At 41.0% G+C, this 58496-nt stretch overlaps 3 protein-coding genes across 9 annotated transcripts; 1 reads left to right on the top strand and 2 right to left on the bottom strand.

Annotated features, from left to right (window-relative positions):
- Nucleotides 1-5746: 5746 nt before the first annotated feature.
- Nucleotides 5747-14921, bottom strand: u2af1 (U2 small nuclear RNA auxiliary factor 1). Of its 3 annotated transcripts, XM_061235627.1 has the most exons (9): nucleotides 14804-14834; nucleotides 13324-13411; nucleotides 11344-11410; nucleotides 9748-9814; nucleotides 8512-8561; nucleotides 7845-7943; nucleotides 6880-7013; nucleotides 6504-6599; nucleotides 5747-6048 (listed from the first exon to the last, which is right to left on the bottom strand). In XM_061235627.1, the coding sequence occupies exons 5-9, from the start codon at nucleotides 8539-8541 to the stop codon at nucleotides 5919-5921; spliced, it is 489 nt and encodes a 162-aa protein (XP_061091611.1). In that variant the 5' UTR covers nucleotides 8542-8561; nucleotides 9748-9814; nucleotides 11344-11410; nucleotides 13324-13411; nucleotides 14804-14834; the 3' UTR covers nucleotides 5747-5918. The 3 variants fall into 3 exon arrangements, with proteins under 3 accessions (XP_061091611.1, XP_061091612.1, XP_061091610.1); XM_061235628.1 differs by lacking the exon at nucleotides 9748-9814 and having other exon boundaries at nucleotides 14804-14921; XM_061235626.1 differs by lacking the exon at nucleotides 11344-11410 and having other exon boundaries at nucleotides 14804-14921.
- A 676-nt stretch (nucleotides 14922-15597) lies between these two features.
- On the top strand, nucleotides 15598-20466 carry si:ch211-214p13.8 (B- and T-lymphocyte attenuator). Its single transcript, XM_061233511.1, has 6 exons — nucleotides 15598-15881; nucleotides 17961-18302; nucleotides 18483-18524; nucleotides 19035-19160; nucleotides 19279-19319; nucleotides 19480-20466. Exons 1-6 carry the CDS (start codon nucleotides 15803-15805, stop codon nucleotides 19690-19692), a joined length of 843 nt encoding a protein of 280 aa, XP_061089495.1. The 5' UTR covers nucleotides 15598-15802; the 3' UTR covers nucleotides 19693-20466.
- Nucleotides 20467-26499: 6033 nt separating this feature from the next.
- On the bottom strand, nucleotides 26500-54214 carry zgc:113337 (uncharacterized protein LOC503741 homolog). 5 transcript variants are annotated; one of them, XM_061236158.1, is made up of 7 exons: nucleotides 54040-54214; nucleotides 50103-50246; nucleotides 49725-49800; nucleotides 46653-46982; nucleotides 43552-43836; nucleotides 37273-37374; nucleotides 26500-28615 (listed from the first exon to the last, which is right to left on the bottom strand). In XM_061236158.1, the coding sequence occupies exons 3-7, from the start codon at nucleotides 49792-49794 to the stop codon at nucleotides 28611-28613; spliced, it is 792 nt and encodes a 263-aa protein (XP_061092142.1). In that variant the 5' UTR covers nucleotides 49795-49800; nucleotides 50103-50246; nucleotides 54040-54214; the 3' UTR covers nucleotides 26500-28610. The 5 variants fall into 5 exon arrangements, with proteins under 5 accessions (XP_061092142.1, XP_061092145.1, XP_061092143.1 ...); XM_061236161.1 differs by having other exon boundaries at nucleotides 37276-37374; XM_061236159.1 differs by having other exon boundaries at nucleotides 50103-50187.
- Between the last annotated feature and the right edge of the window lie 4282 nt (nucleotides 54215-58496).

Genomic DNA, 58496 nt, shown 5'->3' with positions numbered 1-58496 from the left:
AATAAGTAAACAAATAAAAATAAAATAAAGAAAAATAAAATATAACTTAAAAAGAAAGGACGCGAGAATGTAGTTCACTTAATTATCTTAAAAATATTGCATACACTCATTGTTCTAATTGCTTTTTTGTTTAGAGAGGAATAAATAGTTGACAGATATAATTCAAATTCCTTCATAAACACACAAAATTTTGGTTTTGTTTGCAAATTTACACTTGTGAATGTGAAATTTGGCGAGAAGTAAAAATAAATTAATAAGAAAAAAGGCATTATCATCTTTGTCATTATAATCATAGCAGCCAGGTATAACATTTTTATAGTAAAAAGCAAAATCCCCAAAAATGTTGTCAACTATAAAATCATTCACATCTTTCCAGAATGTATAGGTAAATTTACAAGACCAAAACAAATGGGAGCAAGTCTCTGGATGTAATTCACAGAAAGAACAATTCACGTCTATGTTATTCTTCAACTTTTGTAAGAAATGCTTCACGGGATAGAATCAATGGATCAACTTAAATGAAACTTATTTTATCTTATTTGATAGAAGGAACTTTTGTGGTAAGGACCAAACTTTTTTCCATTCAATATTACTAACAGAACTATTCCAATAAAATGTTGCTGCAGGAATAGAAACCAAGTTGTCCTGAAACAAAGCTCTTATTCTGAAGTTCATACCTCTATTAAAAGAAAAACAAACTTTACCTAATGGACATTGAGTAGGGTCTGGGGGTGACATTGACAGGGGCATAGAGTGGATCACATGTCACGTTTCAGGTCTGTCTTGCCATGTTTTATGTTTATTCATGTTGTCTTATCATGTATTATGTTAGTCTAGGTTCGTCATGTTGTTTAGTTTATTTCTTGTTACGATTTATTTTCTCGTCATGTCTAGTTATGTTTCTTTACGATTATATTACCTTGTTATGTTGAAAGGTTATCGTCTTAGTTTCGTTTTGTGTTATGTTTTGATTTATGTTTATTGTTACGTAGACTGGGCGGCACGGATGGTGCAGTGGGTAGCACTGCCGCCTCACAGCAAGGAGGTCCTGGGTTCGAATCCCCGTCGGCCGGGGCCTCTCTGTGCGGAGTTTGCATGTTCTCCCCGTGTCTGCGTGGGTTTCCTCCAGGTACTCCGGTTTCCTCCCACAGTCCAAAGACATGCACGTTAGGCTGATTGGAGAGTCTAAATTGCCCGTAGGTATGAGTATGAGTATGAGTGTGAGTGTGAGTGTGAGTGAATGGTGTATGTGCCCTGAGATAGACTGGCGACCTGTCCAGGGTGTATTCCTGCCTTTCGCCCAATGTATGCTGGGATAGGCTCCAGCCCCCCTGCGACCCTGATCAGGATAAGCGGGTTCAGATAATGGATGGATGGGTTACGTAGACTGGCTACTGGTTAAACATACACTTTTACATGTCTTTCCGCAAACCTTGCTTTCCGCCTTTTCTCTCTCTCTCTTTCTGTCACTCCCTAATTGTTTCCATTTGTCTATTTACTAAAACTACTAACGCTAGATCAGGATTGGGTAGAAACTAACAAACTAATCATGTGTTCATGTTACCTTACGTTTCTCGTGCATGTCATTTACTAATTTACTAATGCTAGGGCAGGATAGGTTTATTACTAACGATTACTAATCACCTTGTTAAACTTGCCATCCATCGCACCTGTTTTCCATTTCCTTCCTTCCTAATTGTCTACAACTGCCTACATCTGCATTTATAGCCCAGTCGCTACTGTTCACTGCGAAATTGTCTGCTTCTAGTTCTACTACGCAACGCTTGAGCATTATTTACTGTTTGCGTACACGTTACGATCCAAGCCTGTTACCGACCATTGTTTATTGATTTCTGTTTTGTTGACCACTGTTTGTTTTTGACCACGTCCTCGCCTACCGTTTTGTACTTTTGCTTCGCTGATTGTTTCATGGTTTCGACTCCCGCTTCGCCCACGATTACGCCTCTGCCTGCCGTCCGCCTGTTCATCTGCCCCGCTGACCGCTCTCCTGCTACCGGACCTCCCTGCACGTCTACCGACTACGAGCTTGCCTCTTCCCTCGGCACCGTGCTTTTTGTTTGTTTGTTATTTGTTTGGCTGGATCTTCGTGCATTTTGGGTCCAACCCCCACGCACCCGTCTCACCACATTCCTAAATAACGTACATATACCAGATGGGATCGCATCAAAAACAATAGAAAATTATTTTGGCGTTATTGGGATATTATACCTATTAAGAAATTCTGAGTATCTATACAGCAGCCCTTCTTTATTAAACAACTGACCCACTAGTATAATAATACTAAGCAAAACCAGAGAGACGTGGAAGAAAACGAAAGTCTACCATTCGAATGGATCGAAGAATAGCCAGAATGGCAAAGACTCAGCCAATGATCAGCTCCAGGGTGATCAAAGACAGTCTGAAGTTACCGGTGAGTACTGTGACAATTAGAAGACGCCTGTGTGAAGCTAATTTATCGGCAAGAAGCCCCCGCAACGTCCCACTGTTTAAAAAAAAAAGACACGTGCTGAAGAGGATACAATTTGCCAAAGAACACATCAACTGGCCTAAAGAGAAATGGAGAATCATTTTGTGGACTGATGAAAGTAAGATTGTTCTTTTTGGGTCCAAGGGATGCAGGCAGTTTGTCAGAAGACCATCAAACACTGAATTCAAGCCACAGTACACTCTGAAGACAGTGAAGCATGGTGGTGCAAGCATCATGATATGGGGATGTTTCTCTTACTATGGTGTCGGGCCTATTTATCGCATACAAGAGATCATGGATCAGTTTGCCTATATCAAAATACTTGAAGAGGTCATGTTGCCTTATGCCGAAGAGGAAATGCCCTTGAAATGGGTGTTTCAACAAGACAACGACCCCAAACAGACCAGTAAGCGAGCAGCATCTTGGTTCCAGACCAACAAAATTAAAGTTATGGAGTGGCCAGCCCAATCCCCGGACCTTAATCCGATTGAAAACTTGTGGGGTGACATCAAAAATGCTGTTTCTGAGGCAAACCAAGAAATGCAGAGGAATTGTTGAATTTTGTCAAATCATCCTGGGCTGAAATACCTGTTCATAGGTGCCAGAAGTTGGTCGATTCCATGCAACACAGATGTGAAGCAGTTCTCAGAAACTGTGGTTATACAACTAAATATTAGTTTAGTGATTCACAGGAATGCTTTATTTTGAGTTTTACTCATGTTTTTAAACACACTGCTATTATTTTGAACACAACTGTATGTGTAAGAATCTACCCCGCCTACTCGGCCATGATTTGCAAGGTCATGCTAGCTTGACAAAACTACTTTCTCAGTCAATAAGAATATCCAGTGATAGCCCACATATTGTGCTTTTAAAATTCTGATTTGTTCACAGCTAAGCACACGGCAGTAGTTGAAAAATAACCGTGATGTTTGCCTTCTCAAACAGGACGTATGTTGAACGGAGCACGCAATTGACATGAAACTGGTCTCTCGTAATCTGACGTGAAAGAGGGTGAGTATAGGGGTGTGCAATGTGATTTACAGCATGCTAGCTTGTTTTTAATTGGGTGAAAACATTGCGTAACAATCGACCCCGTGTCACAACAGACCCCGATCTCCCCTACTTTGCGTACTGTTAGCATCACGCACACCAGCTTCCAGTGTTTTAAACTCAAACGTATTAATGCTTCCCCCATTTATTGTGCAATGCGTTGAATGTTTTACGTTTCTGTTTGTGGTATGTTTCCTAATTTTACATTTTTGCTCAGCTGAACTGATATTATACTTTTGTATCTCCAGAGAAAACTATGGGTCGAACACTACCGGTGTTATGCCGTAGCCTATATTAAGTCGACATCTTTTTGTCTGGCATGCTTTCAGAAAAAAAGTTAATAAAAAAACGAAAACTTTCGTGAAGAACAGGCGGACCCAGTGCGCCTCCAAAGTGAAATATGCAGGCATATGCAGGTGCCCAATGGAAAACTATAATGATTTTTACATTAACATTAATGGCATTTGGCAGACGCTCTTATCCAGAGCGGCGTACAAAAAAGTGCATACCCATAACCAGGGATAAGTGCGCTGAAAGACCCAAGAGGGAAGTACAATTTCAACTGCAACCTGTACAACAAAGACACAGGTTTTTTTTAAACGAACAAATAGACAAACAAACAACAAAGCAAAAGTGACCAAACTTAACTATCTAAATACTGCTTACCTAGCCAACTAAAAATACCAATACACAAAGTAAATCACAAAGACAACAATTAAGGTTCACAGGGAGGTAGGGAGGGACGGGGAGAGGTGCTGCTTGAATAGGTGCGTCTTCAGTTTGCGCTTGAAGGTGGGGAGAGATTCTACAGTTCTGACCTCAACGGGGAGTTTGTTCCACCACCGTGGAGCCAGAACAGACAGTAGTCGTGAGATGGAGGTTCGGAGAGGGGTGTAGGGTCTGATGATTTTTTGTAGGTAAGCTGGGGAAGACCCCTTAACTGCTTGGATGGCTAGCACCAATGTTTTGAATTTGATGCAAGCCATGACAGGCAGCCAGTGGAGGGAAGTAAGCAGGGGGGTGACGTGTGAGTATTTGGGAAGGTTGAAGACCAGACGAGCAGCTGCATTCTGGATAAGATTTGCGCTACTTTCAAAGGGTTCCTATTTTTGTACACTTTAACAAACAAAGATTGATTTTGTGGGCAGTCTAAAAACAATGGCTAATATGGTCATGGTTTTGTTTGGAGCGAGTAGTCTTGTCGTTAGAGGAAAAATACAACTCATAGGCTATATCCTTCCAGGAAGCATACAGCAAACGCCAAGCATAAAGTTCGATACCGACACAGAACACGTCAGTCAACAGAACTCCGCATGTTGTTTGTTCATTAGCTTGGTGCTTGGGAATGACCACAGGGCCTTGCCCGACACAGGCTGCCACATACTGTGTCCTCAAAATACGTGGGCTAGTGTGTACTAAACACAGTCAACCGTCTACTTTAGTACGTGATCAATACGTTCACTGGATGAGAAAGTTGTCCTGTGCAATTTTCTCTCAATGTACTGTACTTGAAATCTAACATCATAGAGCCTATGCTTAGCGCTATAATATAACTTATACTACTACTTCCGTAGTTATATTGAAACTAAACTTTGCATTCAACCATGGTCACCACCACACAAATTCATACTTATCTGCCTGCTGCAGTTGTTGCTGCACTAGTTTGACAGAACCTTGCAGAAAAACCTTCCAGCATTTTGTGGATATGAACCAATTGTGTAAACTGGCCCCTCCATTGAAGTGCTGAAATCAACCATCATCTCCGAGAGCAGGCAAGCTCTTTCTGCCAGAAAATGTTACATCAATATTCTTCAGAAAAACAAACTATTACAACAAGCTATTGAACGACTGTGCTCCGACGTGCTGCTTTTTTCTGTTTGTTGCCAAATTGTTCCTATGCTCAAGGGAACAACTGCAGCACTCCAGCTGGGAGTCAAACCCCCATCTTCTGAACTACAAGCCCAGCTGCCTAGCCATTGATTCACTGTCACCATTAAACGGAGTAATGTACTCTGGATAAGTGTCAGCTAATGACATGTAATATAACAAGAACAAATTGCATTTACATTGCACCTTTAATGAACTCAAGATTTTGGGAAGTTTGCCTCAACCAGTGTTGGGCTAGTGGGAAGCATGATACACAGTCAATTATCGAGAAAAGCAGTTCAGAAAAGTTCTGCTTTTAATAACCACAGGAAGCCAAACTCATTTACTAGAAAGTTATTTTTATTGAGAAAGCAAGCTTTTTAAGTTCTTAAAAAAAAAAAGAGGGGGGGGGGGAGGGGATAAGAAAAAAAGGGAAACGGTTCGGTCACATTTTGGTCATTGGGATACGATTCTAAGCTGGAGGAGGAGGCAGGAGAAGTCGGGTATCCACTCAGAATCTTCCAGAACGCTCGCGGTCCCTTGACCTCCGCCTCTCCCGATCCCGACCGCCTCTGCCCCGGTCCCGGGAGCGGGAACGTCGTTGTTGCGGTTGTTCGCGAGACCGTGAGCGAGAGCGATGCCTGTAGGGGAAAATGGGATAATACAGCAATGGAAACAAACAAGCCTAGTTTAATGCACATGCTTGTCTTTGGAGATTCATACGTTTAGGACCAGAAGATCAGCAGAGCAGAAAGAACGAATCAGCAAATGACACACAATGTGAAGACTAACCCCCCCACCCAAAACTTTGAGGACCAAGAAGCAGATAAGCTGTCCAAATTGTAGCTAGCCAATAAGAGAGATCATTATCAAGCTAGCAATACAGCCAACACATAAGTGACATGACAAAATTAACAAAACAGACAGGCAAATGCATAATCACATGAGACCACTCAGAGGACAAGGAGAAGCTCTTGCCCCTCCCACAGCCTCATACACTTTGAACGACCCATCAAACGAAACACGCTGGCCTTGTGGACAGGGGTAATAAACCTTGCTGGTTGGCTGCACTAGTAAATAGACCTCACAGACTCACCTTTTATTGCGGCGACGACCATACAACTCCCTGCGTAGCTCACGAGAGATGGGCTTCAGATGCATGAAGTTGCAGAATCCTCCTCGAGTGCACTCCCTGTGTTCAGATTAGGCAACTGCAATTAAACTCGCCGCAATAGCATTCTAATAGCAGTTCAAGTAAGAACAGGCGATAATAAAATGACCATTTTTATTGATTTGATTAGTTCTTTTAATAGCACAGAGCTCTGAAGCGTTATAGCATGACAGCAACACCTCTACACCTCAAGAAAATCGAAATGCTCTTGGAAAACAAATCTCAGAAGTGTAGCCTCCTGTCAATGCAAAAGGAACTTTAAACAGGCTTCAAAACACCGATAAGCAGAGGAGACACTCACCCCATCTCGTATTGGCGGCAGCAGGCCTCCCTGAAGTCAGTAACCGGAGAGAGCTCTGCATGGATGGGCTGACCATTGAACCACCGGTTATTCAGGTCCATGACCGCTTTCTCTGCGTCCTCCTCACGGCGAAACTACGGTCGCAGAATAGCCAGCAACAAAGTCAAGAGAAACTCGATTTCCTTTGCATCTTTCTTCCCACTTCTGATGCAGTGCCCTCAGGTTAAATCTAAGAAGGCTAACAAGCTTCTGGCTGACAAGCATCAATTTACTGAGTTCATTGTGCTTGCCACAGTTTTCCCAACTCAAGTTTTTACCACTAATGCTAAGCTTCAAGGTTAAACATTTGCACAGGTTAATGTTTGACTTCTGTGCACGTGTAATTATTTGAACAGATTTATGAAATATAATATAGGTGGTCTAACAATAAGCGGGGCCCTGTGATGATGGGAAATTGAAAGCTTCAATCACCATCAAGGCATAAGTAATTATTCAGCTAAATAAAACAAAGCAAACAATTCATAAAAGATAACATTGTACATTACATTATTGGCATTTAGCAGACGCTCTTATCCAGAGTGACGTACAGTTGATTAGACTAAGCAGGAGACAATCCTCCCCTGGAGCAATGCAGGGTTAAGGGCCTTGCTCAAGGGCCCAACGGCTGTACGGATCTTATTGTGGCTACACCGTGATTAGAACCACCGACCTTGCGTGTCCCAGTCATTTACCTTAACCACTACGCTACAGGCCGCCCCTGTACTTTCTCTAGATGTCACACCCACTTAATGTTTGTCATTTGCTATGAAATTTTGGCACTTTTATGGGGCTGAATGAAATAAGCTTGACTGACTGCTTGGAGAGTGCACAGATGCAGTCAAAAACAGGCAAACCGATTATCATGTCTCCTGTAGGGGGACCACACACGGTCAGACCACTTTTCCCTCTGGAGCAAGTACACTCACCTTCACATACACATTCCCAACCAGGTGATCCCCCAGGTTATCGCATACGTTCATCTCCTCCACCTCCCCGTACTTCTCCTCCATCTCAGTGAAGACCTCCTGAGGACAGGGGAAACACACCTGGTTGGCCGCGGGTACAACTAAATGGCAAAAGCCTGTAAAGCAGTGTATTCAAATTCTGTAGGCCTGCGGTGTGTGCTGGCTTTCAGCCTGCCGCAACACTTAAGCGCTTAATTCAACTTAAGCTTCAAAGAGTCTGCGCACCTCATTTACAAGTATTACACTCCTTGCCAAACTTTAAAAATAAACACAAAACCCTGTAGACTGCAGCCATCCAGGACTGGAGTTTGAGACTCCTGCTGTGGCATAATATAATATTTAAATATTTAAATAGTCTGTTCCTGAAAACCAGTAGAAACCCGAGGTGAGTGGGGAAAAAAAAAAAAAAAAATCAGATTGAGCCCAAGACCATTATTATGGAGATTACTCAGAATAACTGACTGCACCTTTGGATGCCCTTCTCTAACAAACCCTTACACATGCAAATGTTGTGAAATCGACAGCACTGGGTAAGCATGAATGCCCTTTTCAGTTATAGAGGACCAGCAGACACATAGGCAGTGAACAGGTCAGGGCACAGGCTGCTGCAACATCAGAGGGCCCTCACCTCAAAGAACTCATCGTAGTGCTCCTGCATCTCCACATCACTGACCGCACCTAAGCAACAGCGCAAAGGCAAAACAAAAAGAACCACCAATTAGAGATAGGTCAGGAAAAAAAAACTATTAAAAAATAGTTTTAACTAAATTTAAATTTCACAGTAATTCATTAAAATAAAAAAGTACTTTGCGAATCAGATTCCTCTTTAGTTGTATACATTTCAAATGCAAACAATTCAATTAAATCTGCATCCACTCCATCGTGATACAAATCAGACCACATTACATTTAAAAACAGGTGCAGAAATTGATGTTGTATAAAAAAAATGCAAACAATTCCCCCTTGAAAACATACAGAAAGGACAGAGAATGCCACTAATAAAAAAATTCTCAGTCGTCCGTGGGGACAGCAAGGAGAGTGAGAGAGAAAGAGGAGAAAGGGAGAACAAGACAGAAAATGCCCCCAAGACGGTGTGCTTAAACAAAGAGCACCTGAAATGTGCCCCCACCCCCACCATTGTGAGGAATGTATACTAAGAGCTAAAGAATGAGGCACAGCCACTAGGCCAAGTCAGATCAGAGTGCAGCTGGTTAATGCATGCGCACACATCTCGTTTGAAAGGGGGCAACACTCCCTTGTCCTGTCCATAAGATTCCATTTAGTGTCAAAAGCATAATAGAAAAAGAAAAAAACAGCAGAAATAAAAAATAAAATAAATAAATTTTAAAAGTTTGTACCTAACACGCAAAAGTGACAACCACAAACTTGACTGAGTGGCAACAAAAGTATCCTGTAAAGCTATGTTTTGTTTAGTGCCCCCCCCCCCCCCCCCCCCATCTTAAATGACAGCTACATACATAAGTGAGGACTTGGCAATAATGCCTCCCTGTTGATTACCTAATTATAGTCAAACTTCTCCTGCTCAATAGTCAACAAGCTGCATTAAAAGCAGTTTATACGCCAATTCATTGTGTACACCTATATCAATGAGGCTTGGCCATTGGCATCCAGGCAATTAGGCTTCAGCAGAGGCAAGGCCTTGCAAAGCATTGCTAAGGGCTTGGCTACTTCTGAAGTTCTCACTCATGGAAAAATGTGCAGCTAATGAGCACCATTTTCAGACAGAAATAAAACAATGGCCAAAAGAGTGGTGCAGGCACATACACAGAATAAGTAGTGGCGGCATTAAAACATCAATAACAGTGAAAATACCGTAGGATCCTGCAAACAAGAGGCAACTTACAGCGCAAACCATCAGCAGACTGGGCAGTGTTTTGAGGGTTACGGTAAATGTTCAAGAGGGCAATAGTCTGAAATAGAAAATGTACATTTTTTGTGATCAATTTTTTTTTTTCTGTTCAACAAATCAAAGAGGTTCCCTTCGAAAGTCCAAGGTTCCCTTCGAAACCATGCACATGTAAACCAAAACCCCCCCAACCCTGGCCAGGTGTGGGAGGAGAAGGGGCTTAGAGGAAGCTGAAAGAGAAGGGTTAGGAGAAACCACAGGCCGTCCTGGGCTTCAAACACACTGTTTATTATGAGGAACACAAAACTTGTTTAAGCATAGCCTCAAACTAAAACTTGTTCAGCAATAAAGCTGAAGAATGAAGTGAGTTCTGGCAGTACTGTTCCATTGGGAGCCTTAGAAAAGCCAAATGAGCTTTGACGAGAAGCAGCGTGTGCCAATTCTGAAGTCGTCATGGGAGAACAGACCAACATTTTCCAGAGTCACTAAATGAGACACTCCTGTGAAACAGCACACAGACAACGAGACTTACCTGCGTGGCAGCGAGAGGCAATGCGTCAGCTCTGCTAGACGGGGCTCAACACATAGCTACGCCTCGCACGGCCCAACTGGGCCAGAACTACCCTCAACCGGCGTGGGGTGGGGTGGGTCTATGGTTCGACCGCATTCAAACTTCACATCCACTGAGCAGACACTACCGCCATCTTTTTAGGACAGTTAAATTTGGAAACTAAAACTACTTTTTCCGCACAAGTTAAGATGAAGATCACTGCACTCAATGAGAAAAATACTGCTGCCGTCATTGAGGGGGCCAGTGTAGAATGAAGCAGGCATTTATGTGGAATCGGGAGACATCTGCAAGTGAAACTAGCAGTGGCACACGCATTCATGTCATTAGCCATGGCAGGATATTCAGTGGCAACACCATAATTGTTTAATAAAAGCTGTAATATACGGTGTATATTTCAGTTACTCGGCTAATGGGGGGGGGGGGGGGGGGGGGGGGAAGGGCTTTGTGAGATGATGATAAATAAGACCATCAAGCCATTGCACTCAACTGGTAAGTATTTTAAGAATGTTCCAGGTTCTTCTAAAAAAAAAAAAAAAAAAAAACACCTATCAATTTGTATTCTGCAGCCAATAGTTTGGCATAAATTAGTGTGATAATCACCTTGTTCAGAATTCACTAATCTGCAACGTGCAGATTTTTCGTTCTATGTGAACAACCTTGAAGGTCCTCCTGAGCTGAGCAGCTTATACTGAAGTTTCAAAACATGGAAATGGGAAAGCTTGAAATCCATTTGAGCCAAGGTACTTTAACAACATTTTCAGCGATAGCTTATTTATTATTGGAAAATAAATTAGCCATTTTTTTTTTGACTGGTGGCAGTGGTGATAGGGAGGGAAGTTTCAGTGCTTGGTAGTGTGCTGGACGGCCATGTTGGGGTCCCCCAACTAACAGTGCTGAGGCAGCCCCTCAAAACTCTGCCAGTTCCCGGCTCTTACGTAACCTACATTGTGGGGAAGGAAAAAAAAAAAAAAAGGATGTCTGTACCCCTAGTGCTAAAAGATTTCTCGAATTATGGGACTTACAGTGAGAGCCGTCGGCCGTCTGTGCACTGTTTTGGGGATTACGGTAGATGTTTTGAATCAAGATGGTCTGCAGAGGGAAAAATAATAAAAAAAATCAAATGGAATCCCCCTATGATTGCACTGCGAAGTAGGACTTAATTTGCGCCTCGTTGGGGGGGAACTGTTCTTTCGCCCCTTCTCACTGCTGGCATTTTGTTTTAGCGAGGAGTGAGGGAGCATGGAAGTACATTAAAAAAATAATAAATAAATATAAAATAAAATGAGAACCTAGAATTTGTAGAGGGGGTAGAGGACGGGGTACTAAGCAGAAAAGATGGTGGTTCTTTAACGCCAGGTGCTATGAAAAATACTACAAACTGACACCTACTTTTGATCCCGGTTCTGAACGCTGTAACACTGGAGGAGTAATGCAGTAAAACCAGAAACTGGCTTAATCAAGCAAGGGCGATTCGGGCTGGTACCAAAAAGGAAATCCAAGCAATATGTAGTGGAATTAAAACTGATTCACTGATTGGTTAACTCACAAAGAGACAGAATACGGGCAAGTACTCCAGATGAGCAAGTGCATGCAGGTATATATGCGTGTACATACGTGTATAAAAAATAAAATAATTTCTAAACTGATGAGTGATTTGATGCAGCCTATAAAAACCCAGCCACGCTAAGGCCAGTCAAGAGGACAGAGGGGCACAGGAGGTACAGAGTATTCCTCCAGACACCCGCCAGCTTACCCAGGAACTGGAAGGGACTGCCAGGAACCAGGGACAGTGTGTGCAGAGCAGTAGCTCAGGACACATGAGTGTGCAAGGAGGGCAGAACAAGAGCCCTGAGCCACATTAAAACAAACAGCAGTCATTCTGTGCTGCAGGTTTATAACTGTCCGAATGGAAGGACAGTTGTCACTATTTAGATAAAGTGCAGATAACGATACATGCCAAAATAAATATGCATACACACTCGTCTAAATTTGAACTTAAAGAAATGCTCCAGGGTAGTGGGAAAATTTGCAATCGTTTTGAATTTCTCAAAAGTAGTCTTAAACATGAATGATGGTGGGTATAAATGATGATTAAAAAATACAAAATCTCCACTTCAGGAATCGCAGTAACTGTGCCTAAATATTTTATAGCTTCTCAAAATAAAGCTTTGGATATAGGTTTGCCAAGTGACTGAACTTCACCACACTATGCCAATACTACTGCACTAGCTTCATACCCAGGAGGGAGAAAACACAAACTATGGGCACGTGCTGGAGAGCAGGCTGTCCCTAAATTCTGTCAGGCAACCTACTTTTGCCATTTATGCACTAAGAAACCCACATTCTTAGTGACGCGAGCAAGAGGCTTTCAAATGAATGCAGTGTTGCTTGCCCTTGATAAACCACACCTTCCTATGCAGTATTGTCGGTACCGACAGAAATAGTGGCATCTCAGAAGATTTGCACCCAAATGTGTGACCACCTACAGGCCTGGTCTGTTGTTAATGTTTGGATCCAATGGATGCAAATATGATCTGCCAATTAAGCAGTATCCAAGACAACTTTCTGTGGAAGAATGGGTCAGCATGCAGACATCAGGTTCACATTTCACAGCATGTACACATTACATTTCTTCAGCCAAGCATGAATTCTGCAACAATAAACCAAATCAATAGTTAGCATAAATACAGTGAGAAATGGCCATACATTTATCACAAAGGGAAATACAGCTGCCTAGCACATATCCACTGTGTTGCAATACACACAGGACAAGTCTTACTGATAATGTATTGCAATAATCAATCTTTAACCATTCAATATTTAATCAGTAAAAACTTGGCTGGGATTCACAACCTCTTTAAACACCCTTCCGAGTTGCAATAATGTTGTCAATATGCCTACAGTTGAGACATCAACATGTACTTTTCCCTACTTTGATAAATTGCAGGGCAGGCAGCCAAATGTTAATTCTGGTATTCTAACCAAGTGAGCGGAGCACTTACCTGGCTGAAAGTCGGCTTATTGTGCAATCTGGAACATCGGTCTCCATGACGACAGGCTCCGATTTTAAAGTAGAAAGAACAATTGACTCTGTCGGTGACAAAATTGAATCATCTCATTTAAACGAATAGCAAGCTAGTATGTCAACTAACCCAATGTTTCCATAAACTGGCAAATAACTCATTAGCTAGAACTGATGAAATATGCCTTTTGGATCTAAACCGGAGGGGCTTATGCATGGAGACTTTGGTGTGGTCGTTTCTTGCCCACCAAAATTGATTTGTTCTAACAATTTGACGAATGCTAGTAACGAACACACATTAGCCTGTAATCAGAGACAACGAAGTAATGCCATCGAATGACCATGCATGTTGTAGAAATATTGTTCAATGGATATTCATATTTGATTAGAACGACAAAGGAAAGGACAGCCAGGAGGCACTGAAAAGACCAAGAGTCGTTTATAATCCATAGACACACTCAGTTGTTGCCTAGCCATTCCGATTTACCTGGCAAATATGACAAAGTTAAGTTTGTTAGCTAAGCAATATTGAACGTTACCAATCCAAGTGAACCATCTAAAGTAACACAGCGTAAGTGATCTAGTTGGCCGTCTTTGTCTCGGTGAATACCAATTGTTTATGGATAGTATTTCTTTTTTGTTTAATCGATCGAGAAGAGCGATGTGGCTAACGTTAACTGGTTGTAAATTGGGCCAAGACTTATCCGATCATAGCATGTGAATTTGGTCGATTTGAAACCTAAACTTGCCACCTACAGCCGTTCAATCAGTTAAAGCTAGTTGGATATACAATTCACATTATTGTTATCACGGCTGGGTTACTTAAGAGAACGCATGCAGTTACTGCATAAGTTTGCTAACGTTAGAGCTAGTGAAAGCTGACGACCAACTTGCTCAAGCAGAATTATCCCTAATAATAAGTTTACCATTTATGCTTGCAACAAATGTTCTGAATTTGCACTTGGTTATAGATCACCCGTTAATTATTCATTAACGTTGAACCAGAAACAACGGAAATATAGCTAGCTAGTTCGCCAATTCACTGCAGGCAAAGTGGCAAACAATGAATCCTCTGGCCTAGCGCGGGCCAAATAACGTTAGGTAACATTAGCTAGTAGCCAGTTAGCGCGAAGTTAGTTTTCCTGTATACGCCGTGGCCGATTGTTAACTAAATAGCTATTACTTGGCAGGGGAATTAATTGGAGATCGTGCGTTTAATTTAGTTTTCGAGCGCTTAGTCGATCCATGTCCATGGGAAGCGGCTGAATTTGCGCACATGCTGCACAGTTCTCCCTCCTCGTCCCCATTCAAGCACCCCGACTGCCTTCCTTCATTGACCAGCCAGATAGCCAGGGTTCCACATATAACAAACCGATTCATATAAAGGCTAGCTAACCACTAGTACACTTCCTATGTTCTTTATGTGAAGATTCTTGGAAAAAAACTACATTTTTACTTACTTATCTTTCTCTGTACCGAAAATGGACGCCAAATACTCCGCCATCTTGAACTCCGTCAGCTACGTCGACAAACCAGCGCACTACGTCACTCACAAGTTATACACATTTTGGCGTTCTGCATACATGCGCATTAGCGTTGAATAGGTCTTGGGCAAAGCGCTGATGTTTAAACTTGACCACTAGGGAACGCAAAAGAGCTTTGTGATCAAGGCAGCGCCAGGAATAACGTAATACCTTTTTATTAATATGTAGCAAATAATTATTAAATGATATAATATATAACGGATATGTAATATACAATAGTTTTTGACGTTTAATAATATGGCCGTAGATAACGTGATTTACTTTGTTGTAAATCTTTGTGTTCGACCGAGGCTAGCTACTTCAAAGTAATTTATGTAACATTTACGCCAGAGTTTGGGCGATACATTATGAGAAAAATTTTATAACAAAGAATTATTCACTCGCCCTTGTCATTCACATCAGTCAAATAAGACGTGAGTTCCATGTCCTTCATTAGTCAAGATATAGGCATAATCTCTACACAAGAGGGTGCCAATGTAAACATTTTGAAGCTTGGACCTTTCTAACCAGGTCGAAACCAATGCAGAAGTTGTACAATTCATAGTATTTTAATTTTATTTTCTAAATGAAAATCAATTAAAAATGTGCTGATATACACATGTTGAATCATATCATATTGGGGTTTGATCTACAAGTAATTTCTATTGTCATTCCATCGTCTTTGTTCAAGGGGAGGAGCTCTGCAGAAACCACATATGAGGAAAGGAAAGAGAAAGGAAGAGAGACACAGTCAGTGAAAATACATTCTGCAGAGCAGTTGACTAGTACTGCAGTGATATGAAGTTTGCTGAACTGACATGTGTGTACAGACACTGACACAGTGAAGGTGATGGGTTACCTGTGCTGATTCCCAGAAGCCCTCTTCTCCAAGAGCCCATCTGTGGACAGAGGAAGACTGGCCTGCTGCTGGCAAGGATGAGGCCCCGAATGGAGAGGCCCAGCCTGGCTCTGTCCCTTCTGCTGCTGGTTATATACTGCCCTGGAGATTTGTGGGGTAAGTATGGCCTTAAGTATGACCCTTCTCACAAACAAAGTAAGACCACTTCTGGTCAGTGTGATACAATTATGGAATGATGTCTGGTTTATTATTAACAGTCAAGTGAACGTTGATGTAACAGTGTTCCCTGTCAAATCAGATGTACAATCAGTGATTACTTTATTAGGTAAATATTTACACTAGTTTGTTAATGATATGTAATCAAACAATCATGTGGCAGAAACTCAATGCATAAAAAGCATGCAAATATGGTCATGAAGTTCAGTTATTGTTCAGACCAAACAGCGGAATGGAGAAGAAATGTCATCTAAGTGACTTTGACCATGGAATGATTGTTGATACCTAATAAAGTGCTCACTGATTGTATACTACGTGTGTGTGTACTGTATGTTAAAGACCACCATTGAGAAGGGGAGCTATCTCCTCTGTTATGCGAATTTACACCCTTTCCAGTCTCCTCAGATGTTTGGGGACTTTTTGGTGTTTGACGTGTTTTGTGGGGTGCAGCCAAACATATTTTTTCTTTGTTTTCATTGTGTGAATGATGCTATTTTTTTCAAAAAAAAAGAAGAAGATTTGAACATATGACTTCTTGTGTGTCAGTTTCACTGATGTTTGTTACCACAGCCTGACAGTAATTCCCACCTTTACCCCCACTTCTCTGAGCACCATGTGAATTGCCCCCTTGCGTGTATGAAATGTCCACGAATAACTACAGGGTCAAAGTAAGGACTCATTTCTAAAAAAAAAGGGCAATCCTGTGTTACCTAACAGACCAAATGGGCACACACACACACAGACACACACCCACACACACAGCTCTAATACTATTTTCTGTATGTGCGGGCATCCGAGACTAGCCAAGGAGACATGTTGGAGTTCATGTGGACATGTTTTCAGCAGTGATGTATGTGGGTTTATAAAAAAAAGACACACAGTGTTTAGATGAAGTTAAACAGACAGGAAGGGCTCTGCTTCTTTGGCTGATTGTATGTCTTGTACAGCTGTTTTGAGTGTCAGAATGAGAATGAGATCTGCCCCAAAGGCTCAAACAGCACCGCTGTAAAAGAACAGGGAAACGATTACAGTTGGCACTAATGATACATAGAAACATACTGGCCTAACTTCTGGATTTCAAACAAGACTATGCAGGTCTACCCACTGTCCATTAAGTCATCCATATAGAGTCATCCGAGTGATCTAAAAAAAAAGTGTGCACTTTATCATTGTCTTAAGAAAGCTTTAGAGCTGGGGTAACTAACCCTGTTCCTGGAGATCTACCATCATGTAGGTTTTAATTTTAACCTAACGTGACACACCTGTTTTTACTACTCAACAACATCTCTAGCCATTGAATGCAGCAAGCTGTGTTAGCGTATTATTAAAAGCATGTTAAAAACCTTTTTTTTTCATGTTTCTTGCTGTATTGTGAAATCAGTCTGACAGAACTGTAGGGGAAAATTGTGAACTCGTAGAGTCAGAAACTGTGTGTGTTATGGGGGAAAGTGTTTCCATGCTGATAGGTGACTGTATCTGACTTTTTCACTGTCCCACACAAAAGGTTCTTTCCATTCGAGTGGGTAGAGCAACACTAACAACTCTGACCTGTGGGGAGGTGAACAGAAGAGCCCCCGCTGGCATTTCAAATCAGGGTATTATAAGACAGCAAACTTCGGGAGCAGCAAACTTCCGACTTCTGTAGCAACTCTGACTCTCACCTTATAAAACTCCCACCTCAATTTCCCAGACGGATTACATTTCGATCAATTGATTTGGTTTGTGATTTAATTTGCTTTACACTAACACAAATCAGTTAGGATTTGAAGGTACACTTCTAGTGCAGCACATCTTCTTCACTTAACATTTGTGGGTGAGGGTTGGGCAACTGAAACCAACACAGCAGCCGTTTAAATCCCTGACACCACAAAAATAATTGGAACAGCTACTTGTAATCTATGAGGAGCAGCTGTTACAGTTGTTATGAAGTTCTGTGGTTTAAGTGTTTTAGGCTTGAGGTTTAAAGTCCTGCTCAGTTGGATGACATTTCCCTGTTTTTTTTTATTTTTTTATTGCTAGGACACAACAAAATGAAATGTACTCCAAGTGTTCAAATAAAGCGCCATACAAGATATAAGGCTGTGGAAAAAGAATCCCTGAAGATTACCTGTCCTGTATACAGCTGTGGCCAGACTTTCAACCTTGCCTGGTGTAGACTTGACAATGTGGACTTCTGCAGACCTGTAAACATAACACACAGCATCAAATATGGGTTGGAAAAACCTAAAGAAGTTGGGGAATTGGATTATTTCTTCCTGTTTTTTGCAAATATAAGCTTGGATGACGCTGGGAGATACAGGTGTGGCATCTCCAATTTTGTCAGCAAGTATGTTAGTCATTCCATCACTGTCAATTTTACAGGTGAGTAATCAAGTCTGTCTTTTTGTTTGCTTGTTTGAATTTACAAAACAGGTTTAATTTATTGATTAAGTGAACAGATACAAATCTCTAAAAAGATACAAATCTCTAACTGGAGTTACAATACAGATTTTACTGTTCACTGCACAAGAGAATCACATGTTCAATCTCAATTTTTTTCAGAGTCTCTTGACAATGGGAATGAAAACAGCTACAGCAGCAAAAGTAAGAGTATGAGGATATTTTTACTGGCGTTTACCAATTTCTGGGACTGTTTGGAAAAGTGGTTGAAAAGAAAAACAAAATAAAATTGAAAAACACAAAATAAAATTAGTTGGAGCAATTAGCTGGAGCAAGATTAATGGTTTCTTACATGCTAAAATGTATGTTTTCCTTTTAATTTGTAATATTATATAGATTTATTTTGTAATATTTTGAATGGTATTGTGTTGTCCACATTTTATTACATTCATTAAGTAACCACTCTTATCAAGAATGACTTATAATGTAATAGATAATTCACCTTTATATAATTCACCTTTATATCAGCATTTATCTGCGCAATAATGACCAACTTCCAAAAACCTGTGAGTAAAGATGCAACGAAAAGCACAAGTGCAAATTATGCTCATCAAAAAATCCTGAAAAATACCATAACCTTAATCTATGAAGTATTACTATAGCTTGAACTTTGAAAGTGGTGGGCTGCTGAAAAGCTTTGTGTTTCCATCACAGGCATATTAACAGAGGAAGAACTTCAAGGCTACAACTGGATTCCTTACTTTTCCATCTGTACTATCATACTAGCCGTGGTCATCATGGTGATGATGATTTCCTTTTTGTGCATATATGGATGTAAACGTGAGTTAGACTTGGGCAATGCTACACTGCTTACCAGCCACTCTGAGTGTGAGAGCTTTGATACAGTACTATATGACTTAACAAACACAAATAACGGGTACATTTATTTCACTAATAGGATTACAAGGATCAAGAAATGCACATGCAAGCTGCTGTCAGGTAAAGCATATTGTAAATCTGTGATTGTGTAAATCTGAAATGTGTGTTGCAATGCCGCTTTCCAGCAAAAAGAAAAAATCTTAAATGAATGGAGGGCAGGTTTGTCTCCATTATTTGTAAAAAAAGGAGGAAATCTGATTGATCTCTCTTCTGTTTATAGTACAACGCCACAAAGGATATGCATGGGATAAGCACAGCCAATCAGACAACTGTTGACAGGAACAGCAGTCATGCCCATGACAATGAGCTGGACAGGCATGAGAGTTCCATGATATATGTGACCTTGAACAACCAGTCCAGACAAGAGGGCTCTGCTCACAGATCCGTTGCGCTGGAAGACCATACAGAGTACGCCACCATCCGGGTCTCCTGATCCCAGATCAGCGCTATGTTCAGGTATTGACGGGTCATAAATTCATGACTGGTTCACAGCATGTCTAAGATGCTCACAGGATGATTGTAGGATTTTCATGTCATTGACATCTCAGAGGTTTGTTCTAGATGTACTCACAAACAACCACAATCAGTTCCTGACATGAGGAATGTGTGTTGCCTGCTTGTTTGTGCATGTTCAAGGAACGTTTGTGATCGGCACGATATGTTTAATGAATGTTGGGATTTTAAATGCTTGCATTATTGTTTGCAGCTCAGGAAGTATTTGGGATATTAAGATATTAAGATTTTGCTGCAGAGTTTAGACTCTCAGGAGGTGCGCTAATATTGTACTTAATTTATTTCTTAGTCTCTGTGTCATGGTAAAATGACTTGACCAAGCAGAAATAAATCTGCCTTGGTTAATTAAGGTGTGAGTGTGCATGTTTTCATTGCATGTCTCTGTATATCAGTGTAAAGGTGAATGTTCAACTTCGACTGGTGCTTTGTATCTATGTTATTTAACTCCATTAAAGTTAAATAACAAACACAGTCAAAATGGTGATTCTCTATATACCTATCCATATGAGCACTATCAGTCTTGATATGATTTCCTGAGACTGGTTGAACCAGGCCATGTTCTTGTCCAGTAAGTAATTTCTGTTTAGCCTGCTGACCTCAATTAAAATTCTCAGAAAAACTCTGAATTTAGCTTTCCATCAGCGTTGTTTGGTTGTTAGGTTCTATAATAAAGACTTTTATATACCATTTAAAACACTTGCTTGTGCTTGTCTGTGGTCTGTGAGTCATGCCTCAAGCTTGCTAAGCTGATACATAATTAGAAAGTTTAAAGATTTTTAAAAATAATGCAAACACAGATTATTTGTCACTCCATACCTCAATAAACTCACACTTTTAAAGGAAGTTTCACTTTCTGGCACAATAAAATCTACACACACTCACAGACAAATATCATTTGAATCAAAGGAAACGAGAGAGCTCATGTCAGAGAGCATTAACCACAGCAAGGTATAAATGAAAGAGGGGCATGTGGAAGGGTGGGAGCAATAGTTGCTAGGTGAGAAAACGTCAACAACACCAGATTGAACCACTAGTAGTGGAAACTAAAAAGTGGAAACTAAAAAAGATCAGTTACTGCAGAAGTACATCAAGGGGAATGAACAAGACCTTGTTTATTCTCATCTAATTTAAAGAAGTTAAACCACCAGACCATAAAACAGTTCAGAGCATTGGCCAAATATAAATAATCTTTGATGCCATAGGATGAAAGGCAGGTGGCTGTAGTTTTTTCGCCACTGCTAGCACCGCAACCACCGTGTGTCTCACTCAAGGCAAAGCAAGACTGTCTTTTCACCCCCAGGAACAGTAAAGAGCACATGCAGAATTAATGTGGTTAGACAAGATACAAGATGAGCGCCTCATTACCAAAGGTTTTGCATTTCACTACACCGAGGCCAAGAATTCTGAGAAAACCAGAATTTTCTTATACTGTAACATTTTAGCAGAATTTTATGTAGAATGAGTCTGGGTTTTTTTATGAAATGTGTGGATAGTATGGACTCTCTGGTGTTTAATGTTCAGTGTTATCTAATGACACTGTTATACAAGTTGCTTTTAAACTGACCATATCTCCAGGTGATCTTTGTTTTGTTAACAAATGTTTTTAATTTCATTTGTATACTGTTTTCATTTGTAATTACAATACAAAATAAAAATGTAAAAATAGTGTCAATCCCAAGTTTTCCACAGTTTATAATGCCATATTTCATATTAAAGGAAAGGTTTTCTGCAGTTTGGGAGAACAAGATTATAAGAAATATACAGTATACACATAATAAAAGAGACAATGTTTCCAGGAAAAAAATATTTCAGACTGAGATGAAATTACACTTATGACAAACAATTGAAATAAAGAAACAATAACTGTTTGGTTCAACCAAACATTCTGGGGTAATACTGCCTAAACAATGGTGTAATAATTTGGAGCTAGTATCTAGTAAAGTAATTGAATACATTGAACATAAAATAAATATACGATACTTATTTGATCATATATTTAAATGTGTACTGTTGCTTGTCTTTGGCTTCTTATCACCACTGAGGCCTTAATCTATTCGATTTCAGTGAACATTGTCCTTTGCATCAGCAGAACAAATGTGGTTATCGCCTGGTTGAAATGCTGTCCTTAATTGCACAATAGCTCATAATGGTTATGCTCAGCAGCAGTCTGTAGGTTCTACTTATTCACATTGTCTTTGTTTTTGCACTAGCGATTACTTCGAACAACTCACTTTGTGGATTTAATACCCGGGTCTGAGCAGAAACCCACGTAAGAGCTCATAGCAACAGGATGCGGTATGTTCAGCATGTGCCTATTGCGGTTGTAAAGTGATAAAGAAAATATGTCACAAAAGTGTAAAAAAAAAAAGAAAGTATTTTAGGACCAATGACTGACAAGTGGAAAGTCGCTGAGGTTTGTACATTTCTGAGCTGTTACTTCAGAGTGAACACTAAACTATAGAGGTGGGGTCTATGTTCAGGGCATGGGTGGAGTGGGGTCTATGTTGTGCTCTCAAGCTGTTCTCTGCTCTGTCAGCTTGCGATGTCATGTGGCAAAACTATTGTTCCTCACACAAGCACTGGAGGTTTGCTACTGTCTAAGGTGTCAGTGAGAGGTGTCTTGCTTGCGTGTGTATGTGTGTTGTGTGGGTGTGTGCATGAGAGAGAGTATCTGTATTGTGTGTGTGCATTTCTGTGTGTATGCATTTCTGTAATTGTGTGTGTCTGTGTGTGCATGCATGAGTTTTTCTAGAAAATGGTTTTGCATTAAGCTTTTGCAGCACCTACTGAAATATTTAAAAACATAGTACTCAATACTATAATTTATGTTAATGCTAATATATGTTTCTGACTGACATTTTTGACAAAAATGAGTGCCATAAATATGTTTATAGGGCACTAAATATAAATGTTACCTAAACAAATGGTCATTTTATGATGTATCTTTGAAGCTCAATATCTCAAAACCACTCGCAGATAGAACCTGATAATTCCAAGGCCAAGATTTATATTTCATACAGGACAGTGACCTGAGAATGATCAATGTTGTAATTTTGCCTTAGTTTTCCACAATCTCAATCAATCAGCAGTCATAAGACAACTTACAGTGTTACAAACACACCATGACCAATTCCAATTGCTGCCTGATGTTTCTCTATTAGAAAAACCTGCCTGGACTGACAGACAGGGTAGCATACAAATTCTCAATACACAATGTTTACTTGTAACATTGTGATTATTTTTTTAGCTTTTGATTTCTTTCTTGCTGTTTTATATTTGAATTCTTTAACGTTTGATTTGCACGATGCAGAGGGTTAAATCTCAGCTCTCTATTCCTGGAGTTTGGACAGCTGACTGCAGGGGGTGATGAAAAAACAAAGAGAATCCAGGCCCACAATTCCAAAATGGCAGGCTGACGCTGATGGCAGATAAGGAAACTTCCCCTCGATAAAGCCCTGGCATTTCACTTTCTATCCACTTATTTGCTTTAATAAGGAAATAATAACAATCTTGTTTTTCCAACAGAGGTGCAGGAGGTTTCAGGAGAGATTTTGTCAAAAGAAGAGAAAGATTTTATTTCTCCCCCGCTGTTATTTTTTCAATACCATGTATGAATGACAATAAACTATTCCATGTAGCACGCAAAGGTGGGCTACTCCTAAATTTATGTTCAGGGGTCAAATAACTGTACTTTAGTTTATCTTACCTGATAGTTACTGCAATAATTACCACTTGTTAACTAACTACTGTATGTAGTATGGAGTTTTCCTTCAATTACATAGTGAACAACTTATTAACTCAATTCAATTCAATTTGTAAAGCATTTTTTCATGAGTCAGTCAGAGACACAGATGGTTTACAGAGAAACAGATGAGCACTAAGTCTCAAACCACAGCAGATCTGTAAATATGGGCCCTCTGGAATATTTTCAGTGTAGCACAGTTCTTCCATAAATCTCCCGGATGGAAGAATCCTCTCCTTATGCAAGAATCAGCCGAGGGTATTGATGAAAATGAATTGAAAACAGACCAATGGAATGAATCTCTCTCTGGGTCAGTCCATATAAAAATATATCAACTCAGTAAGTATCCAATAACTGTCCACAAGCAGGTATTCAGTAGTTTGATAGGCCTCTTAGCTTACACATAATTTGCCATTGAATTAATTGAAGAAGCTATCCTTATACAGTATTTCAGAGCTAAAAACACAAATAATAAAAAATTATTTGGCATGACTCCAACACAAATTGTCATTTTGATTTAAACTCATGTGAAACACAGATGGAACATTTACTCTCAGACAGGGCCCACACAGTTGGGAGACTACATGCCTTATCTCCTGTTCTGAGATTGGCCAACTGTTTGTTGACCGTCACTATTTTCTTTGGATGACAAAAGACCTGTTTTCTTAAGCCGGCTGGAAAAGGCAAAACAGGCAAATTAACAAAGTTGCCTGAACTGGGAACTGGACTTACTGCAAGTCACTGTGATTGGAAGTGATCTCATCCAGGGAATGTTGCAGTCATGGGAAGCTGGACTCATCGTCTCCTGGGCGGGGGTGGGTGGCTGAGGCATGGACCACCATGCAGGTTTACTCACCCATCTAAAACCAGCCAGAAGGTAAAGAAAACGAGGATGCTCCACCCCTCCGTCTTTCCTTGGGAGCCTGCCTGTCTCCTGGCACGAGTGATGCTCCCTTCCATAAACGTCTCAGCCAGTTCTTGTTTTAAGTTGTTTTAAGTCAGTGACAGGCTGTCTCTGTGCACAGCCTTAAATGGACAGAAATGGCCTGTTTTGACTATGAGTATTTAAAATAAGATAGGGCATTCCAATACAACGCCCAGATAGCTGTGGTGCCCAGAAGCCTCATTTAGCAATGCAAATAAGCCGTTTGGCAGTTAACACTGAGGCATGTTTAGGACACAGACGAATGCTGGCACCTGGGTGGTATGGAAAGGCAGGCAAAATGAGGTATGGCCTTCTGGAAGCACGGCTTCCAGTCAAGCTTTTAAAAAAATCTAAAACTCGAGATCACTCTATCCTTTCGCCTTCATATTTCAGTCATGAGTGCTATGCAGAGCTATTGTAGAAGCTATTTCAGCAGCAGTAAGCCTGTATAAACAGAAACATCTGAGAAAATCTGGACGGAACGTGGATGAGATGGGCCAAACACTCACATAGTTGGTGAGAATCTCACCGCTTCTTTTGCGTGTACCTTCACTGAGGTACAAAAGGATGGATTTATGTAGAGGAACCTGGAATCTGGACACCATTTACAGGCCAACTTTTCCAAGAAGCTGCTGATCTTGAGTGGCCAATACATTCAATACATTCAGCAGCCACAGACATTACATTTTAGCAGTTAGTAAATGCTCCAATCCAGAGCATCTTTCACAGTGATCATTCTTTCATTACAACCATTCATGCATATTTACTGAAGCATTTACTTCAGGTTAAGCACCTTGATCAACTTAAAGACGAGGCAAGAGGGTTACAAGCCCACTTCCCTTACCCCTATGCTTCACCGTCACCAGAAATAAACAAACCAACTAGTCAGTAGGAAACATGTCTTGTTGTAGTATTCTTCTGCTAAGACATACCAAAAAAGGGTTAGACAGGATGTCCAGGTTTAGCATCAGTTGGTAATACAATGTTTATTCAGGTAATTTATTCATGCTATGAAGTGAAATGACACAGTTCAGCAATGCCACCAGCCTGCATTCAGGTAGTAAGCAGGGGGACATAAAAGGTGAACGATTTTGTCTGCCATACAGGTCTGTAGCCTGTGGCTTTAGGGTTTTTGTCAGCTGTTTGCTTACAGAAGCTTCATCTTTCCTTGTGAAAATCCTGGCGAAGGATGAAAGGGGGGCCTTGGTAACGAAGTGCACATGTGCCTCAGGTCTGGAAAAACAAAAGCTGAAGTGAACAGGGTTCCTTCTGATGCCAGTCAAGGCCTTCCATGAATTTATAACTAAACAGAAGAGCACATGAAATTACTTCTTCCATTCCCTTTGCAGAAGAAAAAAAAATCTGCTTGAACTTTACATTACAGGTGCAAAGCTTTTGATACTGAAAAGGAAACCACACTCAAAATTCCCAAGCAAAGAGCAATGTACATTACATCACAAGGGTTGTTGTTACTACTGGAATAACCACATTGAGGACTTCTCTTTTCTTTCGGGTTTCTGAGACGAGCCTCATTTAAATCCTAAAAACCTGCCTGCCTTCTTAATTTCCCCCTCACATGTTTCTGAGAACCTTCCTCCGCAGAGCTTTAAACAGGGTGCAAACAGGAAACTGAACCCCTGGTGAAAGGGGAAATCCGCAAAAAACTCAGTGAATGCACACCACCGCAGTCCAGCGAGAGCGATGACGCAAACAGATTGGCCTCACTCTCAGGACCAGATACGCTGAAGTTACTTATTTTTTTCTGACGTCATGCTAATCGTAAGTCACAATGATATCGCAGTCATTTTCACAAGTCTGGAGTTTTTTTTTGTCCGGTGATTAGGCATTACCTTGCAAAGGGGCGGTTGTGTACTTTTGTTGTCGCAATTTAAGGTGAAGTCTAAATAAACAGGAATTTGCCAGAAATATATATTTTTAATGTCAGGAAATTTCACATGATTTGCTATTGATCTTCTACAGTACATTGCAAATCAAAAGGACAAAGCTTCAAAATGTGTTTACAAAGATAACCAGTGTGTGAAAGAATCCGACATGAAAAATGAGAAACAATTAATTTAATGAGAACATTATTTATGAATATTAATATTTTTTTATTCTGATGATTCTCAATCAGCATAGTATAAAAAGCTGCTTAAAACTATCTTAAAGATATCTATTTGTAAAGCTGAATAATTATTGAAGCAATATGCCCGCTGGAACTGAGAGGTGACCCATAATTCTTCCGGTTACAAGGTCAGTTCTCCAACCAGTACACAACACTGATATGGTACCAAATAAGATTAAAGGCTTTAAACCCTGCTGTCACAATGTAAATCTTTTAAAAATATAACATAATTCAAAATTAAATGTTCATTAAATTTCATTTTGTCTTGCTTCCCCAAGTATATAGCAGCACTGCATACATTAAAACCCCACACTCAAGAGACCATTGGGTGCTGAAAGTTGCATACTTAGTAGGAAGCACTTGCAGATCATATGACCTTTGTGTAACATAATCTTTCAAAAGCCTAATAAGCCCTTAACACACACTCAATCTCAATCTACAGCGTTACAAATCAGACACCAAGTGCACATGATTATGTATGTTAATTATAATGACACCTAAATTCTACTGGTACAAAAAAACAAACAAACAAACAAACAAACCAAAAAACCCCAGAAAACCAGACAGTATTTCTTGACGGCAAAACGCTTATATTTATTCAAACTGCCTGAGAAAATATTCAAGAATTTACTAAAACTATTTTTTTACTATTTAATACTTATTTTCATTATATTCTAATGACAAATCTGAAGCTTAAAAGCTGAACAATTCAATTCATTGAGAAGGATAGCATATTACCCTTTTACCATCTATTTTTTAAAATTTTATCAGAACTTTATAAGAACTTTATTTATTGACGATTAGATAACCAGGTAAGGACAAGGATATTACAACCAGTACAGGTATCAGGTCTCATGAAAAAAATAATAAATGACTTGCAGTAGTTTTTTCTCCATGGCATATATGTACATACATCGATTACTTCTGACAACAGGTTTACAGCGATTCAGTAATGCAGAATGTACTGTGGATTTTTACCATGAAGGCTGAACCAATCCATTCCACTCCTTTCCAATAGCGTCCTTCACACTCAAAGAAACCCTAGACATCACTTGGCGCCACTGCTCCATGGCAACGCTTGCCTGGCGATACTCTGTCCGCAGTTGTAGTCATGCTGCATAATGCACGTTTGTGGCGCGTTAACAGCTGGGCGTCAGTAGGAGTCAACACCATAGAGTTTGACCTCAGGAACAAACCGTACAATACAACTTTCATATTCTCTGAGACTGTGGATGGGAGAGGGGATGGGCGGGGTGAGGAGGGGGATATTTCGAGAATGTGTCTGTCATGGAGTGCCCTTTCCGACCGTAAACCCAAATCATACCTTTCAGCGGAGTGTTACATTCCACAAGAGAACAATCCATGGAATATGTATGTATAAAATGAACAGAATACAAAAATGTTTGGTTGCAGTTGTACAGCGTTCTGTGTAATGGCTTTCAGATTTTCAGTGGCAGTGTTAAACAGTGTAAAACAAGGGGACATCTTACTACTTTTGTGGTGAACTCTGGGATTCCAGCCAATTCTGATGTCACATGGGGAAATTCTCACATAAGGAGTAGTCATCCTGATTCAAACCCAGCCCGAGTTTCACATTAGCACTGACAGAAAGGTCATTACTTTTCTCAGGCCCTTGAATAAAAAGCACTTTAGATTTGAAAAATATGATAGAAAACATATGGCCATACATGGCTTGTAGTTTTCCAATGGGAGGATGCACTTTGAGGACCACAGCTGTGTTATATCTCAGCAAAGGGCAAGAAGCAGTCACATACCATCCCAGTCACAAAATACCATTGCATTAATATCTCCCATTCATTTCAGCAGGCCTCACTTCCATCTCTGCGAATAGTGTGACATGAAGTTAAACAAATTTTTTTACTTGAAAACTGGTTAAAAATTGAAAAAAGTTTTTTGTCCTTGTTTTAGTTTCGAACATTGCATATTTCTCCAGTGTTCCTGTTCATTTTCACATCCAATAGTTCATATCAGCTATGTGTGACTGAAACCGCTGTTCCCAGGAACCTCTTGGGTCCTTTGAACTGATCAATCTGCAAAGGAGAGAGAGAAAGCGATGGAAAGGGGATAGAGAGAGAGATAGATAAAGACAAAGCTTAAGTGTTGGCTATATGGTTAGAATTACGGAATTCACAAACAAAAACTTTCATACCATGGGAGATGGCCTTCACAGCGCAGTCTGACCAGTGATAGGTTTGAACTTTTAAGTTTAGATTTATCATATATCACTTTGAGTGTTTTACTCTGATTCAGTTGTTTTTGGTTTACCTTCATTTTGAATACACATCAACAGACACACACACGCACACACACGCAAACATACAGGCACACACAGACACACACACACACACACACACTCTACAATAGTAGGGACAATAGTAGGGACAGTTGGTCACATAGAGGGTTCAATTGTCATTAGTATTGTTTCTTGAATAGGATATTACAGGAAACACAGATCAAAGAGGTTCACACCTGCAGTGGAGGTGCCTGTGAAGTCCGGGTGCAAAGTATATTCCTTCCTGGGAAGGTTTACTGGACTGTTGTTACTTCTCTGAACAGGCTACTTAAACCCTCACTAGTGATTAGCATGTTGAGATTCAGATGGAAGGCTTGTTGGACGCATCCCTCGCAAAAACTCTAATAAAGCTTTTCAAGTGGGAAGTGATTGACAGTGTGTTACTTCGCTGTGAATGAATTCCAATTAGATTCCACAAACAGGAGAAGAATATGCCCAACACCAGCTGCTGTAACGCACTATGACTAATGCAGAGATGTAGGGCGAGACAGAGGGTTCTGCCAGGACTTGTGACCTTCCAGCAAAATCACATGAAGAAGGACATTTCTAGTCAACATGTCTCACCCCAAAAATAGTGCAAAATGGGCTGGAACCCGGGAGAACCAGTCGTCTGGCAGTCAGAGGGTGTGTCGAAGTGTCCCTGAGCAAGACACCTAGCCACAAAATCCTCCTGACGAGCTGGTTGGTGCCTTACATGGCAGCCAATCGACGTTGGGGTGTGAATGTGTATATGAATGGGTGAATGAGAAGCATCAATTGTGCAGTGCTTTGGATAAATAATTATAAAATATAATTGTCAACCATTTACCATGTATGCAGTTCAGACTCATTGCATTGGCATTCACGTCATGCAAATGAAACGCTGCGCTGAATATGTGTGCCAAGTTGGATTTAGTTTCAAATATGATAACAAAAATATTGCTATATCTGAACGTATGCAAGGCTACAGCTTGAATAAGAGGTAGGTCATGGAAAAAGCATACGCCCATGTCCTCATGTGTGGGTCATAGGGGTAACAAAGTGAACCGCGTACACTACCTATGCAAGATGGTGGGTGGCACCAGTGATTCTGGTGATGCAAACATGGCTGGTAGCCATGGAAACTGGGGAACAGTGTGACGAGCAAGAGGGAGGGAGGGGCGCTTCGGCTGGGCGAGTTTCCATGGCAGCGGTGGACTTGCCCCAGAGGGTGGAGAGTCACTGTGCTGCATCCTTTTCCTGTAGCTCAGAGGAGCAGCACTGGGCAGAGAGGGGCTAACTGACTTAAAACTCCTCTGTGGGAGATATCGCGCACACACACACACATCGTTAAACACATCGTTAAACAGGAACGGCCTGTGCAAATAACGGACTCCACTACGTCCAAGACATTTGTGTGTTTTCGTTACTCAAAGGGCAGGCACAAACGACCTTCCTCTTCTCATTTATTAGAATATTAATTAAACATAATCAATGTTTGGTTGACACTGAAAAATTGGAAACAAAATATTATTGCGATAATATTTCTCTCTTTCTCAATCTCACACACGTACACACACACATGCACACGCACGCAAACACACACACACTCAACAAACGCAAAACATATGCCCAGGTGCATGTTCTGCGCAAATGCACATATGTTTGGCCTTTTTGTGAAATTCTATGGTGCCAACCTGATCATGGAAGGTTAAGTCTCACTTATAAAGCATTGCTGGAATCTGCTAAATTTAACACTGCTGCATCTAAGCGTTCAATGTTTCTTTACCTTCAACAAAGAGGGCTCAAAAAGAGGATTGAACGAAAAATAATTTTCAGTGAAACATAATAAATATCATGAAGGAACATCTATTAAATAGCATCTAAGAAACTGAAATTCGCAAATTGTTGGAACTGTGCTGGTCATGAAAGATTTTTAAAACATCAGAAAATTACATCAATTACACATTTCTACCGGTAGATGTCACTTTTGAGCTTGATAAACACAATTTTGAAAGACTCAATAGGCGAGCAGCAAGAACCTCACCAAGTCCATTCTCAGCAAATGCACTGAGGAGACAACAATCTACTAGATTAATAAATCCTCTCTTGAAGGATTATCTAGAAGGCTGTCAGGAATGACCAATGTCTTCCTCATGGTGCAGAGTGGGAGCTTCAAGCCTTCCTCCTCTGCAGGATGGGAAATAGTCACTCCCTTCACTTCCTGTACTTGCATGGAATTGTAAACAATCCTTTTCAATGATTAATTAGTCTTATCTGTTTTCCTCTGTCCTTCATGGCTTTTGTCCCTAAATGTTCTTAACAGACAGAAATCTCTAAAAACCAAGCAAGAATGTGAAGACGAAGGCCTCATCATCGTCGCCATGTACTTTTGCATTAATGATTGCTAGAAATGTTTTTAAATGTAAGGGAACATACAGTGAGCTCCAAAATGTTTGGGACGATTCTTTTTTTTCTTGATTTTACTCCACAATTTTAGATTAGTCATCAAACAATTCAGATGATGTTAAAGTGCATATTCCCAGCTTTTATTTATATTCTATACACTTTGTTACACTAGGTTGGAATTACAACACTTTGGATGTATAGCCCCTCATTTCAGGGTCCCATAATGTTTGGGACATATTAATATTATGTCTATGAAAGCGGTCATATTTAGTCTTTGCCATATACAGTATCCTTGGCATGCAATGGCTGCTTTAAGTATGTGACCCTTTGACATCACCAGGTGCTAAGTATCTTCCCTGGTGATACTTTTCCAGGTTCAAACTGTAGCCATCTTCAGCTCCTGCATTCCTGCATGTTTTCTTACATTTTTCCCATCACAATATGAAACACATGTTCAATTGGATTCTGTTCAGGTGAATGACTGGCCAGTCAAGAATTTAAAGTTTTAGCTTTGAAAAATATCTTTGTTGTTTTAGCAGTATGTTTGGGATTATTATCTTGCTGTAGAATGAAGCACTGGGTTTTTGAGGCATTTGCTTGTACTTCAGCAGAAAAATGCTTCTGTACAATTCAGAAGTTAAATTATCAAGGAAGACAAGTGAGACAGTACCTCTGGCAGCCATTAATGCTGAAACCATGACACCCTCACCACTATGTTTCACAGATTGGGGGGGTGCTTTGGATCTTGGCCAGCTCATTTTGGCCATCACTCTAATACAATCCATTTTGGTCCCATCTGTCCACAAGACTTTTTTCCAGAACTTAGCAGCCTTTTTCAGGTACAGCTTAGCAACAGTTTATCCTGGCCATCCTGTTTTTGCAGCTAACTAGTAGCTTGCATCTTGCTGTGTACCTGTAGTTCTGTTTGTGAACTCTGAGGACTGCAGTCACTGGCAAATCCATGACTGCTGCCTGAAGACTGTTTCAGACATTCATTATGATGAGAATTCTTTGGTCATCAACGGTAGAGGTCTTCCTTGGCCTACCAGGCCCTTTGCGATTACTGAGCTCACCAGTGCTCTATTTCTCCTTAATTATGTTCCAAACTGGTTCCAAGGCAATCAAAAGCCTAGAATCATGACCAGACACTGAAAGCGCTCATATGCTTGCACTACCACACCTGACTAAGCAGAAACACCTGTGTAGCCATTTGTTCCAAACATTAGGGTGCCCAGAAATAGGGGTACCATAATGGTTAAAAAGTGTGATGATTTCTACATTGACTTCTGCTAGGTACAATGCTGAAAAAAACTTTTATTTATTTATTTATTCATGTATTTATTTATTTTTCATAAATTAACAGCTGTATTTTAAATGACTATGACAGCCGCACTTTTCAGAATTATCCTTAGAGAAAAACCACCGGAGCTTATTTGACAATCCTATTTTTATTTTTGAAAGTTTAGTGGTAAACCATTTCCCCCCCCCCCCCCCCCCCACAATAATGAAACTTTATTAGTGCTTTGAATCTCCATCTAGCAAAGGCCCAATATGCACAGCCATAGAATGGCATGTTACGGGAATTCTCAGCTTTGATTTTCTGGCATTCTTTGAAGCGGTTTGGGCTACAGAGGAAGCCAAGCCTTTTACACGTTTTATGTAACCATAAATACCGAGCGGTTAACACTGCTCAAGGGTTTGGCCAGCGTTGTTCTTCTTTTCTCCCGCCCTTACTCTCCTGGCCATGAGGAAAACCGCAAGGGTCGGGGCAGGAGGACTTGCAGTCCCGCAATACCACTCCCTGCCTCTAATCTCCAAAAACATTCTGGCCCAGATTTCCACTCGTGTGCTGTAGGTGCAGGGGAAAGGAAAGAAAACATACAGTAAACGGCGCACTTGTGGTAATATAAGCCTGACTAGCCTGACACTAATGCAAGAAGTCCACTCAACTCGCAGATAAATTAAATGTGCAAACAGGATATCATGTGCTCAAGCGGAAGAGGTCATTCAAACTGGTGGTGCATCAGTAAGTCTAAGAAGCAACTGACTTCATGTTGGATACATCTTCTAATATTTCTACAGGAAAACAATCTGACACTACTCTTGCCCTAACTCCATTTGACAGTGGCTGGCACATCCCTCTCTGCCAAAGAAATGACAACATTACGCAATACAAAAAAGTGGGATAAAAAGGCAGCAGAATTTTAAATATCTGCCCATGCAGCAGTCTTGTCTTTAGTCAAATAAGATAACCCTTTTCCACATTCTTGCAAACATTGAAGCATGTTCCTTTAGCTGTACCGTGTGAATCATCACTCAGGTCAGTATACATTTATAAACCCCCCCAAAAAACACCGAAAATCAGCCTAATGTCCTTGGTTGACACCCCAATGTCTGTGCAGTTCTGAACAGTGGAGGATTGTTCATGCAGTTTTCCTTTCAGTCTGGCTTTTTTCCACACCTCAACCCCCACTCCTCCTGTCTTTCCGAATCTCCAGTCTTTTCAATTTCTGGCACAGTGATGACGGACAGCTCTAATCTACCACAGCTTTCCCACAACATGAACACGGTATCATAAAAAAAACCCAAAAACAAAAAGAGTGATGAAACATCAGGGGACACAGACAGACCTATGGCCAAAACAAACACTCTGTCCTTTCCTGCACCAGAATAATATAATAATAAAATAAAAATAAAATGTCTATGTGCATTTATACAGAGCCCGACATAATGAGGAACACAACCTGAATATTTATATATGATCTTGGTAAACTGAGCAAGCCAGGCTTTGTATAATATATTACTGGATTTCCCAGAGTGAGGCAATGTGATGTTGTGGGGAAAAAAAGTAATTGGCCCACGCCCTAATTGCAATGTGTGAATAGACGGCAATACCATTGTGAATAAGTCTGTGAATTGTCTGTCGATGAGTAATTGTGAGGGTTAATGGTTCTGACTGTGTGAGTCAATGTATAAAATGCGTACAATGGCATTGCCCCAGCTAGGAACTAGTTACTAGCCCAGTTCCCTAACCATTATGGAAGTGGATATCTCCAGGGCATATATTGGCTTTTATTCACTACTGTTAGTACTTAGCAGGTACGCTATCCAACAAATTACAGGTTAGCAGGCACATGGACATATTACATTACATTATTGGCATTTGGCAGACGCTCTTATCCAGAGCGATATACAGTTGATTAGACTAAGCAGGAGACAATCCTCCCCTGGAGCAATGCAGGGTTAAGGGCCTTGCTCAAGGGCCCAACGGCTGTGCGGATTTCATTGTGGCTAAACTGGGATTCGAACCACCAACCTTGCCTGTCCCAGTCATATACCTTAACCACTACGCTACAGGCAACCCCTATAATATAATATAACATATAATTATAAAGTACGTATATACCCAATCTGATTCAGTTTTGATAGGATAGTAACATGGTCTGTGCTCTTGTGCTAGTGCTGCTAACAGGCTCGGAGGTAAGTTGTCTGGCAGTCGGAGGGTTGCAGGCTCGATCCCGCCCGAGGTGTGTCAAAGTGTACCTGAGCAAGATACCTAACCCCCAATTGCTCCTGATAAGCTGGTTGGTGCCTTGCATGGGAGCCAATCGCCGTTGTTTTGTGAATGGGTGAATGAGAAGCATCAATTGTACAGCGCTTTGGATAAAGGCACTATACAAATGCCAAACCATTTACCGTTCAGCTTCCAGTCTATTAAAAGGGGTCTTATCAGCACGGTTCCACTCACAGTTGTGACAGAGCATCTTTCAACAGCACTAAGTGTTAAATACATGTTCTCCCTCCGATACACACACACATACTAACCCTCTCTGGTCTTTCTGCTGTTCAGGTGCCTTGGCCAGAGCTTTGAATATCAAAAATGTAAAAATCTAAAGAGTTGTAAAAAAAGGCAGCTGTCAAACTCCGCAGCTTCTCAAATCCATCGCTTTAAACAGAGCACTCACAATAACAAACTGGAAAATGTCATTTTGAATGAAGATTTAAAACAATGATAGCTGTTCTGCTTCAGGGAGCTTGTTTATTAATTTTTTGGCACTGCTACCCGATATGGTTTTCTGTGCCAGACAGTTCCCCCTCCCAACAACCCCCCCCCCCCCCCCCCCCCCAAGTAATTACAACACATTGCAGCCCTAATGACAGAGCTATGATTGCAGCACACATCCTTCATTTTCCATAAGCTACAATTACCATGAATCCACAAAGTGAGGTCTGGTACCACCCACATAATACACGTGATTAAAGGTTGAATGCACTTATGTCATTGTACACAACTGACTGAACTAGAGTGAGAGTGCACATAATTCACTCACTAAAGTCACATGAAACAACAACCTGGATTTCATCAATATTTTCTACTCACAATTACTCACAAAAGAGCCTGGCGATTTTAGTGATAACCAAAATAACCTCCTCACTTTGTGAGTGGGTGTAAGTAGAAGACTTATAAAAAATAACCATTACAGTTATGTGTAATTACTGAAAACTCTCCACAAATCATTGCAATATCTGGTGACACGCTTAGCGCTTAGGGAAATGATTTACTGGAATCTCCCTCAGTTCCCACCAAAGAAAATGTAGAGTACCTGATAAAAGTAGCAAACTAATGCTGTGGAAATACACTGTATGAATGACTTTGCCAGGGAGCTGACAGCAATGTCCTGTCCCGCACCATTGTCCTTCAAAAGCTGACAGCTTGCGGGCACATACAGGTGGGGGTCAGAGGTCAGGGGCTTGGCCATACACGGGAAGGTGGTGGGTATCAGGACATTTCTTGGCTCTTTTCACCTGCCCTGTCCTGTGTGACATCACTGCACCTTCCTGTTTTGGAAAATAACATCAGCATGCTCTGGAAGTTTTAACCCTCTACGGGAAAAGAGGACCGAGCTACCCCACCAAGATCCTCTACCTGTGCAGGGCTTCCTCTTCACAGCATGGCTAACTAAGGGCAGCCATGCTTTCCAAAATGACTCAACACTGCTTGCACTATTCCAGCTGGATATTCACTGAGACAATTAGATTGAGCACCTTGCTCAAGGATTCAACAGGTGTGTCCCACCAAGGAAGTGAACCCACAACCTTTCGAAGTACAAACCCAGTTCCACAGACATTATACAACAGTGCCATCCCTCAACACTCGGATGAAGGAAAGTTCCAGTTTGTGTGCATAACACCCCATGTCCAGTGTCCTCATGAGGCCGATGACCTGGAATAGTTTCAATTCAGTTATGTTTTTGCGGCTATGCAGAATGGGAGGCTCCTAATTACGGCTTTCACAGACCTGAATCACATAGTCTTGCTTTGCAGTAGCACACATGAGGTCACATGACATGGGTTTTGGGATATATGCTTACCAAATCACATGCCTTGCTGACAGGGCATGACCAAGCTCTGTGTGAGACACTAACAAAATCTGAAACCTTGTGTTGTGGTGATTTTGGATTCAGGCTCTACCTTCTACCCATCGCAGAGCTATACCCTTCAGCACACAAATGATCTCGATGTCATGTTCTCTCTAAAACAATGATTGGCTTCATACTTTGACTGCGATTTTACCACTGACTTGCACTGAAGCTTGTGACTGAAACACCTACACTGGTGCTAGTGAGCTGGTGCTTCACTCAACAAGTAAGTGAGCATCAACAGCAAAGTCGAAAGACTATTCCTGGGGAGGAATGCATCCTACCTCTATCTGAAAGATGTCGCAAAAGGCTCAGTACATCTGGCAGCAGGTGTAGTTCTTCCAAAGCACATTGAAAATAATGTTAATAGCAGAAGCACAAACAAACAAATTGCTCGCTATCTAGCTCATAACTACATTTTAGAGCGCAATAGCAATCTTTACTCTCTCACACCCACACCTACACACAGGCACACACACACACACTCACATGTACATACACACACTCACTGTCACACACACAGGCATACACATACATACACCCAATTTTATACACAAATGCACACACAAATACACACACACATATGCGCGCACGCACACACACTCACCACCTTTGCGAATGAAGCACTTCCATAGGCAGATACACATGCAGATGATGAGGACGGCAGCCACAGCGGTCACTGAGATGAGGATAGCAAGAGCTTTGCCAACTGCAATACAGAAAGACACAACCCCATAAATGCAAAGCAGTCAACAGAGACCACACATACTCACAACACAGCCAACAGGAAACAGATCTGGGTCAGATATGTAATTGTATTGGATTCAAATGCTTTTTTATGCTTTACTGAGCTTGCCTAATGTACTGGAATACTCTCAAACTCCGCCTTCTGGTCCTCTTGGTTGGCTCAATTGCACCAGCCAAGATCAATAAAGCACAGAACAGTATTTGAATCCAAAATAATTATGTAGTTGACCCAGGTCTGACAGGAAAACCCCCGCATATACACACAGAAAAGTCAACAAAACACAGCACCTAATAACTACACACAGTACATAAGCTCACAAACAAGACATCACATTTTACATCGTTTAAAAAAAAATGGAAAGGCATTTTCTCAAATAGCACAGGTTTCACAATGCAACACATCTCTGATACATATAGACAGAAACATCTTAAAGCACAGCTTTGTGTTTTATACACATTTTCTATGAATTTTCACTTTTGAACAAACATTTGAACAACAGACATTTAAGAAGATCTTTTGGTTTCTTGGTGATATGCTCGGAACCCAGTAAAAGGCAGAAAAACTGGACCTGTGTAACTCCACCACTGACTGTGACATCTATATATAAAGGATGATCATCATGAACCAGGAGATTCATTTACTTGAAGCCCAGTATGCTCAAAAAGTGATCTGCTCATCGAGGGAATCCTCACATCTGCAAGTGGTGCAATCATGTGGTGTTCCCCTGAGGTCTAAAGGGGCGTAGCAATCCTGAAACCAAAACTTCTAACTTTTCCTAAGAAAAGATTACATTTTCTTAAATAGAAAGACAGTTTTTAGAACTCTATACTTATGAAAACCCAGAAGTTTCAACTAATGGAATACTGTGCTAAAACATCTAAAAACAGTTATATCAGAATAATGGCAATCCACAGCAGAAGGTGTGTAACACACACAGACATAATTTGAAAACTGTCATCAATTATAACATCCACGAAAAAGGAAAAGACATCTGGGAGATCTGAATCCAGTGGTATCCCTGCTCAGACTATTTGACAGCTTCTTGTGTGCGACTGTCAGAAAAATAGACATCATGTTTATGTCTTTTCAAGTACACCAAACCACAATTGTGTAGGACTAAAAACAGCACAGAAGTCAAGGGAAAGGAAAGGAAATGCTTTTATTAGCCGTTTTTCCTGCACTGTACAGACATAACTTCATACAGGGCGGGTGGAAACAGAGTAATCCCCAAGGCTTTTTTTTCCAGAGAAAAGCCAAAAGCAAAGCCTTCGAGTCTGATATTGTGATTTTGTTTTTAGTTTTGGCACTAAATTCAAAAGGTCATTTTTCAAAACTGTAGACACAAAACTCAAAACACAAAACAAATCCAAATTTTCAAAACTCTAAACACAAAGATTTGTGAAAACTGTGTCCATTGAATGCATTTTTAGTAAAAGCAATGAAAAAATCATTCACGATTCGGTCCAGATACAGTGCTGTTTGGCTAACTGCGTGAAAAGTTCTGAAAAAGTAAACTAGGTATCAAAAAATGCTTGTTAGCAATTGTAAAAACTGTAAAACAAACCTATGCTGTAATTGTATTTTGTATTCGACTCTCTTCTACTCTTTCCATTATTCCCTTTATTAAGAACCACAAAAAGAACCATGTTTTACTGCAATATGAAAGGATTGTAAAAACAGCTAATCAGTGAAGCTACAGGTATCTCGTGGGCGCGTCATCTAACAAATGTTCCTATAGTATTTCACGATTGGTTCCTTGAACCAATGAGTATGGAATTGCAAGATTTCATAAATTGCACAATGCAAGGTTTTGAACAGGCAGACAAGTGCTGACTGTTTTGAGTCTTGTGGCTAAGGTTATGACAATTGAGCACAAACTTGGGAGATGTTAAACTAAAATACTAAAGTGATTGGAAAATACTGTAAGATATGGGGCTATGTTTGCAAGCGGTAGAATAATATTCTGTTGAAAGGATATCTTCCGGGTACAGTGGTACCCATTGTTCTATGAGTTATTAGTGAGCTTTAAGCTCTTTGGGAATTGGATTTTATCCAATCTCGAGACTGAAAAACGATGGCCAATCAGGGCAAAGATGCACTTCGGCAACCAAATTTGCATATGGTGACTATATAAGCGGCATCGCAAGCCGTCATTCTTTCTCCGAGACACATTTTCACCATAGAGCCACTATAGCCAGTATGGCACGCAGAAATTGCGAAGACATACCCCTTTAATGTGGACAAAGACAAACCCTGATCAAGTAGTCTCTGCACAAAGTTGAGCACTATGGATATACGGCACACTAGGGGGTCCTGAGAGCATTCGAGACACCAAGTCTCAAAGGCCTCCCATCTGCCTTTATAAGCCATTGTAGTTGAGATAGCGCGAGCATGCAGCTGCCTCGGTCAATCCCATGTTCACGAGCCTGCTCCTAACAGGGGCCCGGCCGTGAGGCGCAGCCTGCTTGGGAGGGGATGAAAAATGGTCCCCACCCCCTGTGACAGGAGGTCCCGGCGCTGGGGAAGTCACCACGGGACGCCAGTCAGCAGCAGGGCTCTATCAGCACATCCACTGTTTGTGCGGCCAATCTGGCGCGATCAAAATCAGGGGTTTCTTCTCCTCTATCGTTTTGGCTAGAACCTGTGGTATCAGACCAAAGGGAGGGAAGGCATAGAGGAGGCCCTTGGGCCAGTGATGGGCTAGCGCGTCCACTCCCAGTGGGGGCGAGCCGGCTGCTGTCATCGCAAACCATAATGGGCAATGCGCATTCTGTCGGGAGGCGAGTAAATCCACTCTCGCTTTTCCAAAGTGTGACCACACCTCCCCAACACGAGTGGGGGGAGACACCACTCTAGGGGGGAGGGACTGCCCAGAGACAAGAGATCTGCCCGCAGTTCAGCTGTCCCGGGACGTATAGCGCCCAGAAGGAGCGAACTTGCGGGTATGCCCAAGTCCAGATCCTCACCACCAGCCGGTGTAGATGTGCACATCTGCTGCCGCCCTGTCAGTTAAAGTAAGCAACTGTTGCTTTGATGTCGCTTCTGATAAGACCATGTCTGCCCCGAGGAAGTTGTAATGCAAGCCATACTGCTGTGATCTTAGAGGCAGAGGAGGGTTCCAGAACCCGCTTGCCATCATTCCATTGTATACCACACCCCACCCCTTCGTGGAGGAGTCTGTGTATATAGGGACATGAGTTGAGATAGCGCCCATTGCCACACCGACACTCAGCATTTGCCAGCGCGAGAGTTCTCTCACTACGATCAATTGCTGCCGCCATTAGACCCAACAGGCGCATAATCGTGATTCCACTGACGCATTCTCTCCTGGGAGAGGCGCGCCGTCATTGAGAATGAATTCAGCCGGAGCTCTAGGTACTGAACACACTGGCTCGGGTGAAAACGCTCTTGATGGTGAAACCCAATCCTTCGATGTGGGTTATCAGCATCTCATTGTGTTTTACAGCCAACTCCCTGGAAGGGGCTAACACAAGCTAGTCGTCCAGATAGGTTAAAACACGTACGCCCTGTTGTCGTAACGGAGCAATAGCAGCCCGCACCGCCATTTCGAAGGTGTAGGATGCTAGGGACATACCAAATGGGAGTTTGGTAAATTTGTATGCTTTTCCCAGAAAAGCTAAACGTAGGTTCTGCCAATAGTGCTGTACAATGGCTTCAGCTTGCACTTCCGGGTCCAAGCAGAAAGGTTGAACGCAGACCTGGTTGAAAGCAATGCAGACTGTAGCGTGGGCTTCTGAATTGGCTCTAAAGTGGGGGCCGGGTCGAATCCGAGCCAGCGACCTGGTGTTTATTTGACATAGGCCTGTGTGAGTCCTGGCCAGCTTAGATTATGAGCCGGCGAGGACTCTAATACTGCCTGAATGTTGGGGGAAAAGGCCCCTTTTGACTGGGAAATCACCAAGCACTGATGCTGGCTTTGTGGCAGAAGGCAAAGGGAATGTTTGTGTAATGGTGGGGGAATGTGCTTTGTGACTGGGCCAAACTCGCTCCCGATAGTCTGTGATATAGGACGAGTGTCTGGTTCACTCGATCGGATCGCCTCTACGACACTCTCCCGCCACAAATCAGGAACACTTCTGGGCTTTTGATTGAGGAGGATGGGTCCTGGGTGCAGCAGGGTTGCATGTCTTCGTCCAAGCCTTGCTGCAAGAGACAGTGGTAGCATCTCTGTGGGCACCAGGCTGCTCCTCAAGATGATGTCACAGGGGTGTAATGATTCGTAGACCATGAATGGTGATCCTGGCGTCTTGCTTCTGCTTGCTTCTTTAGCCGTGTGCTGGCTAAATCCCCAACCAAGCTCTTTCAACCTGCGGCCTAATCATCCCCTGATTCCAGTGGCACTAACATTATTCTCTCCCTCTCCACCGCAGCTAGTGTATGGCCAGCATTCTGGCAGAAAATGGCAGCCATGCATCACCCAGTGGGAGCTACACATTGGTGGTGGTTGAGGGATGTTTCCCCCTCTTCACTGTAAAGCATTTTGAGTATCTAGAAAAGTGCTATATAAATGCAATGATACTAGATACTTGATACTCGATTCTAGACTGTGGGGCCCATCCACACACAGAAACCCAATGTAGGGTGGCCTATAGCAGAGTGGTTAAGGTACATGTACTGTGACCCACAAGGGCGGTGGTTCAATCCCCAGTGTAGCCACAATAAGATCCACACAGCCGTTGGGCCCTTGGGCCAGGCCCTTAACCCTGCATTGCTCCAGGGGAGGATTATCTCCTGCTTAGTCAACTGCACATTGCGTCTGCCAAATGCCATTAATGTAATGTAATGTAACGTGTTACAACAAGGCAAGCACTCCATGTTGCACGGAAATGTCAGCAATGCAATGCCCAAGCTATTTATACATGGGAATTTTATATACTTTTAATACAGGCACACTGTTGGATTATCTTGGTTTATATTTAACTGACTGGCTTCAGCCATGAATAACACTCAGTATAACACAAATGTTGACTCAGTACCAGTTGTAAAATACTACCCATACTTTTTACTAAGCAAATTTGAAAAAATAAGCTGACAGAAAAAAAAAAACAAAGGCTGACAGAACCTCAAAAGGGAATAAAACATCTAATGCTGTCTGGTGACCTTGCACCAAGGCTTCAAATCCGTTTACAAATGTTTATTTTAAATTGGTCTGAAAGTTCACATGGGTGGGTGAGCGTGGAATAAAAGCATCACAGTCAAACACATCAGCTTTCAGCTGACGGGCAGAAACCACACATGGAAGGTTAATGTCCCTGACAACAGACATCAGTTTACAGGACACAAACATTTCCTGTGGAGTAAATGCAGAACAGGGTGCTATGTGGGTACAGAGAGAGAGAGAGAGAGAGAGAGAGAGAGACACAGAGAGAGAGAGAGAGAGAGAGAGAGAGAGAGAGAGAGAGAGAATTTGGTCTATAGACTATAGAATCTGCGGCCGGACATTTGCTCTGTTTGCTGAAGTCATTGGCCAGATGCTCCAAATAGCGACAAACATTAATGGAGAAAACCATTACTCTCAAGAAAGAATACAAAAATACAGGCTCACTAAGAAGGCAGAGACCCATTTATTAGAATTATTTTTTCACATTTTTCTCCCTATTTGGTAGCCATTTGTACCCCATCTAATCCAATTATTTATGCATTTGCTTTGATACACCGCTTACGACCCCGTTCCTCGGCGGATCTTCAAGCTGTCTTGTGTCAAGCGGTACCGTCATTCCGAGGCACCCCATGGTTGATTGTATGCGGCATTCCTACCCCTGTAGTCCTTCCCTAGAAGTGGCGAGCCAAGTATGACGCTCCACGTGAGCCAGCCAAGGGATTTAGCCCATGGCAGGACCGGCAATCGAAAAGTTTGCTGCATCTTAGCCTGTTGCGCCACCACAGCTCCCATAGAGGCCCATTCATAATCACTAAGAGTAATGCTAACCTAAAAAGAAACACCAATTTGGATTGTAACAAAACAATGTACGATTAGACAGAAAGCATGTCTATACTGATTAATTCAAGAAAGACATAAATCGAAAGAAAGAGGAAAAACCAAGGGTATCTAAAGAGGGTCAGGGGAGCCATGGCGCAAAGTGAAGGGATCTTCAGTCTGTGTCAGGCTGCACTTACCCTTGATGTTCACGGACACAGACATCGGGGAGTCCAGGCCCTGGTGGGAGACCAAGCACTTGACAGACTGGTCGTCGAGCAGGTCGGCCTGGATTAAAATGGTGCTGATGACCAGCGTGGTCCCATCTCCCTGCTGGATCAAAGACGACATGGCTGGGCCCAGCGTCTTGTTGTACCCGGCAACATTCCAGGCGATTTGGGCCGCCGGTCGGGCCAGCGCAGTGCAGTTGGCCTCGATTATGTCTTGAGACACTGTCCTGTAGGTCACCTCGGGTTTCGGCAGAACTGGGAAGGAGGGTGGGAGAGAAGTAAACAAAACTAAAAAAAGCACACAAAAAAAGGTCAAAAATCTGCCAGATTCTGATAAAAGAGTGTGAGAACTTGCTCGTGTGAGTTGCTCTTTGTGGTCAAGAAATTCCACAACACAACCCTGGTGCCATCTGGCCAATGACACTTTTCCTGCAAAGATGCACACCGTGGCCACACCAAAGCTGCATTCCTAATTGCAGTAGCCTCACATCTGCACCAACAGGAAGTTCATTGTTCAGTGAAACAGAATTCAGAACAGAACAGAATAGAAACATTGGGAGAAACATGTTTCCCTGTTAGGAAATAGAGGGAAGGAGCTAAGGAATGGAAATGCTAAGGAAGGGAAATTAAATTCTGTCCGAAACACATCCCTGCACCAAACCGCAGGAGACACAAAGGCAGAGCCTTTTGCAGGCTACATAATACAATCAGGGTATGTTATACAATCCTCACAAACTTCTGTAATCCAGATGAAAATCTGTTGAAAGAAGAAATCCCCAAAACAAACATTATACATATTCCTCAAAGGTTAACCTGGATACACTGGCAATGGCCTCCTGTATCAACCAAACCTTAATCAGGTTGCCAAACTTGGATGTGCGGAGTCTGTTTTGAAATCAGTGTTCTGAGTTCTTGGAGACAAAATTTGTGAAAAGATTATGGGGTCGAAAGAGGGCGGGGGGCACTGGCCTCAGATATTGGGATTGTTGGAGGGTGTTGTCAGCAGAACAGTCAGACTACATAACACTAGCATGGAAAATTCATTTTTGCTTCCCGACCCCTGAGCAATCCCCGTATGTGCAGTCAAACAGTGCGGTGGCAATGTAAGCTGCTTGCTAGCGATGAATGGTCTGGTGTTGTTGGCCTAACAACAGACAACCCCCACGTTAGCCACAAACAATAAGCAAGCTTGGTTCCTGCTCATCAGACAGAGAGGATAAAGCCTGTCTTTGCCACAGACGGATACAATGACACACCCCCGTCTCAACTGACGAGCAACAAGGGGCAAACAAGTGAACACAAAGACATGATTAAGCTAGGTGGGGGTGGAGGAGCTCAAAACCTGAAATTATATCATTCACCTCTTACAGTCTCGCTTAGTCGGAGCGAGAGATGGAGGGGAGATGAGAGAAAGAGAGATAGAGGGAAGGTGAGAGAGAGAAAGGCATAGAGGGAAGCAAAGAGAATGGACGGAAGGTGAGTGAGTGAAAGAGATATAGAAAGAAAGAAAGAGGGAAAGAGAGAGCCATTTCACCCACTGATTCTTTGTAATGGTTGGCGCAGTGATTCTGCAGCAGACAGAAACACTGCTGTTTGGGGCGAGGGGCATTGTCCCGGGGGGGGCTGGTCGGCGGACAGAACGCGCTGTGAGGAGAACAGCGCCAGAGTCGAATTAATCAGCCGTCCAACCACAATGGCCTCTTTCAAAGCACTATCCCGTTAGCACCGCTCGATCGCTGCCATCAGCACACACACATTGCTTTGCATTTTGCCTGCCTGCAAACTGTTTCCCAATGAGGTGAAAAATAAATAAAAATTCAGTGCTTGTCTACAATGAATTAATTCTTCCACAGATTTCATAATGTACGATTGTTAAAAATATCACTGGTGGGTCATTTCTGAAAGGCCTATCTGAAGTCTAATAAAGAAATCCACGATGCGGTTTAAAATGTGTTTCATAAAGTATGTCATAGAAAGGCCACAATCCCAGTGTTTGGTGCCTCCAGCTTGAGGTCTGGTACAAGACTGTCAGAAAAGGTGATGAACAGTAACAGCAGTGACTCATTCCCTGGATCAGCGTTCAGTAAGTATGAATAGCAACAGCAGTGACTCATTCCCTGGATCAGCGTTCAGTAAGTATGAATAGTAACAGCAGTGACTCATTCCCTGGATCAGCGTTCAGTAAGTATGAATAGTAACAGCAGTGACTCATTCCCTGGATCAGCGTTCAGTAAGTATGAGCAGTAACAGGAGTGACTCATTCCCTTGGCTCAGCGTTCAGTAAGTATGAGCAGTAACAGCAGTGACTCATTCCCTTGGCTCAGCGTTCAGTAAGTATGAGCAGTAACAGGAGTGACTCATTCCCTGGATCAGTGTTCAGTAAGTATGAGCAGTAACAGGAGTGATTTGCCCCTTGGCTCAGTGTTCAGTAAGTACGAACAGCAACAGCAGTGACTCATTCCGTGGTCAGCTCTCTGTCCTACCCTGCTTTCAGCACAATGCTGGATGTGTCCCACATGTTGTTTTCACAGGGCTATTTTTCAACATCTCTTGGGACTGGAGGCGTGAATGTGCTCGCAGTCCTGGGTTAAAGGAAACTACACACACACACACACACATTCAGTAGCCATTCACTCCTTTAAAATTATTTCCTTCCTCCTCGTTTCCCTTCTTTTGTTGAATAAGGCCAAACCACTAAAAAACACGAAAGACAAATGACTCAGAATAACCTTTACATGACCCACAGAGTACAGTATGCACACAAGAAGAACCACACACACAGTTTCCCTACTTGTCTGAGTTACGATAAATAAAGCAGTTGAGCTTGAATTCCATTGGTTGTCAGTTTCATGATGGAACCCTGCCATGCTACAGAATACACCTTTATCCAGACTTTTTTTCTTTGTATCCATTTGTACATGGTTGTGGATGTATGCAGCTGAAGCAATTCAGGTGAATTGCTGTATCTTGTTCAAGAGTAAAATGGCCGTGTACCTGTGAATCAAACCTGGAAACTAGAGCCTACAAGCCCAGTTCTCTACCCAGTGGTCTGCCGCCCACTGTAAACGTACCATAGACGGTGAGGCAGGCCATGGCGGCCTTGGTGCCCTTTGGGTAGACGTGGAACTCGCAGGTGTAGCATCCCTCGTCCTCTGTTCGCACCGGCTTAATGGTCAGATGGGACTCCACCAGTGTGTGGCTCAGGGACACCCGTTCCTGGAAGGGCTTGCGGACTGTGGTGCCCGTTTGCTTGTTGTAGAAGGCCAAGTCGCTGGTGTCGCCCTGCTCCGCCGTCTTGCTCCACAGGACCTGACTGACGTCGCCTGGAACGGTGTAGCTGCAGGACAGCGTGGCCAGCTTCCCGCTCACTGCTGTCTTGTTCCCGTCCATAGTCACTTGGGCTGGGGACAGGATAAAGATGCTGGTTTAGCTCAGCTTAGGGCAGGGGTCGGCGAGCATCGTTCCTGGAGAGCTGCAGGGCGTGCTGGCTTTCGTTGTCACTCGCCACTTAATCGATCAATGAAAGCAGTTGATTGTAGTTAATGTATGTTGTTCCTTGGGTCTGAATCGGTTGCTGATTTTAAGCTGAAAACAAAAATCAGCACACCCTGTGGCTCTCCAGGACCAGGTTTGCTGACCCCTGGCTTTATTATTATTATTATTATTATTATTATTATTATTATGATTTATTTATTAATTTACTTTACTTTATTTATTTGAACTCCATAAGATAGGTCAAGACATTAAAATGAAAAGAGAACATTAAAATGACAAACTTCTTTTGTGATGGTCGAGTTAGGGTGTTCAGTGAAGAGAACCGATCAAAGCTTTTATAGACGTCAGCATTCTGCCTGACTAAGTTACCTCAACGTTCACATTTTCCATTGACACCCATAATCATACGCATTATTTTTGGAAACTTTGGATGGGACCATCCTAAATAAATAAAGTGATCCAGGGCTTGCGTAAGAGGAAGGATGGGTATGGTAACTGATGTGCACTTATAATGACAAAAGGATGTACCTTTGTCAGAAGAGTCACATTCTTCCTGTGGAGGTGAGAAGTGAACTGTAATCTACTTGGGGCGGGTGAGAAATGACTTCGGGTGGTGCTCTCAACTGTGATCACTGAGCTTTGCCCACTTCCTGCTCTTTCATCACTGAAGCATGCTGGAACCCAATGGGCTTGTGTCAACACATCAGAAAATTGTTTGAGCCTAATGACCTCGCAAAATTGCACTGGCAACTTCGTTATCACTCCACTCCTCAAATGCTTACATCGCCATAGCCACAGTGCTGCTCATGGCTTCTTCTCAAAAGTATCAAATCCAAAAAAATTCTAATTACTTCCAAATAAACTTTCCACAAGATGAATAGTGTACTGAAAGAATTCACTTGAACATGATGTGCTGGCACTCCAGTGTCAGAAATGATTTTCCTGTGCTTTAAAAATAAATTAAAATGGCTGCCTGATATTGATTTCAGATCATCTGCAGTAGGAAGGCACTGAAAATATAAACACATACATATATCAGGCCTTATTTTCTCCTTGGTTAGGTCTAGTAATTAAGGCAGATGCAGGATCTGTCACAGTGAAGCAAACACCAACTCCAGAGGAAACATATTTCACAAGAAAATCTGCAGACAATTATTGTTTGGAGACTTTCACCTACTGGCCATGATTACAGCTAGAATTTGCACCAAGAACCGCAAGACATCCCTCACTTCTGTTATTTATTTTGCCTGTTCTGGAGCATACCACTGCTGTCTGTGGTATGCGGCCTGTAAATTTGACCTGGTACAGGCTCAAGATTCAGGAATGGGTTCAAGGTGGAAAATGCAATGTGCATATTGAGAAATTGTCTATTTGTTATACTGTGCTATGTTACAAAACAAGAAATAGGTAAACGCATTAGTTATTCACTTGAGCAACATCACATGATCTATATTTTATGTTCTAAAATAAAAAAATAAAAAATAAAAAAAAACTTCTATGGACAGGCGGTTTGAGTTCTATTTGTGTCTAAAACGTGTCCAATCCATTAACACAGAGCAAATAAATCAAAAAAGTTCAACGCAAATCGACTTCCATGCTTTGTGTCAGGCTGTGTCTCTGGTCCATTTCCCATAAGCATCAGTTGTTTGAAAATGTAAGGCGAGTGTGCTGTGTGTTAGTGACAGGAGAGAGGTGAGAATAAACCAAAACTCAGAAAAGCTCTCAGGTAGTCAGTGGCTCACTGATAAAAATAAAAAAAATTATTCCATCTGGCTAATGTATATGATGTATGTATGTATATGATGCTAATGTATGATGGTTAAACAAGTCAGTCATTGAGCTCCATCCATTATGGAGGTGGAGAAACCGTGCCCTATAGCCTGGACCTCAACTTTCTAGGCTTAAATCCAAAGGCAATCATGCTTGTTTGTCTGTAAAGTCTCCAAAACTTGTCTTCAAATCAAAATTTTTGGTGTCATTCTGTAATGTAATGTTTCTATTTGTCCTTTTTACTGTCCTTCATAATTTATTATTTATTGAGTGCTTTCTCACACAAAAAAAATAATTATATATATATATATATACATACATACATACATACATACATACATACATATATACATATATATATTATTATTATTATTATTGTTCAGTAATAGATCGGACCAGAACCGGAATCTGGCTTAAAATCTGCATTCATTTATGATGTACTATAAACACTGAATATTTAAGTATATGATATGTGTGCTTTTATAAGCATATAATCATAAGTGAACTGCATTCAAAAGTTAAATCTTTAAATGAAAATGGAAATCTTGTAAGAGCATTGAGAGGGGGGTGCATTGTTTTGTTATTTCAATATCTTGGTACATACTGGTATTCATGATGATGTCTATGTTAACAGACGCTCCAGGACCTGTAGAATTTTTCATATTTCAAAAAAATGCCTGCCAAATTTTAAAATGCATGCCATCTAATCCTAGTTTTAGTTATTAGTAATTGTAATTAGTTTAGTAATTCGTTTTTAAATAAGAAAATATTAAGTGTTTATAGACATATACACTTTTAATCATGAAAAAAAACTGGTTTAAACAGGTGGTTTTAATGTTGTGGCTGATTGGTGTATAATGTAATGTTAATAAAGGCACCTCTTATTCTAGACAGCACCAGGAGAGACACACAGAGCCGCAGGTATAGTGGCAGGACTGCTTCAAACATCTTCGTCTGGAAAGAGGAACAGACATATGCAAGATGCCCAACAACTTGTTCATATTATTACTGTATATAATGTTATAATACACATTAAAATAAAAGTTTGGTTTAACAAGGCTTAAGTAGTCTTACAGTAGACCTATGTAGGATTCCAGTTAACTTCTATATTCATAATTGTTTCTCCTATGCAATTGTGACTAAGATGCTATCAGGCATACATAGCATATATATTTAAAATCAGTCTGAAAAATTCTCACAACTTCACCTTCTTTTTCGGACACTGAAAAACACTTCCAGCTTGCAGCAACACTTACAGCTCTATCAGGCGTCCCTGCCGTGGAGGCCGTAGTGTTCTCAGTTCCTGATCAGTCCAGCCTCATCTTAATCACAGAATGATTCCTGAGAATGGCACGGCATGCACAGCAATGCAAGGTGCAGAAGGCAGACACACTGCAGGACTGTACCACACATGACACATTAACACACTACATGTCTGTTTAACACACTTATACCTGTACATAGAAGAATGTCCAAATCTGAATATCATCACATAATGGATCTATATAAGAAGCTATTTACATATTGAAAAAGCTCAGTAAAATACACTCATTGGAAACTAATAAAGCTGACTTTTGCTTCAGCTTTATTAGGTAGAACTTTAAGCCATAAGCCTGAGCGATATGACGGACAGCTCTGACTTCACCAAGTTAGAGGATTTTTTCGATTTTGACGAAGAAATACAACTTTACAGTTTTGAACTGGAATTTACAGAGGAAGAATTGCGTGAGCAAGAGAGACAGACAGTGGATGAGGAGGCAGCCGAAGGCAGTTCAAGGGTGGAGTTTCTTTCTGGGTAACACAGGCTGGAGATTCAAGCCAAACATATCCAGTGACATTTTGCCCAATATTTAGGAAGCGGCTACACTAGTGTGGATTTTTAAAATGCCTACACACATAATTTAAGCATTTAATCTGAATAATCTCAACTGAAACACGCGTGAAGTGGATAGGCTAGAATTTACCAATAAGTAGCAAATAAAGTCTAATAAATAGCTAATAAAGTGCTCACTGAGTGTATATAAGAAGCTATTTACATAGAAAAAGCTCAATAAAATGTACACATTTACTCCCTACAGTGATGACAAGATTCATGTGTGAATCTGGCAAGTTTTTGTTTGTTTGAAATTATAAACCATGCCATTGGTGAAATATGGAATTACAAAATATCATCATAGCATAGAATATTAATTCATTCATTCATTATCCTAACCCGCTTATCCTGAACAGGGTTGCAGGGGGGCTGGAGCCTATCCCAGCATACATTGGGCGAAAGGCAGGAATACCCCCGATGGACAGGTCACCAGTCCATCACAGGGCACACACACCATCCACTCACACACTCATACCTACGGGCAATTTAGACTCTCCAATCAACCTAACCTGCATGTCTTTGGACTGTGGGAGGAAACGCACGCAAACACGGGGAGAACGTGCTAAATCCACACAGAGAGACCGGGATTCAAACCCAGAACCTCCTTGCTGTGAGGCGGCAGTGCTACCCACTGCACCGTCCGTGCCACCTAGAATATTAATAAAACAGTATTTCAAAGTTAAACATTTTTTCCTGGTTTTTCTGGTTTTTACCTGGACCCCAGTTTAGGGACTTTTGTTTTAATGAACACTTCAGCATTGTTTAGATCAACAACAACTGTATTTGTAGAGACACAAACATACAGTCATGTTACAAAGAGATGAACAAAAACCATGGTTACATGTTTCCCTTCCAGTGTTTAAGACTTCCATCACCTGGTACTCATCAAGGCAGCAGCTTTGATGTCTAGAGGGCACCATTTAAAAAGCTGCATGGGTTGTGTACGTGTTCACAACATACATTGTTTATCAGATATTAAAGGATTCTGGAAATGCGTTGAGCAAGGGAAGGCACACTCATTGACGTGCTACAACAAGAATGGGACATTTGTTATGTCCAGATCTCTATTGCAAGGGGTTAGTATTACTCTGTGGAACAGGAGCAATTACAAAATAGCTATTAAAGTGTTGGCTCCTGTGTCTGGCCTCCTGAAAAATCCATCAAGCTGCAGGAGTGGAGACTTTAGAACACATGCTGAAAGACCTGTGGAGTGATTCCACTCATTCACTCCAGCAGGATTTGTGAGTTTTATGAGGGGTTAGCATCTGCGTTCAAACACAACGACTCCCCATAAAATGGGAAAAGTAGATATTTACCTTCCCTTCATCCAAAGGTTTCCTTTTTCACTGAGCAATTATAAATTCACTGTACAGAATGGTTTGCATAAAATCTAAGTATATAGTATCTCGTGTAGACCTACTAACCCGCAATTACTCAAAATATTCCCTTTTGACCACCTGTATATAATACTTGGTATTTATTATTTAATAATGAAATGAAATTCGGGTCTGTACATGCCTTGTACATGATAATGGTTGAAATGGGACTGCTGGTTTCAGATTTAATCAATGCAGTGACTAACATCATAATTTCATTATGCAGGACATGTAACCCAAGATTATTTTAATAGTAATTTAGCTTTTACATAATATATAAACAAAGCAATATATTATGCCATTGTCTTTCTTCACCCATTTTGCTGAAGAACCTCCCCAAGGGTCGTACAAAACACTTAGGAGCCCCTGTTCCAATTTAAATGTGACATTAAGATTGTATATTAAAAATGTGAAGGGCTGGCACGTAGCCTAAGGAGGGAGGGGGGGGAAAATACAGTTGCCAAGTTAGATACTCCAGGTCATTTTTAAAAAGCAGAGATTTATGCTTTCTCCCCACACTCTCAACCATGATGAATTAATTTTGGCATCAAGCAGTCCATGTGCTTGATATTGAAAAGGAAGCGCAATCGGCCAAAAAACTGCGCTGTAACAATGGTTTAACAATGGAAAAAATATACTACTGAATCATATTTTTTAAAGTTAACATTTGAGGTATTTAGCATTCCAATCCAGAGCGATTTACGAAGGTTATATTTTTTGCCAACAATCCATTTGACACAACACCCCACCAGCAAAATCAGAAAATCCCGAGTCCTAATAATTCATATTTTAATACCACATACACGATTTTAATTATTAAAGTTTTCTCGATAGCGGCCAATGTGTCTTGAAAATGAACGATCTAGCCTACCTCGCTCAATTTCAAGACCGCTCTGGAAGATTTCACGTGCGTTTCCCACAAAAAGTACTACTATGATAGCCTTTACTTCAATTAACTCATTAGGTGTGTTTGCAACGCGAAATCAAATTGACAGGCTTTCTTCAACATAATTGAATTTAGAGAACAGGCTACACAAATTGACTGAGGTAGTTTGAATAGTGTTTTTAATAGCCTAAACTTAAAGAAGCAGAATAACATATGATCACTTTCCCAAAGCATTTCTGAAGAAAACAAACTGTTTGTTTTTTTTACACTCCTAAAATGTGTCGAGCAAATGTCTTGAAGAGCTACTTCCAGACATTCTTACCGCTAGCCTACGTGCTTCGGGAAACCCACCCCAGATTATCCTGTGGTGATTGGGAGCAAAAAATTAAAAAAAAATGATTCCATCTCCGCAGTTTGTCACTGCGCTGCAAGGATATGGCAGAGTTGAGGTTAAACGTCGCTGTCTATTGACATTCACCGTTAACAGACAATATGTGAGAGACATGCTTTGACATCTGCGAATCTGGGAATCTACAATAGCCTACCTCGATTCCACATTCCAACAAGATTTACCGTTGCTAATTTAGGTTATGAGTACGTTATGAATTAATAGGCTATTGAGGAAATAGTCCCTTGATGTTGTGCCCGGTTGCATAAAACACCTTAAGTGTAATTTCTTAAGTCTTATGTAAGGTGTTTTATGCAACCGGGCACTTTATCGTAACGTACTGTATTTTGCAAAGGAACTGGAGTCAATGTAAATCTATTACATTTCCCTTCTAATAAATTATATTAAAAATTATGACTTTTTATTAGATAGTACTGCCGTAAATAGGGCTAGCTATAATGCGCTCAATTCCACAAGGGATGGAACCGCATCCCTACGCAGAAGCCGACAAAGTCTCTTTAGGCAATTTGATATTAAACGGTGAAATACAGACCTGTTTCCCAACAGATTACTTAATATTTATACTAAATTAGTGATGTACATAGGCATAGAAATAATAATATAACTTGCCATTTCAAACGGATGAAGACCAAACAGTTGTTAAACTTACCTTCGTGCGTAGTGTCTACATCCAAAGACTACATCCAAAGTACGAAAGTAGACCTGTCTCTGAATATCAATGCCATGTTTCTTCCTAATTCACATAGGATAACACATTAGGAAAGTTCCGCCCCTTTCTGACCCGGCTACTGTACCTCGCCTACTAGTATGAAATATCTTAGGTGACGACAGCGCGTGGCTAGAAATGATCAGGATTATCTAGGAACACTCACCCGGAATGTTCCGCACAGACTTTGGTGTATTTTTTTTGTCAAATCGTAAAACTAACTTAACAATAACTTTTGTAATTGTGTTTAATTATAACATGCTAAAACTATGCCATTAATCAGTTAATATTGATCCCATGCAGGATAATCTCCCGAATATAAAATTATTTGTAATAATATTAATACACGATTTACTCACGCATATGGATTGCAGCCATCGATGCATGTGCTGGGGGAAAATAACGTTTTCCTGGTCACTTTTTTTAGATGGACATTGCCCTCTCGTGGAATTTGCCTTTATCGCAGGCTACTTCTTATAAAGTGCTTTTTTTTTAATTAAAATTTTTTTTTTTTTATTGACAACGTAGTAATATAACAATACAAATCACAATATGTGAAGCAAAAGTATCACAATAACATGACAAATGACAGGGGTTAAGAGGTAACTAAATTATAAGTAATAAATAAATTACAAATAAAATAAAATGAATAAAATAATAAAAGAGAATAAAAAATAAAAAACTGGTTCAGCAGTTAAGACAATTATATAGCTTACATATATTAAGAGTTTTTAGGGCTTTGGAGTTTGAAGAGTGCTGAATATCTTATAAAGTGCTGTGGGCGGCAAACAAGGGAAGATTGTGTCATTATTGGTTGTGCAATATGCAAATTATGCAAAACACAGGAACTGGGGTGCAGAAAAATGGCAGCAGGTTCTCTGGACTGATGAGTCAAAATTAGAAACATTTGGCTGTAGCAGAAGGCAGTTTGTTCGCCGAAGGGCTGGAGAGCGGTACAAGAATGAGTTTCTGTAGGCAACAGTGAAGCATGGTGGAGGTACTCTGCAAGTTTTGGCCTGCATTTCTGCAAATGGAGTTGGGGATTTGGTCAGAATTAATGGTCTCCTCAATGCTGAGAAGTACGGGCAGATACCTATCCATCATTCAGTAACATCAGGGAGGCATCTGATTGGCCCCAAATGTATTCTGCAGTAGGACCCCAAACATACAGCCATTGTCATTAAGAAGTATCTGATGGTATGGCCCCGACAGAGCCCTGATCTTGACATCATCGAGTCTGTCTGGGATTAAATGAAGAGGCGCATTTGAGGCTGCCTAATCCACAGAAGAACTGTGGCTAGTTCTCCAAGATGTTTGCCAAGTTCCTTCAAAAACTGTGTGCAAGTATACATAGAAAAATTGATGCTGTTTTGAAGGAAAAGGGTGGTGACACCAAATATTGATGTGATTTTGATTTTTCTTCATTCGATTGTTCAGTTGCTTCTTCTGTTCATGCCTTTTGTTAATTGATCAAAATAAACTATTAACATTTCTATTTTTGAAAGCATTGAGAATTCATGCATCCATTATCAAACTCAGTGAGCATATTATTAGAGGGTATTTATTAAGACTTATTTTTTGGACTTAAGTCTTCTGCTGCTGTAGCCTATCCACTTTTGGATTTGACACTGTGTTCAGAAGTGATCTTCATTGTTGTAATGCATGGTCAGCTTCAACTAGTCTGGCCCTTCCCCTCTGATCTCTCTCATTAACAAGGCGTTTCTGAACATGCAGAACTGCTGCTCACTGCATGTTTTCTTGCTTTCCAAACCATTCTCTGCAAACTCTAGAAGATGCTGTGCATGAAAATCCCAGGAGATTAGCAGTTTCTGAGATACTCAAACCACCCTGTCTGGCACCAACAATCATTCCGTGGTCAAAGTTACTCAGGTCCCCATTCTGACATTTGGTCTGAAAACAGCTGAATCCCTTGACAACATCTGCATGCTTTTATGCATTTATTTATGCAGGCAATTATTGCTAGTGATTGGCAAAAATGTCTTCACACCTGACTCCCAGGTAAAGGCAAAGGGTGCAAAACCAGCCGTGATTTGATGATTCCTGATCTACACCCTCTTATTCCTGGTCAGGGTCGCAAGGGTGTTGGAGCCTATCCAAGCTTGCATTGGGTGTACAAATAAACAATATTACCGGTTTATTTTGGCCCAAATTAAACAATTTATTAATCTTTAATACTGTACAAAACAAGCAAATATATACAAAAAAAGAAAGAAAAAAATGACCAGATGAATGAGGAAAAGATTAACCATTATTAACATAGGCTTACATACTGTCAGCAAATTTCTGCATCTGATTTCCAAAGACTGGGAAGTTTTTATGAAACAATTTAAACCGATATAATTTATCTTTTCTTTTTTTTGTTTTATATACAAAAATATACATATATACATACATTTAGCAGTCTATTATCTAGAGGAGCTTACATAGTTTACACCACTAAAGTACTCATTCTTGCAGTACCTGGGTTGGATGGTATACACACAGAATATTCCATTACAAGACATATTCACTCCTTTACCCTTTGGAACATATAATTGACACTGCAAGTGTAAGACATATCTGCTCCATGGGAGCTGTGGCCCCACTGTGAACATACATACCATCATACATCTTTATCCTGCATGACAGCTGAATCAAAGCAATGCTGGGCATGGGCCAATGGGAGATCTCTGTGGAAAACTGGGTTTGTCCTGGAGGTGGTATTTGTGGGCCAGGAGAGTGAAATAATTCCTGTTCATATACCTAATTCCATATACCTGCCTGTCATTTTTAAGGGGAAATATTTTTTTACCACTAGTTTCCCTCTGTTCAGATGTTGTATATTCCCAGTCCAGTCACAAGGATCACAAACCCAAGCGTAGGTGACAGTCTTCCATTTCCTGAAAATTCAAACACATAAAATACTTTACTCCTGCTCAGCATTTACGCATACAGTCAACAGATGAACAGAGGAATGTGTGCTTTTTCAAGCAGTTACATTACAACTGTATTACAACACAGTATTGCAGTGTCTTCACTGGCCCCCAAAAGCACACACGTATATAATGCACATATAACAATAAACAAATCAACAGGACAATATTAAATTGGTGCTTACACTTTAGCACTAATTAGTGTAACTTTGCAAAATAATTGATGTGGTGTAATAAACAGCCAATAAGCATGCAGCTAAGCAGAAACACACACGTGCATAAATACAGAAGATGAGAAGAGGGGGGGGAAGAGGCACTTACGGTTACTGACGAACATCGTCTGTGGCTCACCTTGAAAGCAAAATAATAGTATTACTAACAAATAACTTTCAAATAAAGTTGAGAGTAGAGTCGGCTTAGAGCTTTTGAGAGTGATGTGCCATGTGATATCGTAAATTTCTAATGTGTGCTGTGGATGGTGAAAGGTAGGGAAATGCTGGCTTAAGTTATCCATGGAGTCCTGAAAAAGGTCGGCATACATTGTTTGGTGAAGTTTAGGTGTGTGAATCTTCAACTACAATCTAGGTTTGGACTACAACAAGTACAATACTACATATTTCTAAATCTTGGAATTTTTCGGACTTCGCGTTTAGCAGTTTGTGAAACAAGGTTCGGTGCACACGTTTTGGTAAAAGATCAATTTAAAAACATAACAATTTACAGATTTTTATTAGCCTATACATTTTCGTGTAATACATAACGATCGTTAATAATACCATCGGGGAAGTTTTATTTTACATTCAAAAGTCTGATATTCCCTTTCATGTGAGCTGCAAGGTTTTTTACTCAACAAGCGCAGTAGGCTACTTCCGTATGTTAACTTTAAACTTCTGGACCAAAAAGGCAGAGACAGCTCGTGCTTCTTTGCCCTCCCCCCTCTCAGCCTGCTGCCTCGATATGATTGTCAACGTTGTGACCAATCAGCGCAAGTCTGAGATCTGACCGGATCTCACAAGCAATCACGCACCTCTTTAATGACATACAAATCAATTTAATTTGTTGTTCTTCAAAAATGGTATCTGGAGAGCGATGGAAACTACCTTTTACGTGCATTATCACACCAAGGTAAATAATAATGGATGTAGCACTCAAGTAATTCTACTTTGTATATTAAATGTTGCGCATCCCTGGACAAAAAGTACAATGCACTCTGATTATTTGTAGCTCTGTACTGAAAGTACATTGGATCTGAAATGAAACAATGAATGTGAGGTTAAAGTCCAGACTGTGACCTTTCATTTTAGGGTATTACATCCATGTCATAAAATAAAGTGCACCCTGTTACAGGCTGCAAGGAGAGAGAGAGAGAGAGAGAGAGAGAGAGAGATTTACATTCATGTAGCACGTGGCAACAACCACTTGTTAATGGCAATAGGGCTCACAGCCCCCACTTCATTTCCCTGCTTA

The sequence above is a fragment of the Conger conger genome, chromosome 3 (assembly GCF_963514075.1).
Source record: "Conger conger chromosome 3, fConCon1.1, whole genome shotgun sequence".
In the NCBI taxonomy this organism is placed as follows: Eukaryota; Metazoa; Chordata; class Actinopteri; order Anguilliformes; family Congridae; genus Conger; species Conger conger.
Note: the sequence above shows the minus strand (reverse complement) of the source record. Positions and strands in the feature narration are given on the sequence as shown.

What these genes read in the sequence shown, in the direction of transcription:
- u2af1 (XM_061235628.1), bottom strand. Translation starts at nt 14,847, where the DNA reads ATGGCGGAGTATTTGGCGTCCATTTTCGGTACAGAGAAAGATAA. An exon ending in ATAAGCCGACTTTCAGCCAG is followed by an intron (nt 11,411 to 13,323) that starts GTAAGTGCTCCG and finishes TTCCCTCTGCAG; the next exon opens with ACCATCTTGATTCAAAACAT. An exon ending in TGCCGCCAATACGAGATGGG is followed by an intron (nt 6,600 to 6,879) that starts GTGAGTGTCTCC and finishes ATCTGAACACAG; the next exon opens with GGAGTGCACTCGAGGAGGAT.
- si:ch211-214p13.8 (XM_061233511.1), top strand. Translation starts at nt 15,803, where the DNA reads ATGAGGCCCCGAATGGAGAGGCCCAGCCTGGCTCTGTCCCTTCTGCTG. An exon ending in CATCACTGTCAATTTTACAG is followed by an intron (nt 18,303 to 18,482) that starts GTGAGTAATCAA and finishes AATTTTTTTCAG; the next exon opens with AGTCTCTTGACAATGGGAAT. An exon ending in GTGCATATATGGATGTAAAC is followed by an intron (nt 19,161 to 19,278) that starts GTGAGTTAGACT and finishes TTTCACTAATAG; the next exon opens with GATTACAAGGATCAAGAAAT.
- zgc:113337 (XM_061236158.1), bottom strand. Translation starts at nt 49,794, where the DNA reads ATGTTTGAAGCAGTCCTGCCACTATACCTGCGGCTCTGTGTGTCTCTC. An exon ending in GGCCTGCCTCACCGTCTATG is followed by an intron (nt 43,837 to 46,652) that starts GTACGTTTACAG and finishes CCTCCTTCCCAG; the next exon opens with TTCTGCCGAAACCCGAGGTG. An exon ending in TGTGTCCGTGAACATCAAGG is followed by an intron (nt 37,375 to 43,551) that starts GTAAGTGCAGCC and finishes TCTGTATTGCAG; the next exon opens with TTGGCAAAGCTCTTGCTATC.